The sequence below is a fragment of the Gadus morhua genome, chromosome 18 (genome assembly GCF_902167405.1).
Source record: "Gadus morhua chromosome 18, gadMor3.0, whole genome shotgun sequence".
NCBI lineage: Eukaryota > Metazoa > Chordata > Actinopteri > Gadiformes > Gadidae > Gadus > Gadus morhua.
The window spans coordinates 10,793,028-10,863,599 of record NC_044065.1 but is presented as its reverse complement, the minus strand read 5'-3'; the positions used below and the strand labels follow the sequence as shown (position 1 = coordinate 10,863,599).

The 70,572-nt window shown below is 46.1% G+C and overlaps 2 protein-coding genes across 2 annotated transcripts; both read left to right on the top strand.

The window, feature by feature from the left end:
* The first annotated feature begins 11,588 nt into the window (after window positions 1-11,588).
* cox10 (cytochrome c oxidase assembly factor heme A:farnesyltransferase COX10) lies at window positions 11,589-42,912 on the top strand. The gene is made up of 7 exons (XM_030340582.1): window positions 11,589-11,714; window positions 12,140-12,282; window positions 12,511-12,907; window positions 14,107-14,231; window positions 34,400-34,470; window positions 38,545-38,777; window positions 41,835-42,912. Exons 1-7 carry the CDS (start codon window positions 11,684-11,686, stop codon window positions 42,254-42,256), a joined length of 1,422 nt encoding a protein of 473 aa, XP_030196442.1. The 5' UTR covers window positions 11,589-11,683; the 3' UTR covers window positions 42,257-42,912.
* A 3,982-nt stretch (window positions 42,913-46,894) lies between these two features.
* On the top strand, window positions 46,895-66,833 carry hs3st3b1b (heparan sulfate (glucosamine) 3-O-sulfotransferase 3B1b). The gene is made up of 2 exons (XM_030340239.1): window positions 46,895-47,811; window positions 63,674-66,833. The coding sequence occupies exons 1-2, from the start codon at window positions 47,204-47,206 to the stop codon at window positions 64,290-64,292; spliced, it is 1,227 nt and encodes a 408-aa protein (XP_030196099.1). The 5' UTR covers window positions 46,895-47,203; the 3' UTR covers window positions 64,293-66,833.
* The last annotated feature ends 3,739 nt before the right edge of the window (window positions 66,834-70,572 follow it).

Below are 70,572 nucleotides of genomic sequence, written 5' to 3'. Positions count from 1 at the left end.
CCAAAAAGTACCCATTCATGAGAACGACTCCTCTCTGTTTAAACCTTGTCTCGTTATGTTTATTTCACAAATTCTTTTGTTTTGGCCTTGTGGACTTTACGAACCAGACATGTCGGAAAGTCCTTATTATGTGGTCTTGGTCGTATATGATTGTATGGGGCTGTTTTGTTTCACTGGGAGATACCGCATATAATCGCTTCTCATTCTTTTACGTTATCAAACGTCAGAGGTATGGCCCTTTTCTATCCGGTTTTTCCATATTTAGTGCTAAATGCTTCCAGTAAACACTCTTGTTTATGAAAGTATCTGCCGTTTACGTAGCTAGGTTTGAAGGTAATTAAATCAGTAGTTGTTGTTTTCCTTATTCGAGACCCACTTGTACGCACTTCAGCGATCAGTGATACGTCTGCACAGTGCATTCATTTTCATGACTGAACCAAGCAACAAAAATAATCAAATAACTTTCACTGTATGCACAAGATTATCAAGAGACTTTCAGTGAATGCTATCGTGCCTCCGAGAAAGAATGAGCCCAGGTGTTTACACACAAAAGACAAAAGCGTACCCAGCTGTAGAGAAATACTGCCCCAAGGGTAAAAACAAATCCAGGATTTGAGGAGATTATTTTTTTAGCGGTGGTGCATGTGTGTGTGAATAAAGAAACGTGATGAGTCATGCCTCCTAGAGAGAAAAAAGAATGAAGCAACATACCATTTCTTCAGGCATTTGACTGACAAACCTTGCAGTATTTTTTGACAAGTATAGTAGAAGTAACAAGCTATGATGAAAAGAGTGAATGACCAGTGGTTTGCTTTCTTATCTACAGGAGCCAAGCTAAAGTCCTTGGCTCATGTTTCCCTTTGGTGTGTCTCGGGAGACATTGACAACCCTTAAAGTGACCACAGAACCATAACACTCAACATTCAACAAGCCAATCATCGTGGGGGAAGCGTGTGTAGGGTTAAGGATATAGTAGTCGGATGAAAAATATGATTGATGCAATATTGTTCATATTAAAAGAAAACCTCAACAAAATAATTCAATTCACTTTGCATACTTCATCAGCCAATGCATCACGCGCCAAAAGGTTTATACACCTCTTTGTTAACTTTGGGAAAACATGGCATCCACATGTACGTCTAAAATGGAGGCCTGGTAATGATCAGCCTCATCATTCATCATTCTCTCTTTTTCGGGGCCACAAGTGGAACATGTGTTCTCCCGGTGAATATTAGGATAAATATCAAGCGTTCATTCATCCCTTAACCTGTCAAACAGATTGCACAGTGAATACCTCTTGGCACGAGGAATTCAAACGCAACAGAGGCCTGGTATCAAAAAGGATTGGTCCTGAATGGACGGCACTTTGTTCTTTTTTCTCTCTTGTTCATTAAAGCAAACTTTGAAAGAATCAAAGTCAGGTGGGGTGAAGGGAGACGCAGGTGTTTCCCAGCCTGCTGGCAATTTCTCAGACGGTGTAAGGTGAGCGTTAAGTGTATGAAAAGAGCCCGATTAGAGCGGTGTGCTATGGTGTGCTGCTAAACAGTAACCAGCCGGAGATGAGGAGGGAGAAACACAGGGGGGCCACTAACACCTTCGGCTAACAGGTACGGCGCGCACGCCTCCTCTACTTCACACGCTCAACAATGCTTTTGTTTCAGCCTTGGCCGGTGAGCGAACAACATCTGCATTTCATCTACCTGATGCTGCTCAAAAGGTTCTTAAACTCAACATTGTACCTCAGATTCACGTACTTACACCCCCTCCCGGCTAAACCACTGTCACTAAATCTGTAATATTGTTAGGGTGCATATTTCCTGTACTCACCTCACATTGGTGCAAGCCCCTCCGTTGGTCTGAGGAAGCCATCCATCTGAGGCTGAGAAATATCCTCAAGAGAATTGAAACACTCACAAAAAGGTATGCAATCACACCCCCACTCACACAGACACACACACACGCACGCACGCACGCACGCACGCACGCACGCACACACGCACGCACGCACACACACACACACACACACAGACACACAACCACAGATAATATTATTTGTGCGTCCTGCTGACATACTGTTATTTGTACAGGAAGTGCATCGTCTCCCTGAGAAGGAGTCGGAGTAATGGACCCCTTCCCTGTACTTGCTGTGCTACAGCTTTTCCCAACAGCATATCTGTTTCTCACACAACCGAACGCGGTGCATTTTCATTGCAGGGTCACTGGCGAAGAACCTCAGATCCATCGCACGGCAGACTATATCGTCAAGGCTCTCAAGTCCTATTAAATATCAGTGTGCCTGAGCATGAAACGACTGATCCATTCGTCTTGTCTGTCCCACGTCTAGAGTTCTGTCCGGCCGGTACTAGATAATGCTCATTCCATCTGCCAAGGAGAAGCCTGTTCTGCTGCAGCACAATGAATTTGGGCAGCACAAAAGGTGAAGTCAGTCTGGGGAACGCTGCTGACACAGACAAAGGATAGAGCTCAAGTATAGCCTCTTAGTATAGAGGTGGGTATGTATTCAAGACACTCCACTGAGGTCTCTGTTTGGTGTGTTTGTTGACGAGTGGGACCATCCAGGGCGGGGGGGCGGTATACTTGAAAAAATTAAAAATAAGAAAGCGATTCTGTTGAAAGGTGGCAGCTTTTTGATTGACACCTTCATACAGATAGGCTCACACAGTGTCAATGTTTTCTCCGGACACTTTGGAGCACGGCCTCGCGGAAAGGCATGTTTGATATTCTTAAGCAGTCGAGTAAACACTTGGCATAAGGAAGCACTTGATTCGGCCGAGGCGATTTGAGTCAGACTGTGGAAGGGAAGAAGGGGGACATAAAAGAGGCCCTTCATGATTCTAACTGGCCCATAGGTTCAGGTTTCAAACAACGCAGTTTAAAAAACCCTCTCAACCAACACGCACGCACACACACAGACACGCACACAATAATACACACACACACACAAACCCCCCCCCCCCCCACACACACACATACACACACACAGTAATTTGCACCACTGCACACATGCAAAAACAATTTCAATGTTATACACTTAAACATATGTATACACAACCTTTAAGTTGACTTCAGAATTCATATATAAACACCTGCATGGTACACATATTTACTTTTAAAAGCATACATACTTCAGGCGAACAGACATGCGTCCAGTAAAAAATAACAAATAAACAAAAAGTGACACACACATGCACACACATACCGATTAACACCAAACACGCCACTGAAATGTCTGTAAAATGTTTGTAGGGTGGATACATGCGCACAAGAATGCCAGGCAATTGGTCGTTTATTGTAAAAAATGCCAGGCATCCTGTCTAGTGAAACCTTTAAGGCTCTGTAAATGAGTTGAAATGCAGCCAAAGTTCTTTGCAAAGACAAACACTTACAGCTAGGCTAGCCTCCACCACATTCTGGCAGGCTGTTCAGAATAAATACATTAATCAAAGATAAACTATTCATATTTGGTTAGGACTGCTCTTTCTTTTGTTGGTAATTGGTCTGGAAACAAAGGTGCTCAGTGTCAACATATAATTATGCTTTGAGGAATTAATGTTTTCCTTTCGTAAGTGGTTTTGTCGTAGTTTTCTCTTTATTCTGTCTTGCGCTTAGAATTTCGATAACATAGTTTAATTATATCTATTCTTACATTCAGTACTTATTTTCTTCCCCAGTTCCAGGCTAGTTTAAAAGAATCCCAATTGCTTTACCCAAAATCCCCCTGTGCTATTTTTATAATGGGAAATTATGCGAAGCATGTAGAATATTCATATTTTGTCAAAATAAACACTCCTATGTGCAAGAGTCACATATCAGAGTAACTTTGAGTTTAAGATACAGACATGCAGCCCACATGATGAATAAAAATGAAGTCACAAGCTTTATTTGATCATTTATCATTATTTTGCTAACATTCAGAATGAATATATGCTTTCTGAAAAGGTGAACCACTCCATTCAATCTCAAGACCATTGTACAGTATCGGTGGTTCACCATGATGGACTCACCCCTCCTATTTAAAACCATGTCCAGCCATGTATTCTGCTTTGAAACACTGTTCAACCTTACGTTCTTCACAACCTTAAACTAATGAACTGATTCGTACCACCTGTTTGCCTTCTACCGGCACATTTGTCAACAGTGACACATGGCGAACAAACAATTATCCACCGTGCAAATGTTTTTCGCTTAGATATGATTGACCCTGGTTCAGGGAGAATGTGATGCCACTCAGCCACAGTCACAACATTACTTTAGATGAGTGAATACAAAGCAGAATGTATTGAGTCAATCTTTGCACTGCCACCTATGCACCTTTTCACAGTTATGTGGCACCATCTGAGTGGTAATTAACCTCAGGTGCCGCCTCTGGGACTCATGTTTTCTGGCACTTTGTCTTTCGCTATAGGCTGGAGGGAGGAGAGCTGTGTAGCATGTAGCTTTTTGTGTTTGGGCCTTTTCTTTACCATCTATCGAATATATTTGCTATCATATAGTATGTTTAGAAGGCAGTGTGCAGCCAGTATGATGACTTTGATGGTGGTGTGGCTGCCTACATTCTCAAAGTCACAACATTTATGAGTTTTGACTAATTGTTGATGAGATGATTGATGAATCTCAAATGACGGAGGAGACGAGGCAAACACCAACATATTGCGATACAGATTGGTGCAGCCTTTTTCCCTGGACGGGTCCTCATGTTTAACAATCAACACTTCACCCCTCGGACAACAGCTGAAAGTACTACTGGTCTTCCACAATAAAGGTTTGTCCTTCAGGGTATAGACCAGGGAAGAGTTGTTATCATTTTGATAATTCCAGATCTATTCCCGTTCAATGATTAATAACATGGATAATGTTTTTATTGTAGTCCTGTGGATATATGTAACTCGGTGGCACTACGAACAAGGGAAAACTATAATTCATATAGTACAACATAGTCACATGGTCATGGTTCAAAAATCCACAATGTACCAATTTATTCATCAATAATTGCCTCACAACTTTATCACATTCTCGTCCAACAAACCAGAGACAGCTCTTCAGTAAAATGGTGGTCTCAGGATGCTCTACTGTTGAACAGGGCACTTAATTCTGCCAGAGAGACAATGCTAAATGAGGACAATTGAGCAGATGTTTTCCATTGCCTCGATTTCAGCGAAAGCTTAACTTGTCAGTTCCTTTAGAACCAATAAAGCAAATAAAGAATTGAGCTCGACAGCAATATAGATTTGCTATTTGAAGATCTCTCAAGAATGCTCACTTGAAAAATGGGAGATCTTGTATTAATTCCTAGGGGACATGCATGCTGTTTTCATTATATCATACCTCTTATGAATTCAGCTTTAGACACCAAGTTATAACTCACGTTTTTAGGATTCCAAAAAACAATTGCGTAGCAACCCCAATATTACTGAGACAGCGTATGGGAAGATGGTCCGGTTTTGACAATGAACTCTTTCAGGTGAGTGCTCTCATGTCACATCCTTGCCTCCTCTGTGCATCCCTCGGCTGGCAGGGGGTACATGAAGCAGGAACACATTTATCTGACGACCTCAATGGATTTATGACATGGCGGGAGAAAGTGGAGCAGTAACAGGCTCTGTTCTATGAGCATGGAGCCTCTGCAGTTCCTCAAGATGTATGACAAGGAAGACACCCCTGATTACCCTTGGTTAACTAAGCAGGATTGGACTAGGACCGGTTTCGACTTTGTTTGGTCTGCGGTCAAGCATGTACGCATGTGCACGTTCTGGAAGTGTGCACACATTTCTTTGGACTCTCTATTTCCCAGGCAATGGCCCTCACCACCCGCAGGACTGTGCTGGAGTAGGAAGAATAACAATAATCACAAAACCTTAGAGTTCAATAAAGACGCATGCAAACAATCAAAGAATGCAATAAATAATCAATGCACATGGCCTAATGGGAAAACCACATGGAGGAGAAAGTAGGGTTCTGTCTGCCATATGTGCATGGGAAGATACGGCGAGACCTTCCCGTGACCTCTGGAAACCACAGTGCTCTGACGGCTATTCCCCATACGTCTTGACAAATTTGTGGGCTATGCGTTTTACCAGTGACCGCCCGAAACCCTGCTCTTTAAGAAGACCGGCCAAACCAAACACAGGCCGTACAATGGCTATGGCCTGGCTTTAACCTCAATGACCTTGCCTTGGGGTATGTTGCAGCTGGACGCATGGCGCACAACATTAACTGAACTAGCGGCCTGCAGAGAGTCATCTAGTCTGATGCCACAGGGCATGTGGCACCATCACAACCACCACCACCAACACTATTGTCCTCCACACACCATGTGGCTGGGCACACCCATTGATAACAGTGGAAAGCCATGAAAGAGTGTAAGCCATGAAAGTGCCCTGCCTTGTCCGTCTAATAAATCGTGGTGAACAAACTTTAAAAAGAATGGGCTGATGTCATGTCACAATTCTTTTTACTTATTCTTATTGATGGGGTGCTACGAAAACTCTGTAATCTTATTGGAAAATTAATGTGCTCAGTACTCAATGTTCTTTTTTTTGTCGGGTAAAAGAAAAGTAACATACAAAACACGACGTCTCCTCCGCACACGTTTTTTTTCGGGGAGGTTTGGGCGGATTTATGTCGGGAGAGAGGAAGAACAGATGGACACTTAGGTTGACGTGAGCTGGGGATAAGCGCGGTTTTTCTCACAAACCGCTTGCACCTCCAGAGAAAGCATTCAGACCTTTGGGAGGCATAGAGATCCATTCCTCATGCTGTTTGGACGAGGGCTTTGGGTGAAAGAAGTCGCTCTGTGAGATTAATGATCATGGCCAATTAGAGGCTCCAGCCCTCGGAGGCCCGTGTGAAGACACCGTGGTCTCAGACATAAACATTGGGGCGGCCACTGGGGCCAGTGAATACCTGCAGTCCATAGAACGAGGGGCAAGGCCTCGGACCACCGGCTGGTGAGGGAAGAAGCTATTGTTGTCCTTAGTCAGGGTTTAGCGTAGATGCTCTCCAAAAACTCCAGATATGTCTGAACAATGGGAGCTGCTTACATTTTAAGGGGCCAACAACAGCTTGTCCCACCCCCACTGATACCCTAGCAGATCTCCAAGGTCTCTCGCTGATGCCATCCCAAGCCCAGGACCAGGGTGAAAGGGTTTGAGGGGCAGGGTGGCGGGGGGGGGGGGGGGGGGTGAAGGATGTTTAATTTGACACCCTGTGGTTGACGAGCAACAGGGCGCCAGCCAGGGGCTTGTTAGACCCACTCTGACAACAAAATGTTGCCCTTGAAAATCAATTATGAACAGGGGAGCGTCTCCTGCATCTGTTCCTGCTTAGAGTTATGTTGCGCTGTCTGTCTTCCCCTGTCCTTTAACGGAGGTCTGACTCCACAGCCGTCGGGATTGGCCGGCCCTGTGGGATTACTGATGGCACTAAAGCCTCCGGGACAGCGATTGTAAATCAGCGCCGATGGACTGGACTGGGCGGGTTGGGAGGGGGGGGGGGGGGGGGGGGCATGGAGTGATGACAGGCTTCAGCGGGCCCTGTTATTTGACTTGGCCATTTATTGGGGTTCCATGGGAGAGGGTGTTCCATTGAGGATGCTTAGTGGTCTTCACGGTGGGGGACATGTAAAACAAGGATAAAAAATGATTTGGGCCATTCGTCCAGGGCCATATGTGACCAGCGTGCCGTCTGTGTGGAGTGAGAAAGTCTGTCTGTATTAATGTCCATTAATGGCCCTTCAGCACTTTGCTTACACAACTGGGGACCACTGCTACCTCCAATTGATTCAACATGTTACCTTTCACGTGACTAGCGAGCGCCGGGAATCTGTGTTTAAAGTAGAACGCCGGGTGAATTCCTGAACTCTTTCAGTCTTTCACTCTTACAGCCATTTCTCAGGGAACTGGACTACCAGAAAACTACTAGCATTGTACTCCACCATCAATCTTCAAAATTGCTCCTTTCCCCTCTTTCAGATGGGACTGTGTTGATTCAATTCAGCCTAAATCCCCCAATTGCTTTTGATCAAACACTGGGGATATTCGACCAATTGCTGAATCTGAAAAATTAGGAGAATTAGTATTTCTTGTTTACATTCCAAACAGTTTAATCCAGTTTACAGACTACTTAATTACAGTAAGAACATTGTGTGTGTGTGTGTGTGTGTGTGTGTGTGTGTGTGTGTGTGTGTGTGTGTGTGTGTGTGTGTGCGTGTGGTCGTGGTGCTGTGTGTGTTTGTGTGTGCACGTGCTATGGATGAACTGAGTATCCCTAGGTTTTTTATTTTTTTAAATTTTATTATTATTCACGGATAATATTATCCATGATATTATATTAATATCCATATCCCAAACCCGATTCAAGCCTGATTTAAAGATCATTCTGCAGATAAAAGTATATGACATTAGGTGACCTTGGGTGTCTTGAAAGGCGCCTCTAAATTAAATGTATTATTATTATTATTATTATATGACTCTTTGCTCCCATATGCAGCAACAACAATAACAACAACAACAACAACAACAACAACAACAACACATCCTCCTTCAGTGTACTTGTGTGTCCCCCAGAGAGGATTTTTACAGCCTCTTCCTTTTTACTTTTCAAGATGCTGTGAAAGAAGTGTGATAAAGGACCCTCAATTGGGAGGACCACCAAAGATGGACTTGTTGTAAAGGGCCTCATTTGGAACAGACTTCAGTAACTCCTCCCATTGTGACCCAAGTCATTCAACGCCATTCGGTCCATCTGCTCTTTAGGTTTCTCCTTGTTGTCTACCTTATGGACAGAAGGAAGTGAAAGCATGTCTGGGTTTGTGACCTGCAAAATGTTCCTGTGTTTAGCCTTTTAACCACTGAAGCATGAGATAGGACTCACCCATAGAACTGGAAATCCAACGCAAATCTGAAAAGCAGATAAGTGTCATAAAACCATCCCTTTCAAAGAAGGTTTAAAAAAAAGAGCACATCGATAAATTAATCGTATTCTTTATCAAACACACATGATATACATGTGTTACTTGTTCTGCACGATTTGCATTTATTTGATGTATCTTCAATTCCTCAGAGTTAAAACCCCAAAGTTGAGTGGCAGTGTATGGTCAGGGCAGGAAACGAGCAAAGAGATGAACCCATTTCACTGGGGGTTAAACAAAACTCCCATTCATTGGCAGATGATGAACTATTCCTCCCTAAATAATGCTGTAAGCTAATATTAGTCTTTCCGCCACGGCAGAGGAGGGACAGTGCACACCACACACACACACACACACACACACACACACACACACACACACACACACACACACACACACACACACACACACACACACACACACACACACACACACATACATAAGCACATACACAAGCAAGCATATGGACAAACACACTGACACACACACAAACACACACACAAATACAAAAGCTAGCAAATGTACGCACATATATACACACAAACACACATGCACATACACAAGCACGCACATGGAGACACACACACACACACACACAAACACACGCACACACGCCCACACGCAGACACGCACGCACATACACAATACTCATGAATGAGTCTGTTTGTTAATGTGAGAGGTCCTGACATTCTGTCATTCATTCGGGGAGATGACGGATTCAACAGATTGCTTCAGTGAAAATCCCTGTTCACAGAAAAACAACATGACCCCCTAGATAATGTTAGGAGCCTTGACCTAACCGTCAAGAACAACCACTGTACCGCATGTTCAACATAATAAGAAATAATAAGACATGGAATATTCCAAAAGAGTGTTCAGGGTAAAAAATAAAGGATGTGAAATTAAAAAAAGCATAAAGCTGAGGTTAAGGATTGATAGCAGAAAGGAGAAGCGGGTCACAGCGTAATGAAATCTTGTAGAACAGCGCATAATGGCTTTCTCCTGCAATAAAGGTGATCCTGTGCTGGCTCTGAAATGGCCTGTGTGTGTATTGTTGGCATTCATCAGGGCCGCATCTTGATGGCACAAGGAAGATTACGTGATGTAATCATGGCAGGGGAGCAAGAGGCCGGCTGGAGGCCGGAATGAACCAGATGAATCAGGAGAAAGGGACACACAGTTAGCATCACGCAGCACTGAAGGGTTATGAAGATCTTCATCATGGGAGTCCAGATTATATTTTGCGGAGGGAATGAGATTCAGGGAAATTAAGAAATGCATTTGATGGATGAAATCGCCTCTTGAAAGTGCCCTTGTCTTTGTTTGTATACTATTAGGAATTATAATTATATGATAAATCCTAATTAGAAGTATTGATTTTCCAAAATAAAAGCAATTAAATATATTGGGCTGAAGGTATCATACAATTAATACATCATAACCTGTGTGTATATAATAATAAAAAATAACTGGTAATTTGACAAGTTTACATTATTGTTTTAAGTAAACCGACGCGTAGGGCACACTGGCCCTATGTTGGTGTGTAGTGTGCAGAGCACCAGTGTGCAGAGACCTTTACGCCTGAGTATATTAGATGATTTTAATAACACAAGAAAACATTGACTGTTATTCATTTTAATCCTTTCCTTCTCTCTGCAATACCTGTTTTGGAAATGAGATGCGAGTGCAAACATTAATGCAATGCATTCCTCACCATCCCACCGGCAAGGCTGTCTGGATCCCTGCCATGATCACACACATAAATTACAAGGCCAGAAGCAGAGCCAGGTAAGGGACACAGAAGGGCGGGGGGCAAAAGGCCAGACATTGAATTAGAAGTAAATTGAGATTCAAACAAACCCCATCTCAGATTTATTGGTCAATGACAGTGTTCATCTGGCGGGCAGGGCTCCCACAAAATGAAATTCCAGGGTAATTCCCATCTGCTGCTCCCGCTCCATCTCTCTCTCTCTCTCTCTCGTCTCTCTCTCTCTCTCTACTCTCTCTCTCTCTCTCTCTCTCTCTCTCCTCTCTCTCTCCTCTCTCTCTCTCTCTCTCTCTCATTCCTATCTCCCTCACTCTACCCCATTCTCTCCCATTCACTCTCTCTCCCCTTTCCTCCCATTCTTTCCCTTTCCCCCCTTCACACCCCTCTCTCTCTCTCTCTCTCTCTCTATCATTCTCTCTCTCTCTCTGTATCACTCTCTCTTCTCTCTCTCTCTCTCTCATCTCTCTCTCTCTCTCTCTCTCTCTCTCTCTCTCTCTCTCTCTCTCTCTCGCTAGTTTCATGGTAGAAACTTGATGTCATATACTCTCAAACTATAAATCAAGTTGCCTCTATCAAGCTGCAGTATAAACCCTAACAACACAGCATGCACAACTGAACGGTCATGGGTTTATATTCAGTATGATACTTACATTTAAGTACCACAAAGATATATATTACAGTGAATCTCAAATCACACGCACTACTAAACTATTTTGAATGTATCCATATTTTGTCTATCCATTTTTATAATAAAAATATTGAAAATCCGGATCTTTATTATATTCACAAAAATTATTTTACTTTTGTACGTAACGTTGGGTTCAGGGTCCAGGTTATAAATGCAACACACATGTGCCCACGCGCGAGCATGCGCACGTTGCACAACGGCTTGACAGCGGAAGTGATTCGCTACCTCAGTAGGTCACAATGGCGGCGCGCTGCATGTGAAAAGGACATAACGAGAACCGGCTCTATGCTTTGAGAACATGTTTAAAACACCATGTACCAGACTGTCAGGTGAATAAATACAATATATTTGCGGATTGTTCTTGCTGCGTTGCATGTGAAATGGTATCCTCATGATAATTTGCTAAATGTAACCCTGGAAGCGAATACCTAGGCTAGCCACGATAGCACACATAACTAGCTCTCGTCTATAAGGTGGCATAACTGGTCGGATGTTGACCTTATGTGACCCTGCTATTATGATTCCGTTATAAACCGTTTATAGGCACTATCCGCGATGTAAATGTGGACTAATTTGAAAATGTTGATAACCCTTGAACGTTCTTGTTGGCACAGTGCTTGGTTTTAATATAAGATAGTCAACAGCACTGACACAGCATTGGGAAATAAGTTATCTAATTGTCATGGTTGGTGTAGAATGTACGTCCCAGCGAGAGCTTGCATGGTGACAATAACAAAGTGTCCTCTTTTTCTAGGTCTGGTTGGTGCAAGCGTGAGCCAGAAGTTATTAGGAAATGCTTCCATCAATTATCAGACTGCTCGCAGCCTTATTCATTTATATAGGAAAGACCCATCGAATTGGATAACATACCAGCAGCTGCATTTCCTAAAACGCCAGGTAGGTTGTTGATAGAGGTGCATCCACATTTGTTTAAATGTCATTTTATGCAAGGATTTCTAGTCTGCATCTCTTAATAGTTTTAAACCAAACTTACTATTTAAAACAGGAAGTGAGACTGTTTTCGTTTATAATTTTCTAACATGTTTTTGGAGGCTGACTTCATACGAGAACTTGAAATTGACAATTATGATTTTGCTCCAACTTTGTTTATTTTACATTTTTCAGTATGTTACAAAGGGCAGCAGCGAGCTCCATCAGCGAGCCGTCCCTAAACAGACGCCTGCCATCCCAGTTTTGGATGAGAGGGACGACAGTGTGGTCCAACGGGTGCAGCATGTACAGGCTATCTATCCCCCGCACCCAGCAGACATTATGCCTCAACCAGATGATGTCACCAGTGAAGAAGTGGTATTGCCGGTAATATCTAATGCACTGCCCTCGGCTGAAAGGACCTTACTGAAGAAGGGGAGTGAGAGGGAGACATCGAATGAGACGCCACATTTGCACGTGGAGACAGATGAGGCCAGAGAGGCCCGTCTGGACCGACAGTGGAAGGAGCTCAAGGTCGACGTATCCGAGCTACCGGGTGTCTATGCCAGGCTAGCCAAGAGCAGACTAACAGGTACAGTGCTTCAAATACTATGGTCATACAGAAGAGGCTTTTATCCAAAGTGCATGCATTCAGATACATGTCCTTATGGAGGAGTGGTCTAGGGGTAAGGCATCCAGTGTTTCCCATACATTGACCAATGTGTGGCGCAGCGCCACAGAATCAACACCAAGTGCCACAAATTGACAAATTCTTTTTTTTTGCGATTTTTAAAGATAAACATCGTTCCGTTCATTCATCTCCTCATAGCACTCTTTCTCCCTTACATTCTCGTTCACATACACACACGAACACGGACATACAGAGACAAGCGCGCATTCATGCCAGTGGTGCGCAGGTACACTTATAAACAGCTGATTCGCCCGCTCCTCCTCTCAACGCGCCTATCAAAGGATAACCCGAAGCAGCGGGATATTTGGCACAGAGATGGTCGGCGACAGTTTTACCAAGTAAGTTTATTACTCCTGTAATAAACGTACAGGAGTCTTTCCACGAAATGTACAGGATATGTACAGATAGTATTACTGAACAGGGAAGGATCTGTAATTATGTTTTGGTTTTCGCGGCGCAGATAAGGAAGATTCTACGCATGCGCTTAGACATGGTGGTGTTGTGTGATGGTGTATCACAGCACCACTTATCCGCCTGACAGGCATACCCAAACGAAATCCACACACTTTTGTGACAACGTATGCACGCTGATTTCCTCCCGAAAACGCTTGTCTAAACGCGGAATAAAAAGTGAAGACGCGACGCCACTTTTGCGTTTTCTGTTCAGACCGTCATCATGTAAACGTAGCCTAAGTCACGACAGTTTTCTAAATTGCAACCAAGCATATTAATTTCACAAAAAAGGGCTAGTAAACACACATACACACATACACAATGTCATCATGACCTTTATTAAACAAAAAATCTTTTGATGTAAAAATATATTTTTACAGATTTCTTTTTTTACAGTGGCCGATTCAGGGTCTGCAACCCACCAGTTGAGAAACACTGCTCTAGACAATCATTGCCCACACTATTATACTCCATGACATTTGCATTGCTTTGGGTAATGCACAGTGGTGTGCTGAAGAATGAATCTACTTGCATATCCCACATCATAGCACAATGTAGTTTTCAAATCACGGATAGGATCGTATAGAGTTAAACGTTTTCGTTTTTATGCAATGCATCATTTTAATCCACATGCTACATGGTTTCAGCCCTGGTGGTGGTGACAGCTGCAGCTGGCTTCGCAATGGCACCTGTACCCTTTGACCCGGGGATGTTCGCCCTTGCTTGTCTGGGAACTGGTCTAGCCTCCTGTTCTGCCAACTCCATCAACCAGGTCAGTTACCTCCCCAACTCCAATCACAGTGCGTTTTTGTAGATTCTTGCATTGATGCTGATCCTTAAGGTTCCCCATTCATCTGCACATCAGTTGAATTGTATCTTGTCATTAGTTAATGCCGTTACTTGGTTTGTCCATTTATATAATTCTCTTGTGCAGGATTGGTCAAATTTGACAAGATAGGAACTTGGATTGGGAATGCAAAGAATTATTTTGTGTTGTTCCAGCCACTCCATCATTGCTTTGAATATCTATTAGCCAGCGAGGCATTATTTATTTAATGTTGAATCCCATTATATATCGAACACTATGCTAAGTGCCATTCTTTAATGGGCTGAAGGATGGATGCCCCTTACTGTCACTTCTTCCATGATAAATTGTGTTTATCAGTGCAACAAATAGGGCCTACTCAGACATAATGAGGTATGACATGCTCTGTCATTAACCGTTATGCAATACCTTGAGTGCGTGGTAAAAGTTATGGAGTTCTATAATATCATTGTCAAGGTTGCACACATTGCTTGAATTGCGCTGCCAAAAAATGGATGCTTTACCAAATAAATTTCCAGTTAAAAATAAAACAGGTCTTAAAGGAAAAATATTGCATTAACAGTCAATAATACAATTATTATCGTCGTAGATCTGCTACAACCGCTGTCTAATCTAATCGATTAGATCTACGTTTTTTTGCAATGTTTTAATTCTTGGTTAATGTTTTCAAACAGAGTAGTAGCTTACATGGGAATTTTCTAGATTATATTTGTTGGATGTATGAGTTCCTATGTCCTATAGACACTTTTGGCTTTATTGTTATTATTTGACTTTAATGATAAATTGAAAAGTATAGTTTTATGCATCGTATCCCTCAGATTTTTGGATTTGTCTTATCAACAAGGACGTTTGTACTTGTCAATTACACAAATATTCTATAATGCATACAGTTTAAGGTTTTTCGTTTTGTTGGATGACACTGGACATTGTGGTGGACTTTCTGTACATGCCACCCCTTTCGACATTGCAAATAGTTGACAGATTTGATGGATATATATGTCAATCATCTTTCAGGTTATTGAACAATGACAAAAATGTAGTTGATGCTATGCATGAATATATGCATTTAGATTGGACATTAAAGTCTTCAAGCAAAGGGCAAAAAATACACATTCTTATGTGTGGCATTTATTTATGCCAAATGGGATTGTGTCTTCTGTACAAGGCCGGTACTGTATGTTATTGGACTGTAGCCCCGCCCACATAGTTATGTAACTGTATAGACCTAGACAATAATGCAGGAGCCAGCAAAGCCCTTTGTTTGACCTTTGCCTTGCATTCCTCCTTTACCGAGCATCTCAAATATGCATCAAGAGGAGACAGTAAAGCTGTTATTACGTCCCTGCCTGGAAACATTTTCTTTGTTAACTATAACCTTTTGAGTCTTGGCGTCGAGACTTTAAATGCCTGTCATGATTAGGGCCGCCGCCGCCGTTGTTGCGCGGCGGTGACGTTGTGCACAGGAATGCACTCAGTGACTTAAGAATATTAGTTTTAATGGGTGAACTCTCCCTCAGCCCCTGGATTGAACTCCACTCAGTGGCATGCTCAGCCTGTAATTTGCCCAGAGAGACCTGATTACACTGCAGGTTCCTTCCCCGAGGTGCAGGGGAGAAGCAGACCACTGCAGCATGCCCTAGTTTCAGGTCCCGCCCGCCTCGCTCACAACTGAAAACAACCCTTCTTGACGAGGTCAACCAAACATTCAATTATCCAGGAGGCATCCTGTTGTTTGCCGCCGCCGTACAATCACTAAGTTAGTCATTTCCCCCGTCGTGTATCACTTTAAAGTGGGGGCATCTATGAACACGCATGTGCAAATGTTTGAGGAGCATTCATTTTCTTCTTCAAAGGGCCGTGTTTGTATCGTGTATAATCAATTCATCTCCTGCGGTTTGCATTGTCTCGTCTTGTTAGTGTAAGGGTGATACTGTTTCGCCTCTTGTGTACCTTCACTTTGCACGAGAACAGGTGTGCAAATATCTTTTTTGGCCATGAGGTAATAATACCTGGTCACCTGGTCGCCCAGAACTTAACAACCCCCGATGACTTCACACTCGAAGAGCCCCGAGAGCTGGCATCTAGCCCTCCTAGCTTGAGTCTTTATTTGTGGGCAGGCCAGAATCTGAAGCCCTGTCAGTCAGTATTTCCTCCCGCAGCCCCGGGCTAAGATATAATATAACTTCATGTTTCCTCTCCTCCTCCAGACAGGCACTGATTCAAACTGAGACCATAAAATAATATTACGACTTTGAAATGCCGCCTTGAGGTTTTGAAACATTATGCACTGCTGGTGCAACTGCATGTAACAATCCCCTTCTTGTATTTACCAACGACGAAAACAACAACACCAACGGGCGGGGGACGTGTGTGACACATAATCACCTGTTGTCCTTGCCGCCGTGGCGACACACTATGATCATCTGTCACTCCCTTTGTCTCCTCCCCAGAGACACACCCTCACCTGTATGTCATTGATCTCGACACTGCTGAGGTGAATTAGGAAGTTGAGGTGAAGAACAGCTTATAGATCCGGTTCCAGCTTTCCCCCCCCTCGCTCCCCTTCATCCGTGTCCACTCTTTCATCTGGGGGGTGGGTGGGAATTACCGCAGAATCGCAAAGGGGCTTTTTACTATTGGACTGATCAAACAACTGTACAAACAAATCAAAGCAAGGGGAAGATCCGACGGGAAAACACTTCCTATTGCTTGGGGTGTTCCTCTCTACTAACGGTCTATCAGTTGTACTGATCTCATCTTTGCAGACCTCTGTTTTGAGTTTCGATTGACTAGGATTTCTTTGGCTAACTAGTCAAATGTGGCCGACTTTTTAGGGAAATATAAAATGGTCACATATAAAATGTATGGTTCCCTCCTAGTTTTTATTTACTATAATGTCTCGTCATGTGAAACTTCTCTTTGAAATCATCAGTACAAGTTATCTGTAAAACTGCATTTCATTTAGCTTTTCGTTGTACTGGAATTTTATTATGGGAACACGGCATCTTGTGTATAGATCTAGACAGAAAAAAGTTTCTAATATATATTTTTTTGGCTACTTTTTGGAACAACATAAATGACAACATAAAACAGCATTAAAAGCCGTAGGAGCTTCCCGTTGTCCTCCCAAGGACGTTTATTAGGGCTTTTTACGATGAGTAAAATGCTGCAACATTTACTTCAGTGTTTAGAATCTAAAGGGACAGAGGCGTGTGTAGTTATGTGACCACACACCTGTCAAATTACCTCAAGGGGAAGGGCAAATAGGTTTAGGTGGGAGATAAATGCTCTCGCTTTGGGAAGTAGCAACAGGACCTTTAGTCGGGCTGTCAAATCCCCAAGACTGTTCTTTGTCCTGCAGGGCAGTGTCTACACATGCAGAAAAGTGGTTACCGGATTTGCAAGAGCTATTAAGTACCTAGAGTCACGTAAAGAGGTCATCGGAATAGACTGTGTGATTTTGAGTACTTCGTTTCCGGTCACATGCTTTATTGTTCATATCAAACCCTTTTTAGGCCTATAAACTATTTGTGAGCTTTGATGAAAGTCAGATTGCATGTGTCGGGTTCCCTGCTTGGATGTACATTATAGTTGAGGTAGTCTCTCAAATCTGACTTTACATATATTTCCAAAGTCCGATGATAGACAAGCTCAAATCTGGATGAATGTTCGTTTCACTTTCTTGCTCTTCATCATTGTTTCAAACAATCATGTAGGAGGCGGAAATCTGGGAGCGTGTAATTGGCTCTTAAAAAGCAAACACAACTCAAGCCAGCAGGAGTAAACTCAGACTGGACACTGTAGAAATACCTCATTAAAATAAATAAAAAAGAATCTATCCCTCTCGGGAACAATGACCACAGGGGAGGTGGTGGGACAGTGGACATCATCGGGTGTTTTCCTCTGTCTTGTCCCTCTGTGGACCCAACGGGTAAGAATTAGAAGGTTGAATTATTTGGGAATGTCCAGGAGGTGATTCGGTCCTCCAAAAGCCCCTTTGGCGCAACAGCCGTCACCATCTCCAGGGTGTTCTAACCGTCATCACCCTCCCGTCTGGGGCCACAATTTCCACTAATTGGATAATTGTATCTGAAGAGAGTTTCAAGCTGCAACCTATAACACTGGTAACCCGAGGCTCCCGCCCCCCCACCAGTGTGACTGAGACCCGATATGGTCGTTTGACTGTCAAAACAAGATCGCCACACTGTTTTGACAGGGACCACGGTGTAAGTCACACCGCGTCGACACGTGTGTGTTTGTTTGGATAAACAGAAGGCGGCTTGTTTGCCCGAATGTCTCGTGTCATTTCTGCTTTCACGTCCACGGCGGCGAATCTTCCTTTTTGTCTGCCATCTCCTGCCGAGAGCTGTCTGAGGCTGGCACGCAAACACAAGGAAGCCCCCCCATCCAATCCACCACAGCACTCTGAGCGTACACCCTTTTGGTCCTGTGTAGGCATGCATTATTTACTTTCTTGCCTTTCATCTGTGTCCCTCTGCAAGTTATTTGCAGTGCACAAGGGTTTGACAGGACGTGAAAGGAGAAAAGGGTTGAAATTATTTTTGAAAGACACGACGGCTCAACATTTTATCATGATTACGACTTTCACATTTTTATTCAATATTTTGGGCTACTAAGCTGGTTCTGTTTAGTTTGGGTTGAATGCTATGGAGTTTTTCCATAGTAATTGCAAACAAAGTGTTTTTCTTGATAATGTCGATCACTTTGTAGTTAAGATGATTCAATTCTTAATCTGTCACGTATCCGTGATCCTGCGTGTAAAGCAAGCTCAGTTTGAGAAAGATATCCAATGCAACGTGTGGCTTCAATGAAGAATGGAACAGCAAAACCAAAGAAATTAGAAACATACACATTTTAATAGTTGTTGGTACCACCCTTTAGTTTCACTCTTCTCCAGTATCTAGACGTGCTGCGAGATCCCAATGACTTCTCAATGTTGGTTGTTGAAAATATTTCATCCAAACTATCGATTTATTCACAGTGACACGAGTCAATCACTTAATTAATTTCTTCCAATCGTGTTAATGTTTAAATTGGTGATCTGCCAGTTGGAATGGGCACCAAAAGAAATCAGATAAAGTACTTTAATTGGTATGAATGTGAAATACCGATAATGTTTAAGGGGACCATTAACATTTTCTAGCTATACTTAGAAATTACAATAAAATGTATAGTAATGTGATGGGACAGTCAAACATTGAACATAAAAGCTTGTGCCTTTACATATTTCACACTTGTGTGGGCTTCATCGGTTCAACATATTATACCTAAAGTTTCTTCGGGATACATATATGCACCATTACACCAAATAGTCTTCATATTGTACTACAAGCGTCCTTGACTGCAGCGACTGTGTATGAACATAAACTTGGAGACCTCCACGTTTGTTTCAAACGCACACAAGGCAGGGTGTAGTGTTTCATTAACAGGGAAAGAGGCGCTAGCCACCTACTGAGATATTCCCCCCCAGGCTCCACTGTCTGCACACCCAGAGCCCAAACCTTCAAGGCTGTCGGAACAATTTTCAGGAATTTGACTCCTCTTCTTGTCGTTTTGGATACCCCACATAGCCTGCTTTTCCTTTCTTCTTGCAAAGATCCCGTTTTGCAGCTGCTTGGTCGAGCTCGACGAATACAAGCCGAATAATTAATGACCTTAGTTTACCCGTGTTGAACAAGTGATTGAACTGTTAATGTATGGCTGACCCAAATAATTAAAGGATCCAGCAATAGGTTCTGCACCTTGACATTCAAATTACAATTCAGTATTCAAGAGTTTTGTTACATTGGTTTCCTTTATATTTGAAATGATATGCTAATATCCAAGAGTCCTTGACATCACTTTGTTCATGTCGGCCTCTTAGCTGTGCTAGAACGTGAGAAGACCACCATGTTTTGGAATGGCAAATAAAAGTCACTACAACTGCTACCTAAATGATAGAAATAATAAATAGCGTACACTTCATTGTCGTTCATTGTTTGTATATTGAACATTAAATGATATTCACCAATGGTACACTTTTACTTACTTTTATGTTGGAGTCTAGCCTTCACTAAAGCAAAAGCACCCTCTGCCACGAAAATGCACCAATTTAATACAACTTGGTAAATAATTATGTTACTGCCTCAACCACTTTAGACGTGGTTTGTCTTCGCCACAGTTTGTTCCTTCGGATGCTTTTGTTATTTTTTGATCAGTTCTTTGTTTTATAGAACCGCCAATTATTTTGATCGGCAGTTCTAATCAGTATTTTTACAAACTGATTAGAACCGTGAACAAAGGACAGATTTAACAAACTCTTGATCCTTCTGTCGGAACAGATGCTATTCCTCAGATGTTGTTTACCAGCACCTCTCTTAAAACAATAGAGCAGAAATTACCCTTTGCCATGGAGTGCATTTTTTTCCTCCATGCGGTCTATTCTCCAAGGAGAATGGATGGAAAGATCTGTGTAATCGTCTAGTGTAATGGCTTGATGGTTGTCTTTCATTTGCCATTTGGATTAAAATGAATATTTAAGCAGACAGCCCTGTTAAATATTTAATCACCCTTAAATCCTTTTGTGTCGCACTGCTGGGTGCCGTGTCAAACTGTACACATTGGAACTCCTGCTGCGCGGGGAATGGCTTTCTCCTAGTTTAAACGGTCAAGTAGTATTGCAGCTATTGTATGATCGCCCGAAAAATAAATGTATAAAGCTCCTTCTGCTTGTAAAATAAACAGTACATATATAATGTGTTTTTTGTTATCACTGTAATTCCCTTGGATACAGAAGGTTCCGCTTTTGCCAGTAAACAAGCCATGTCTGGTTGTTTGGCTAGGTAAGAAAGCATGTCAAATAATAATTAAAAGTTGATGGCTTTAAGGGCTACAAATGGAAAAGATTAGTCAACGGCGACTACACGTTACGCAATGCATCGTTATATTTCTGCTGTGTCTGCCGTTGCAAACGAAAACCGCATTTCACACGCAAGGTTTCATTCCGTGCCTTCAACGCAGCCGCATGTTTACAGCAAACGCGCCTGCACCACTCGCCACAACAGTCGGCGAAGGGGGAAGAAAAAAGCCTGGGAGTGAGTGACAGGCAGGTGGATCTGCTTGCCCACAAGTCCTCAGCTCCTCAGCTCTGCCTCCAGGCCTCAACAAAGCACTGTGATTACAGGCTTCATAGCCAGGGGAGATGAGTGAGAGACACTGCTGAGACCTGAGCAGGAGAAGGGGTGAGGGGAGCAGACTTCCACTCAACAACAGTTTGTCAACGGCGGGTGCTTGCGTACAATTCTCTTAAAGGATGATCATTTTCTGTTAAGCCTCGGAGGATGTGGTATACTGTATCTGAAAAACACAAGAAGAAGATCAGTATTAGATCCTCTGGTCACCTCAGTTTCTGTGTGTGAATAAACGTGGGAAAGGCGCATGTGAACTGTGATTGTGTTTCTCAATCCGCTCATGAAGCAGTGCTATTTTATGTTTGAACATAGCAGAGCTTCACAGTTCCCTGTTAATGTGAGATCAGGACTTAAATTTGTTTCCACATTTCTAAAACTGCGCCTTTGGTAACCTTTTGAGCAAATTATGTTGCTTCGTTATTCCTCACGGTGAACCTTTTCTGTGAAGAGGACTTGCTTATGTAACAATTGTAACTGCTAGTGTAGTTCGACGATTCCCATCGTCCTTGTTTGTTATTGTTCTGCATGACGTGTCTTTTTGTAAAGAAGCATATTCACATGAATAACTGCTCTCTGTAGGCCTATGCTGCCCCCCAAAAGTATTATAAATAGCCAACTAACCTTAAAATTCAATCCTACGTTTACTGAAGGCTCAAAACGGATGTGCCAATGGTTGGCAGAGGAAAGCATTTCTGCTGAGATAGGATCGCGGAAACATGCCAGCATGCAGTTTCCTTGATAGAAATAGGCATATAATTTATTTATCCTCTATTTATCCACTTGGAACACATTGAGATTCCAGATGTCTTTTGCAAGGATGACCTGGCCATAATAGAGCTTTTATTAATATTATTAATGTGAAACAATGTTTGATTTCCCACAGCAAGTTATTCTGTTTATTTGTTATTCGAATGGAATGAAATGAGGGTTGGTAATGCATTGATTGACTCTGGTATAATTGCTTGCCGTATTATCGCAATGGCTTTCCCTTGCAATTATGCACGGATACTTCAGAGTGAGAGGGTTTAACAATTGAGTTGGTACAAAACCCTAAACCATTGTTAACTCTCAGAAGCCAAGTGCCCAGAAAGACCAAACTAGTGGGACACTATCAAGTTAGCAAGATCGATGGCGGTGTTTCAGAATAGAAAGGGGTTTCTATGTAGGCCATGTATTTCTTTTTCCCACCCCAAATCTCTAGCTTGCCCTCTCCATTGAAAGGTAACGCAGCCAAAGGCTAGCAAGAACACTCCATTTAATGCTGGGATGCGTGGATAATTAACAAAAGCAGCCCTGTTTATGGAGTGCCCGCAAGCTAACATCGCATGCTAATTTATTTTCAGCCCAGAATCTTTTGGGGGGCAACGGCTTTGCTCTTGGGGGGGAAACAAGATGGCTTCCAGCATGGAGAAAAGCCTGTCCCTAAGCCTGTCCGGACGGCTGCTTGTGGCGCCTAAAACTCTCTTTGACATATTCTCGGGGTTATAGTTTAACTAGTGTGATGTACAAGCACTGCTTGGTTCGTTTGAAACAAAGCCGTTTATCTGGCCTGTTTTTTTTCCCTGGTTGGGCAGATGGTAATTTATTTTTGGAACGTAGCTCTGTAAATGAGAAGAATCAATCTATGCTGTTGTTGACATCAGCCTTGGCACATTGCCTTGTGTGCAAACGCTTCAAGCCATATATTACCCTAATAGGTTTTCTAATAGTATCAAGAGCACCATAGTATATCTTTTTCCAACCATTTTGTTAAAACTGGAACTTCTCCAATCTCCAAACTTTTCCTTGCATGGTTTTTCAGTGTACGGTATGTTAATAATCTTTTTTTTTTGTCACAAACCAATTTGGCCATTATTCCTCATAGTACAACAAAGGGCTGGTTTGATTTCCCTCTCTTCAGACGGTTGTCATTACCTTGCACCTGGCAACATTAATATCAGCCCCTGTTCCTAATTGCATCTATTATTTGGAATGTCAATAACTGTTGTTGAAATGGCACATCCTTCATTTCATCACCTCCAAATATACATTGTGGCACATTTATTTGTGCCACATGTCTGCAATTGTGAAAATTGTTATGTTCCTTTCACGGTTTATTTTTGGGGGAAATAGATTTTGCCTTGTAGATTTGAACCCCCCTATTTTACAAAGTATACTTCCCCGTCTACCAGAAATGCTTATTGTTGTTCATTATGAACACCTACGGTCGCTCTCACTGAGTTTTTGACTGGCTAACTATATTTGGTTCTCTTGCGTAACCATCAATCTCACACACACACACCTACAAACACTCCTACCTGTTAGTTTGGGTGTGGTTGTGGCTGTCATCCTCAAGCCTTCCTTTAAGTCACTCCAGTGGTTGAAGTTATAGTCTTTTGTCGCCCCAGCTGTGTTAGATGCAGACAATCCGTCACTTGCCGTTTTGTGTTTGCCACTAATTACTGTTCACATGACAGGCCGTAGAGAATGTGTGCACGTGTCAAATGACTAGAACCAGACCCCTGTTGAATTATGAATCATATAAGTTGAAGTCTACATGAAATGTAAAAATATTCAATGCCAATCATACAAGTGTATATTTGCCTATGTGTTTGCCTTCTACAAAAAATATTTCTAATTCAATGGCTCACCTGCAAGCTTGTTCTTTGATACCTCGTCACATTCTGTCAACCAGGAAAAAAAGAGGTGTGGCTCCTGGGCTCAAGTGGGTTCTAACGTCAGTTATGAGGCCCTTGGTATTTGTGCATATTGACTAAGACAGGGGCTTAACATACACAGCTTTTTTCTGTTTTTTTTTTATCTTTTATTTATTTATTTTGGCGGTTGATGAAAGAGCTGCCGTGGCATCAATCTGTCCTACTCCGTTGCAAACGGTTCTCCATTCATTGTCTTACTACTTACACCCATCAAATGCAACGTCCCTGATCACACGCAGATAAAACCAAGAACCTAAAGCCTTGTTGGATCCAGATTACTCATTCATTCAAGAAAAAAAGGCAGCAACCATCACCTTTTACTGGCCATGTTCAACCCTGTCATTTGTAGCCAACTTTTGTTCCATGAGCGTGCAGTTATGATGCGTGTTCTCAATTTAGAAAGGCCTCCTTTGGTATTCCATGTAGGACCAGCTATGTCAAATCAGTGTTTACACGGGATCTGTTTGTTTCTTTAGGTATACCTGCAATTTGCTTTTAAAGAATATCTGGTACTCTATTCAACACGCTTTCCTCATTGGCTAGGCTCATTTTTCTTTATACCATGTAACACAAGTTACAACATTTATGACTTTATCTCCACCATCCATCCATATATATTAATTGATCATTAAGGCTCTTAGTGCCCATTGAGTGCACACGCTAAGTTGTGAAGCTCCTGAATCGTGTACTTTTCAATAGCCAACATTGATTTAAATAAACAAAGTATGAAAATGGTCAGTAACCTCTCCAGACTGACAGGGTTATCTCATGCCCAAGCGCACTGGAAGCTGTGTCATGCCATGTCCTGACAGAAAGCATTTCAGCCCCCGCCTGCTCAGGGGGACAGAGGGCTGACAAGTCACTTCTGAGACCCGACGAGGTGCTAACCGTCTGCCTTCATGCTTGAGGGGACAGGGGAGGGCTGGGAGAGGGTGAGGGCGGGAGGTGTGGAGGATGGGAGGGAGGAGGGTTGTGTTCGGCTGGGGTAAGCATGGAGGAGGACAGACGCTGACAGGGACTGTGTTCTGTCCTCCCTCCCAGCAAAGCAAGCAAGGAAGGGTCAAACCCCCCGGACACAATTTTAATCACTTTTCTATGCTCTCTGCTTTGGTCCTTTTTTTGTGTTTGGCAAACTTGGTAACCCATGTGCACACACAATGGTGCAACTAATACAATAAGCAAGTGGGCCAACAATTTGAGTTTTCTTTTTGTCCTTATGTGGCTGAAAAACAATATTTTTGCTAGTATCAAATTATAATGCTGTTCGAACATTCTTCAGTTCCTCCCACATTTCGAGCCCTACCCCTCACCCCCTCCCTGATGAACCAATTGAAGCCTTTGAAGTTTCATTGAAACACAAAAATGGTTCAACCTAAATTTGAACAAAAATATCATGAGATCAACCTTTTAACAGATCTTCACGAAAACGTCGCCCAACATTTTCTTTGTTTACTTGTAGTTGAGTCATGCCCCCCCTCCCCCCACCAGCTTTATCCCAAAGGCTGCCTCCTCTTGGAGAGCCGCACGACCCTCCTGCCATAACCGCTATCAGATGTTTACTTTTGCACGACATGCAGGCACACAGAAGGCGGGCCGGTAGAAGAAAGGTTAGCCTGATTGAGGAATGTACACACAGCGGGTCGGGCCTCCACTGCAGCGAAAGCGCTCCGCTCTCAGGAGGATGATAGACGCGGGCCCCGCGACCCGTGTCCCGGCACGTCCACGGTCCAACGGCGCGCCAGAGACCGTCCAGGAATAAGACTGAAAAACATTCTTCTGGGTGTTTCTTCTGCATAACTGCAGCGAAAACAGAGTAGTGAAAGCTTATTATGGAATGCATGTAGAAGTTCAGCACAACATGTACAGAAAAGGAGGGGGAGACTTGTGTGCTCCATGCTGTTGGTCTGTTTCACCACACAGACAATGCATTAAGTCTATCTTCACACTGCCCGACCCGGCGGCGTTGGGACCTCGCTATGTAAAGTGTTTCTGATGTCGGCTGCTTGAATGCCTTCAGAGACTAAACAGTGTAGAGGACAAAGGTGTGAGAATCGGGGTATCTGCAGGGTTTCGGTCCCTCCCCCTCCCTTGTTCGCCTTGATCATGCTTTGAAGGACCTGATGAAATGATGGATGTGTCTGTCCAGACCGACGGAGTGGATTTAGCCACGGGTCACCAGAGCCTAGGGCCTGGACACAAGCCCCACCAGAGGTGCTGATAACTGCTGTCAGCCCGTAAGGAGGGCCCTGGTGTATATTCCACCGCTGTGCCGCGTTTTAGTGGCCGGCTATACTGGAGATGCAGACTGTCTGTCTGTCTGTACCCCCGCCATCTCTATACACACACACTCACACACAGACGCAGCACAGTCGGGGCCTGCGGTTAGACACAGCTGGGGAAGAATAATCTAAACACTCGCATTCTCTCCAACATACACACGCAGTCATGCACAGGACTCCTTTTCAACCGCAGCGGCTCCGACCGTTGAGAGGCCTTTTCCAAAGGCATGCCATGTCACTCACACCAACCGGGGTCACTTTCCAAATGCCCAATGACAGCGGAAAGAGGCTGTTTATATTTTGCTTTTTAAACAAGTGTCTTGACCACACACGGCATGGACCGGCACAGCCAGGCCTTGGCTGCTCACATCACACCCACCCACCCTCCCTTCCAACGTGGTGCTACATGGAGACCGGCCCGGGAAACGACAGTAAAATGCCCTTGGCTTAGTCAGAATGTTAACTTAATCGGAGGAAAGACATAGCCGGCCGACCAGAACAAAGGGATTTTTTGTATTAGCTCAATCGAAGAGATGGGTGAAAACAAGCATGTCGGCCAGGGAGCTGTGTGTTTAGTTTTCTGGTTAGGTCGGCCTTAGTTGGTGGGTGGTTCATAATGTTTCATTTAGTTGTGCGGCAGACGGCACCTCACCACTTCCCTGTAGTCGCCGGTAATTGTTTTTCTTTTTCGAATGTCTCAAAGCCTTTAATGTAAAAAGTTACAAAGGGTTCAAGGGAAGAATTCATATTCTGGCAGGAATATTATTAATATCATGCAAAATAAACAAGACCAGATTCAACCGTTGCCAACTGACCTCCTTCCCAGGGCCGTGCCGGAGATTTGCAGTCATAATCATCATTCGATGAGCGCGGCGTGGCGAGTTCCACCGTGTAACCCAAAACTCTTTTCACAGTCGGGAGGCGGCGCTTCCTGCCCGACGACGCTGCAAAAACGGATGAGAGTCGTGATTGTTTATGACAGATAATCACCTACGAGACACTGCTTCCACCGGAGCAGCTCAGCACACCGTCACGAGCGTCGCATTGAAATAGACGACGTTCATCTCTGTAGAATGTCCTGAAAATCCATAGACGGAAAAATAGTATACAGCCACTTATGTTTTTTTCAATGAGACCACCCGCACTAAAACCCTCCGCTTTTAGGTGAAGTAAACCCAGCATTTCAGCTCCAGTTTTGTCTTCTCCGACTACGCTGTCCCCTCTTACCTCTTTGTGGGTCAGTGCGGGGGCCCGGGCTGCCTCTGCCCTGCAGGCCTGGCTTGGCTCGGCCGTGGCAGCCGAAGGGACTGATTATCAGCAGGGCAGAGGTAATGCTGCTCTGCTCAGCATTAATTGGCTGATTAACATGAGGACAGTTTAGCACTTCACTGTCCCACACTCGGGCCATTAATCACGGACCAGGCGATGCCAGCTGAACGTCTGCCAACAGCTTTAAACAGCCATATAAAGAGAGGGATTGGAGTGTGTGTGTGTGTGTGTGTGTGTGTGTGTGTGTGTGTGTGTGTGTGTGTGTGTGTGTGTGTGTGTGTGTGTGTGTGTGTGTGTGTGTGTGTGTGTGAGTGATGGGGAAGGGGGGTATACAGTTTTACATGCACAACCAAGAGGGAGATGTGACCCACTCTGTCGGCCAGACAAAGTAATGCAGTCTCGGGGCCGTGGTGCCGAAGGAAAACCCAAACGAGACGCACAATGACTGCACGGCTAAAAGTACATTGCACCTGTGTGAGGGATTTGGCCGAGCACGTCGTTAGTGTCTTGGCCGGCTACATCTGCTTGGGGGGCTCCCAGGCTACATATAAAATGGTTCCACTACATGCATGTGTTGCCATTGCAGTGCCTCTAAAATGGGCCTTGCAGCTGGGGAAGAGATGTGTGGTTCAAAGGTTATGCCGTCTTTTTTCCCCCTTCCTTTCTCAGAATACTCCTCCCCCTCGCAGGCAGCTGATCGCAATACAGACCGAAAGGGTTTCCATGTTCGGATCGCACCAAGTGATCCTCCTGTCATTGCATCACGTCTCGGGATCCAAACTCCCGAAACATCTGCCAGCTGTCCCGCAAGTCGCATTCCAGACCCCGACGCTGTCTCCCGCTTTATCTCATAGCCTATGGCTGCCCTGGGTGTAAATTAATTAAATAGTTTTTTATTTCCCCCTGTGATGAGAGTTAAGCACTCGGCAACGGATGTCTTGGGACCGATCGGGCAGCAAGGCTTTGCTTCGTTCAAGCGTTTTTTTTTTAACTGTGGAAGCTGGTAGAAATGATATAGACCCCGGTTTGGTTTGGATGATTCACACAAAAAAAACACTACTTCGACACTAACTCTGACTGCAGGAGTGGAGCGACAATGCTGAGGTTGTCATTGCCACCTCAGCCTAGGTCTAGGCCATTAATATCCTCTCCTGTCCAAAGGCCATTCTACCGGGAGGTTGCCACAGTCTCTCGAGGGCTTCCCACGCACACGTATCCTCTTTTTGTATTGGTACCAGTTCCAATCTGGTTTTACACTGGATGGATTACCCGTGCACCCCATCCTCAACCCATACATCCGGCTGCCATTTTAGTTATGTTGCATCTTTCTAACTTGCCATTTAGTCATTCATCAAAATGATAATGAAATTAGTTTGGAGCGTACAGTTTGTAACACTCCTCATTAAAGAGTGGGAAGGGCATTAGTTGGGCATTAGTTTCCTAACAGATACATCGTTGACATTGGTGTTCAATCCCAGAGCCTTTCGCTTGGGGGTTAAGCACCCTCTATACTCCCCATGTTTCTCTCAACCCATCCTTTTTTTATGTCTTATCTTTTGAAGTCACCTTGTTCCATTCTGTCCAAATCGAAACATCCTCCCACGCCCGTGTCTCTCGCAGCGCGTCTTCTCCGGCTGTGTGCAGCGCGTTATCTCCTAAACGCCTCACAGTGGGATCGTTAGGGCCGTGTTGCTACCTCAGGTTAATGGGCACTCTGAGACGACCGTAATCTGGTAAACAGGATCTTCCAGCCAAATGTGTAAAACGTCCACAGCGTCGCTGTCATCGCTCCAAGGCTATTCAACTTGAATCATAAGTCACTAAAAGCTTTTCAATGGCTGCAGTAAGAACAACTTTATTTTCATGGTCACCCCGTAATACCCTTAGTCTGGCTCAGTTTGGCTCTGTGTCCCGGGCTGGTCCATTCGCATGTGTTGTCTATATAATTTCTGCGTTTTTCCATTTTACTCATCAAAGCGTTTTTTTATTTTTTTTGTTTTATTTTTTTTGCCAGCGCCTTGGAATCCACTTCGGAAACCCCTAATCTATGTGAATCTGTTGCTCTTCGCCAAGCAGTCGATCAGACGCAGAGTTCATGGTCGATATAGAAAGCAGGCTTTCCCCGGATTTTCATGGTGTGCAGCATGAAGAAAGGACGCCCGCAATCGTAGGCCGCGCGTGCAAACGGCTGGCATGTCAACGTTTTTGTCCTTTTATTTGCACCTGGGTTGCTCGGAGGTAGGGGAGGCGTGGCGGGACGTGCTTGCCAGCTGATGTTCCCCTTTGGAGCCAAGGTCTCGCAGCTGCAGCAGCTGTGTGTGTGTGCATGCTCAACGCTCGCTTTGAGTCAGGAAACACACACCTGCCGCTCGTGTAAACACAATATGGCAGGTGTTTAGTCATTGCATCCCCCTTTGTTCTTCTCTTTCTCTCTCACACCCTTCTCCCCTTTGTTCCCCCGACCTAGAGTTGCCTACCTGTTGATGCGTTTGATTAGTAGGCTGTAGGGGTGCGTCGGTCGTGTGCGTGTGTGTGTGATTTCTGGAAACCCTCCCTCTCTGCCATTCGATACACCGGAAGCGGCTAGGAAACCATTAAAAATCGAATGTGTGGTTGAATCCACACACCCCCTCCCCCGCTCCCAAAAAGGAAAAAAAAAAAAGCTGAACCGGATGCACACATTTCTGAGTGGTGTTCTTCATGTGGATTTTGGCGTTGAGGAGGTACTTACAGGATCGTTACAGCTATTCTGTAACGAATGACTCCTTCAAAGACTTCACAAGGCGACCGTGTGGTGTGGGCATCTGTGTCAAATATCAGAACCCTCTATGGAGCAGATGCTCTGTGTTTGTGTGTGTGTCTGTGTCTGGTTGTGTGTGTGTGTGTGTCTGGTTGTGTCTGTGTGTGTGTGCTTAAGGCCATTATACTGTTCTAAAAAATGAATGCGATACCAAAGCCCAAAGTTGTCTTCGTTCGGTGTGCACTCGACGACAGGATGCGCCGGCCTGCAGCCTGTTATCAATTGTGAGCCTCGGTAGCTGGTCGGGGTGGATCACGTTCTGTCTTTGATAGGCCTGAGGACCTGGCAGCTGCACCACCCCTCCACCTCTGCACTCCTGCTTTGGTCTCGCCTCGCTTTTCCGTTCTATCATCTGGCGGATAATTGTACCCGCAGTTACGGGTTGCTTTTGTGTGTGTGTGTAAGCGCGCGCGGGTGTGTGTGTGTGTTTTATAATTGGAAGCAGCAGCAGCGGCGAGCCAGAGCTTCCAGTGTGCTCCAGCAAGCTCACCTCGGTGGGGATGATACAGTGAAGCACGTACAGGAGCGTTGCCATTATAGTTTCATCGCTGGCAAAGCACCGTGGGATTGGAGCCGCGCTCTGCTGTGAAATGACAAAAAGCCAGAAGGAAGTCCTTTATGTGGCCTTTGTGGCTCATTAGCGCTTCCGAAACACATGGGGGACATGTGTTGTATAGTTTAATGGCAAAATATCAATATTATAGTGAGATTTCGTGCGTCTCTACTTGTATGTGTTAATTTGCACTCTGCAAACTATCTTTACTATCTGCTTTGACAATTAAGTAAAGAATCTGCAAGCATAGATCAACCAGGTGATTAATTATAATGTAATGTATAATAATTATACATTTATTTTCATCAAAGGCTATTTGGTTGAAGTTAATTCCCACCCATCTGCTCTAGGCCATATGTCCTTACCCAGTATCTTGGTATACAGAGGGCTTTTGCAAGCTTTTCTATTGTAACAAGTTTTAATCATAAGTACGTAATCTCCCGCGACCCCATATGCGTATCGGGGGATCCAACGAATATCATAAAACTGTCAATGTGCTGTGGACAGATTTTAATAAATCGCAGAATTGGACTATAATGAAGGTGTGTTGTACAAGAATGATTTGCAAACGCAATATGATGCATGACTCCCCTTCACCTCTCGACCTACCTGCAATTAACTTGTATATTGTTATTCATTTGAATGTAATTTAACAGCCACTTGTAGATATGGGCTTTTCACGAGCAGGTGGAGGTTGGTCATTATGCTCAAGGATGCCAATTGCTAGTTTATGGGCCTTGGGGCATCAAACCCAGCACCTTTCATCTGTGAGTGGAACCTGCTAGGCAGGCCGCTGTCTTGCCCCCATACCTGTGCAACAGTGCAATGTAAAAAAAACCAGCCCAATTGATTTTAATGACTTGACGCTGCACCACGCGCTGGCTCTGGGCGGAAATAATGACACGGTGCGCTCCGCTGATGTGATCCAGATGAGCCCCCTCTGACTCAGAAGGGGCGAGAGAGAGAGAGGGGGAGAGAGGGAGGCGAGGCATCACAACGAGATACGAACCAAAATCCTCACCGTCGCTTATTAAAGCGGCCTCCACAACAGTCTTGAGTGTTTTGTTCAGATAAAACTGTTCCATCTTGTCCTCTTTTCCCCTCCGCTCTGCTGTGGCCCCTAAACTGCCGTCCCCCACGCCACCCCTCCCTCCCTACGTCCCCTCCCGCACCTTACAAGCCCGGCCAGAAATGTCTCAGAGCTCTGTCTTTCTGTACAGCGTAGCCTCTATTAGGTCAGTAAGACGCCATTGGGAGAGGTGATTCCTTCATTTTGATGCGTCTCCTTTGGGCCGCCGCGCCCAGGCTACGGCCGGCAGAGACCTCGGTCGCCCACGGAACCGGGGCCCTGCTGCGCTGCGGGGCCCCCGCCTCTCCTCAGGGTGGGCCCCCGTCGGTACAGACTGTACTTCTCTCACGTGGCCCCTGACCTCCTTGACGCGTTTCCTGACCCAGGAAATGGAATTAACACCTCTGGCCAGGGGGCCTCCGGGGGCCCACAGCCCGTCACAGCTGTGCACTAGCTCACCCACTCCCAGCCCCCAGCCCGGAGACAGGAGTTCTAGAGAGTCCCGCTAGTTGGCTCTGAAACCAGGGCTCTGGCTCGGTGTCCACAGAGCAACGGCCATGCAAAAAAAAAAAGAAACGCAGGCGGAATTCCATCGGAGCCTCGACGGAGACGGGGGGAGAGAAAAACCCTTTTTCTACCGCCAGCTTTAAGCACTCACACTGGGTGGTTTTTGAGGGGGTGATTCGAGTTCCACTTCAGTCCCAGAAGGCAACTTAAACCAAATGAGAGACATCATATTTTCCTCCGCCCCCCTGCACCTCTTGAAGTGCCGCAGGCGGGGCTATCAAAGAGGGAACCCGGTCCTCCAGAGCTGTTATCATGCAAATGCTGCCTTTGAAATGAGCCGAGCGAGGCCTCACTCTGCAGGGCCTCTCGGCATTGATCACAGGTGAAATGTTCTCCGGTACAAGACTGTGAAGGTACTTTCCAGAGTATCGGTGAAGCAGTAGAGAGCGGGTTTACGGTGATCCTTTCCACAGTCAGGCTTTTTACTCCCACACTAAAAAAGCTTGCCGCCATCTTCATCATTTTAGGCGCAGACTCCCCTGCAGCCCTTGTGCAGCGTTAACGGCCACATGCCGTTAACGCTGAGATATCGCCGTCTGCGCGGTGGCTATTTAGCCTTGGGCTGTTTTCTGATCTGTCAAGTGGGCTGTAAATGGAAGGGGGAAGAGGAGGATGGGTGCCGAGGAGGAGCAAAGTAGTTTGACTCTTTATTAGACGTTAAACGTGGGACGTATTTATGGTTCCCTCTTAAATACCGATGCCTAGAGATATTCCTTGGGTTATGGTTCCTGATGTCCTCTGGCGTGTGTGTGTGTGTGTGTGTGTGTGTGTGTGTGTGTGTGTGTGTGTGTGTGTGTGTGTGTGTGTGTGTGTGTGTGTGTGTGTGTGTGTGTGTGTGTGTGTGTGTGTGTGGGAGAGACCCTTTCTGTTTTCTTCATTAGCCCTGTGTGTCCACACAGACGCACACAAAGGCTATTTGCACACTCAACAGATTGTATAGTTCCTGCGTTTAAGCGGCCCATGTGTTTGCATTTTAGTCACACATCGGCAATCTCACGGGGCCACTTTGAAGCGTACTCCTCCAGCCCTGACCATAAAAAAAAAGGAACAGGACAAAAAAGTCGTTTTTCACATCGTTTTGGAGGCCGGAACACACTGTTTCCCTAATACCCTTTCACCTTGTGCTTCATCCTCCATCATGCACTTACTGCCTTCAGCCCTCCAGAGTGCTGTGGTTCTCTGTGGAGAGAGTGTTTTCCTTGAGGTACTCCCTCTGCGTATAGGAGTTAGGGTTAGTGCAGTATTACAGTTCCACATGGACGAATCCTTATTGGGGCTTGTTCGTTTCCATGACATTCCTTTATTTAAAATCAATTTGAATTAAAATGTGGTACTGCAGGCTCAGCGTTGTTTTCCATATTTAAGCTCTGCAAGCCTTCCAAGCCTGTCTTTTTTAATGTGCTTGTGTGTAAAAAAAGATGCATCCCCTCTCATGTCCGGCCCCATGAGGCCTTATTAACAGATAATAATGGAACAACGCATCCAATGTGTCATGTGTTGTCAGTGTCACTGTGTCTAACCCACATCTGGTCTGAGGACGACTTCGTGCTTGTGGAGCCATGTGGCTTAGAAAGCGCTGTGCTTACTGGGCCAACATTGTCTGACTCTTGTCTCCCGGTGTCTTGTCTGTCATTCTATCCTTCTGGATGTGACCCTCGCATTGACCCAGCTGTTCCCCTTTGTCTCCGCAGTACTTTGAGGTGCCCTTCGACTCCAACATGAACCGCACCAAGAACCGCCCTCTCGTCCGGGGACAGATCAGGTACTGTTTCACTTTTTTCACTGTTACATTTGTTTTGATTTCTAAAATACAAATTGATAATATTAAAGAATGAACTTTTAGAATGGCGTGACCCAGTGAAAGTGCTCGCTCTGCACTTTCCCCTTGCACGTCAAGGCCTATTCCTCTTTTCTTCACTGCATTTTCACCTATCAAAAGATTCAGTTTTTCTGTTTCTCCAATTTGTATTGCATGCTTTGATTGTTTGTTGCATCTTCTGGACACTGGATGGATGCATGTGCAAAATGAGACTATATTCAAATCCAACATTACAAAACAGAGATGGGATAGGGTGTAGAATGGAGAGTTGGAAAAGCATTGCAGCAACACGGTTATCCAACTTGAGCCATTTCTCTACCCTACTAATCGGGGTGTGGCCTAATGCACTTTAATTCCCCCTTATTGAAGTATCGAAATGGTTATCGTACCCATCTTATCGCTGCCATTCATTTCCATACATCAGTCCTAATCTATAACAGAACCGGATATTTAAGTGGCTCCGGTTTTTTTTTCTGCCCACCCTGATTATTATTAGTACATTATCAGTACACACTTTCAAAACAACAGCAGTACTGGAGAACTCCTATCGGCTCTATTTACACTCCTCCCTGCAACCATTGACATAACAGGTCCTTAACTGGCCAAGGACCAAAATAGCATGCCAATGCCAATCATCACACACACACACACACACACACACACACACACACACACACACACACACACACACACACACACACACACACACACACACACACACACATAGGTTGTGTTCTGTCCCATCTTACCGCACTGTTAGAGAAGGCAGATAACCCCTGTATTGGTGAGTGGTAAACCCCTCGCTTCCCTTCCGAAAATGACTCTGTTACCAGACACTCTCATTAGGTACCTGCCCCCCTTGTGGAACCCTGCCATGCTCGCACACACACACACGCACGCACACACGCACATATACACGTGCACACACATGTGCGCACAACCGCATGCGCATGCACATGCACATGCAGAGCGCAACGCACACACACCTCCCAGAGTATTGTAATTTACCACATCCCTTTGGCAAGAGGCTCACAAACACTCCTCAGCTCTAGTTTCATTTCATTCAGGTGCGACAAAGGTAACCGGTGTGTTGACGGAGGGCGGCACACCCTCTCGCAACCCAGCCTGTCCAAACATTTCTAATTGTACAAGAATGAACCCTTTCCCCCCCTCTCATGGCTCACTATTGAGGATTAATGAGTGTGACCGCCATGGAGCCAGCTTCCACTCAGGTCCAGTCAGGGCTGCACAATTAATCGCAAGTTAATTGAAATCACGACTTCGGCCTCAAGTTGCCGAGCCTGAGATGCTGCAATTAATGTATGAAAAAAATAAGGAAAAGTAAATTAAAAATGTTATTCGTACAATTAAAAACATCAGTTTTTTCTGGGCCCGTTCCACTAAGAGCCGCCAGAATCTTGTTTATCCACCCGCTGTCTGAGGATGCGCTTAAAACCTGACACCAATCAACGTGATGTTGTGGCCAGGTTTCTATGTGTCTGGGGAGGGGGGGTATCTCCACCTAACTTCAGGGATTCCCCACGGGCGTGCTGTTTGAAAGGCGTGCTTGTGAGTCAGCCGCCATGAGTGTTCTCTCCTGCTGTAAACACTGGACGACCTTTGAACCCTCCGCAGCCTCTCCCAGTCAGTGATGTGCGTTGACCTGGCGACGTTGACAGAGAGAGGTGTTTGTGTGTGTGTGGGTGTGTGTGTGCGCTCGACTGGCTCTTTGGCGCGCACGTTTATCTCTTGCCCTCTTTCACGCTCTCACTATCGGACCTATCCTTCCATAAACACACACACACTCATACACACAGCTTGTGTCCAGACAGGGAGCAGCTGGGCTGCTGCACTCTCTTGTCAAACAAGCCGTCAGAAGTGCACATTCTACACATTCTCTGTATCTTCCCCTCCATTGTGTTTACCGCCAACTAGACGATGGGGCCCCCTGTTCTTCTGCTGTCCTTGAGGGACTCTATGCCTCTTGTGAGCGGATCAGCGTCTGAGGAAGGCTGCTGGCCTTATTCCATCGACATGGTGCCCGGTGACACCTGATTATGCTGCTTGATTTATAATTAGAGTGTGGCAGGGGGGTAGGAGAGTGTAGTTGGTTGTTTGATACCCACCCGCAAGGTACGGGTTCGATTCCATACTTGTCCGCTGCCTAACCTGTAGGCATCCTTGAGCAAGTATTGTAATCCTAGACCTATCTGCATTCACAGAAATTTGCTCTTAATGAAACCTTCTGATATGAACTGACTAAATGATAAATAATGAAACTTAATGGCCATGAAATGAACAAGACCAGTCTCGAAATACAGGGAAAATAAACCAGTGCCAATTCCGAAAAACAAACCACGCACTGTGCCTCAGTTGCTCCAGTACAACGTGGTTGACGTGTAAACGATAGCCAGATTCTTTCCACGTCCCCATCACCATCTGTGTAGTGTCCTTTCGCTATAGGCGCGGCTGGCAAATCGGCTTCCCTCACAGAGTAGCATCTTCTGCGCCTGTGTTGTGGCAGGAAGCAAGGCGGTAGTTTGAGGGCACGACATGTGGCGCTGCGGAATATACGCTGTCTTTGGAATATACGCGATTCACTTTGCTCGACACACACACACACACACACACACACACACACACACACACACACACACACACACACACACACACACACACACACACACACACACACACACACACACACACACACCAGTCCACATGACTCCCTTATGCTCTAAGAAAAGGGACGGTTTCTCAGCCTCGACAAGCTCCGTGCACATTAACGGCCTTAATAAAAAGGTTCACAAACCCCCCAATCACCGTGCCTTCTCTCCAACGCATGTTAGGCTTTATCTTTCGATGGCTTCATCAAATAACTCCAAATAAAGTGCAAAAGGACCGACAAATTAAACATCAGAGGAGTTCGCTGCCTTCATCGCTCTCGGGTCTCATCCCGGGTCCACATTCCTGGATGGCCACATCACGCTCCCATTTTGTGTTTCCATTACCCACCTGGCATTAAGAGCGTGGCCGTGTCACCCTCTAAAAGCCAAGGACAGGAGCTACTCTTTAGTTCCCTGTGACGCACTCCCCTCCCTTCCCCTAGTTCGCAGCCCCCCCCTGGGTGAGCCCAGGGCCAGATTATAGCCAGCCCCACAGCCAGCCTGCACGGCCCCACCTCAGCCCACATTAAACAGTCATAACGCCACTAATCACATTAATGCCCCAATCTCGCCGCTTCGGCAGCACGCCAAAATAAGAGCCCCCTGTTTGCTTTCAGAAGAATATAGGGCCTGCCTTTGGTCAAGATTTTAATCTCTTCCTTCTTCTTTAATTTACTGGTGAGCGTTTACTGGTGGATTTGAACCAGACTCTGGGCATCCCTGCTTTTAATAAAAGACGGGGAGGAGGAGGAGGAGGAAGATGAGTGGGCAGTCTTCCCCCGGCTCCAAACGCGAGCCGCTGTGGTTTCCGCCGTGCCCTGTTTTGATCTTGTAAGCACGGGCACGTGCACTTTGTCTCACCACACTACTTTCATCCCTGAAAAACTATTATCAGATAAGCTTCTTCTGAGCCCCCCTGCTCGAAGACTCTGTTGTTGATTTGGTGTGTGTGTGGGTGTGTGCTTTTGCATCTATGTGTATCAGTCTGTGTGTGTGGTGGACCATTATCCTCTTATCTTTATTCATCAGAAGGCCTTGTGACTTTCCAGCTGATGTTCCTACTGTTGCCGGGGAGCTTTTGTTTTAATAGGTGTGCATTTGATTTGTTTCACGTAAGAATGAACTTTATTTGCAAGGCTTTTCAAAACGAAGATTGTGTGATATCAAATGAGGGTATAGCTAAAAGTAGAGCCAATTAAAACAAATACACTAGGGATTAAGGGTTGTTTTTGTTATTCCTTTTTATCTATCTTTTTTAAACCCAATCCTTTCTCTCAAAGTAAAATAAGAGACAACTTAGGATAAAAAATATCATGTATAAAATGCTAAATAAATAATCTCACCCCGTCAGCCCTCTGCACGCCGTCTCCTTCGCCCTGGCCTGCGGCGTGCCGGGCGTGGCCCTGCTCACGCTGGCCGTCAACCCCCTCACGGGGTTCCTGGGGGCCCTGAACATCTTCCTGTACACCTGCTGCTACACCCCCCTGAAGAGGCTCAGCATCGTCAACACCTGGGTGGGGGCGGTGGTGGGCGCCATCCCCCCCGTCATGGGCTGGACTGCAGCCACCGGGAGCCTTGACCCAGGTACCCGACACACACACACACGCGCGCGCGCTCAGAGACACATGCATACTAACCGAACAAACACACGGACAGGAACAGACACACGCATACTAACGAATACGGACAGAGAAGCACACGGACAGAGAAGCACACGGACAGAAACACACGGAAAAGTCCAAAATATGTGCCCACAACGTTGGCATAATAATGCCAAATTGACAGAGCGTCTGTGGGTTGAATTGAGTGTGCATTTGGAATGATGTCTGTGAGTGTGTCATGGGGCATGGCATACGCGTGAGGTGCATAGTGTATGCGTGGGGGGAATAACATGCGCATGAGGGGCATGAAATACGCGTGAGAGGCTTGACATACGCACAAGAAGCATCGGGTTTTGCATTTGCTTCAGAGGGTTATCACAGGCTCACAGGCTCGTCAAGCCCTTTGGTTCGTCATTCACAGCATCTCATGTCTCACACGTTATGCTGTTCGATAGGCCAGGCTGTGAAAAACCCAGCACATTGCGCGGAATAGTGGTAGTTTGTCGCCGTCAGTTCAAGACGACGCCACTGATTGGTCAAATTTGCGGGAAAGTTGCGGTGGTTGGTTAAAGTTGCGACACCGCCCCCAATTCGCGGTGATTGGTTGATGTTGCGTTGAAGTTGCAAATCACAACATCGCAAAATCCTGGAGGCTCTGTCTAGTGTCTGCTTTTGTTGAACTGTGTCGTCAGTCCGTTCATTAACTTCAAAATGGACGTCCTGCAAATAGCGGGTGGGTGCGCATCAGGGGGGTTTCATCTGGACCACTGTGACCGGGCATCACCCAGCCCCCTAGCCCACCCGCCCACCCATCCGGCCACCTAGGGCTGAACGATCTATCGTTTTCGACCGAAAATCGCGATCTCAAGCATTACGATTTTGGGATCGTCAAAGCTGCGGGGTTTTTTTTATATTATTTTACAAAAGTGCAATTATTTTGATGCTGATGAGCCATTGAAGCAAGTTTACATAAGAAAGAGGGCTCCCTTTTTATTTGACTTTTTTGGTTGTTTCTTAGGTACTTGAATAAACAGTCTTGCATTTGAAATCTGTTGCCAGCAGTTTTCATTATTGCATTACCTTAATGGAATTCATTGGTTATATTAATTTATACTGAAACTTGATTTAAAGAAAATAAATCGTGGTTGAAATCGAAACCGCAATCTCTACCAGAAAAATCGCAATTTCAATTTTTTCTTAAAATCGTTCAGCCCTACGGCCACCCCGTGGTATAAGTGGTATTTACACACGGCCCAGCTGCCCCTCTCCAAACCGTCCAGTCTGGAGTCGGACGGGGGGACTGCAGAGGATGCTCACAACCTGCTTGTTTGGTAGACATGTTGAGTGTTCTGTTATGGCAACGCTTTAAAGACCTCTTCCAGCACGTCTCTGCTCTTCTGGCACTGGAAAAGCCCCAAAACACACACACACACACACACACACACACACACACACACACACACACACACACACACACACACACACACACACACACACACACACACACACACACACACACACACACACACACACACACACACACTCTCTCACATCTCACAGGTTTACACTCCTCCCCATCCACATTTCGAGGTGGGCTCTCAGCACAAAGTTAATCATGACTCCATGATACCTTTATGCCCGGAGCAGAAAGCGGTTCTTTGATAGCTGTTGTGTGGCCACTCGTTTCGAGAGGGGGTGCTGTTGAAACCCATAGCAACTTATGCCATTCACGCTATTCACAGCGGCCTCTCGAACCCCCTGGGCTGTGACTCACTTTGATAGGAGTCCAAGCCCCCACCAGCACCTCCAGCCGCCCATAATGAACTTGAGGGGTTATCAAAAGATTGAGGCTGGATGAATACAGAGAAAGGATTTGTACAAGGCCACTCAGACCGCCCCCCTGCTCTCAAGAGACCTATCCCTTCTCCCGGGTTAAACCCAACGGTCTCCCCTGGCTGGCCGTCACCCTCTCCCTCGTCTCCTTTGGAGTTAGTGACAGTATTCAGCAGGAACCTCGCGAAACGATATCACATCCATTTTGGAGTTCCGATCCTATATGTTTTAAGATTCTGTAAAAGTTGCAATTTTGTGTGATTTATTTTTTTCCAGCGTGTATTACGCTGCAGGTCCACCATATATTCTAATGTTGATAGTTGATGCTAAATGATTATTGGCAAATACTCTTTAGCGCCCCCTTTAGGACCATGTCATTATTTTGCTTCCACAAAGATAATATTTACGTCTTTGTGACGAGCATTTTCCTTTTTTGTCAACCTGACGATATTGTGAAAGCAAAGAATCCTGATTCTCACATGAATCCTTCTTTCTCCTTCCCTACTTAAGAGCAGTGTTTACATGCATGTATTGATCACGCTATGGACTCCAGGCAACCACTAAAACACCTTTTGGACATATTTCACGCACGTTTACTAGAATGCCAGACGTGTATGAAGATGAAAGAACAAAACTCCTCCCTGGCCGCGCGTCGTGCTGCCTCTGCAGAGTGTCAGGTTGTTGTTTGCTCACAGCGATGAGCACAAATATCCCTTCCCACGTACATAACCACAGGGTAGATTGCCTCTTGACAGAATGCAGTGTGCAAAGGTCGACTGCACCGCACCTCCAAATGTGCTCGCTATGCATGCTTTGATGCATGTTTAATGCCTCCCTCCCTTTTCCATCTAAGTTAGTTTGATAAAAGAATGTGAAACGGGTTTCTTTGTTGTTGGTTACTTATGCAAAGTGTTTCCTTGGGTTGACAGGAAGTGTCCTCGACGTTTTGAGTCATATGGGTTGAGCGTCTCGACACATGACAGATGCATGTGGGCAGTGGAAAACAACACTCTTGTGTGAAAATATAATGTGCTGCAAATTAACATTGGACTGACTAGCTCTCTTTCCTGCTCTTTCTCTATGGCCCTTTCCCCTCTCTGTCCCGCTCTTTCTCTACGTCCCTCTCCCCTCTCTGTCCCGCTCTTTGTTTACGTCCCTCTCCCTTCTCGTTCCTTCTCTCTCTCCCATCCTGCCTCCCCCATCCCAGCCGCCCTGCTGATGGGGGCCTTCCTGTACAGCTGGCAGTTCCCCCACTTCAACGCACTGAGCTGGAACCTGCGCGAGGACTACTCGCGCGGCGGCTACCGCATGATGTCCGTCACCCACCCGGACATGTGCCGGCGGGTGGCCCTGCGGCACAGCGTGGCCCTGGTGGGCCTCTCGTGCCTGGGGCCCGCGGCCGGCCTCACCACCTGGACCTTCCCGCTGGTGTCGCTGCCCATCAACCTGTACATCAGCTACCTGGCGCTGCGCTTCTACCACCGCGCCGACCGCGGCAGCGCGCGCAAGCTCTTCTTCTGCAGCCTGTGGCACCTGCCCATGCTGCTGCTGCTGGCGCTCACCTGCAAGAAGCCTGCCAAGGAGCAGAGCGGGGCCGACCTGCCCTCAGCCAATCCCGTGCCCAGCTAAGCCACCGGCCGTCCCAGACTGGGCCACATGTTGAGCGGTCGAGATGGATATCGCGCTGAAGGAACGACGAACACTCGCACACACAGGCATGTGTTGCTCTGTACGACCTACGGGTGCGTCATTGTAGGTCAGGGATTGTGTATGCAAAAACGGTTCATCAACGGATAACAATCAGAATGGTGGAAACCCCTGAGTTGCATCAGGTTGAAATAATTTCGATGTATGTATGCGTGTGTGTGTATATACAGTTGTCTATTTATTATTATGGTTTCCCTCCACACCCTCACTATGCTCTGTATGACCGGTCTTGAGGTGATGTTTGATGTACATTACTGAAGCATTTAAGCCAAAAGATTCTCCAAATGGAACACATTGCATTATGTAAATGCAAATCGACCCCAGGAAACATATGTATGTGATGTAAAAATAGTAGGACATTCTGTTGATTAAAGCTTTGTATGTTTGACATTCTAACAGAGAAAAGAATCACGCTCTACCACTGTAGTTATTTTTTTTTTTAAGCAATCAATTAAATCGTATAGGAATAATGTAATCTGCCTCACCGACTTCTGCAACACCTCGATCTAACACAGTTCACCTGCTCCAGGGTAATGAAATAATTAAACCTGTTGAACAAAAGAAAAGGCTCAAATGTTGTTCTCTTGCACTGAATGTTTTATGACTCAACTGCCATTGTGTGTAATAGTAATTAGTAGTTATCTTTAGCTGCTCACACCTGCCCTTAATGTCCTCTGTTAAGTCTATTTAGAGTTCCTTTAATTATTCATCAATGGCTGTGTTTTTGATACCTAAGGTAGACCAGTTGATGGTGTTCTCGATTTAGATTATCGTTGATATGCCCTGATTGAACATGTTGTCTCGGTGTCTGCATGTTCAATGCAGGGCTGAAACTATTAGTCCCTTAATCTAGCCGTTAATGGACAGCAATGGGTTGATCGATTGATACCTTTTTATTGATTTATCATTCAAGCCAGTTATCAAGTGAAAGAATTGTGATTAGGGCTTTGCCCTGAGTTTCAACCCTTAATGTCTCCTGTCTCCTGTCTACCTGTAGGAATCTGAAGTGCCATGCTTAACCCTACCTGCTTGGCAAATCTAAAATGCATTTAGTCTCCTTGGATGAAAGCTTTTGCTCTGACTAAATGGTCGTACATAAAGTAAAGTGACACATTTTTTAATGCTAATTTGCAGTATCTGAAATTATTCTATTTGATAGCTTATCTTCCATTTTGGTGGTTTCTCTTAGTTGCTTGTCTGAAAAAGCAAGCGCAAGTTTGGACCCACGACTCACAGGATCATTTCAGATATTTCCTTTTCCATAGTTCAACTGAGTCCAAAGACGTAATTGTATCGATTTTGTACATTGTATCGATGTACGGGGTGAGATTGGTGACGTTTGGCCCTATTTAGCAACCCACCTCTGCACCTGTCACTCAACACAGGCTCTCACCCCTCCCCTCCGCTCTTTAACCTTAGTTTTGGTATTTGGTTACGTTTCCATCACCAAAGCCCATCCAAACGGAGCGCTGTGTGTGTGTGCCCTGGCCTCATCCTTGGCCCATAAAAGGGGACTACTATGGGGGGGAGGGATTATTCAGCCAAGGCCAAGTGAAAGCATGGAGACCTGCAGCTCTTAATGCCCTCGTAAACTGTCTGACCGGACCGGATACGGCATTTCATATCAGAGAAGGCCAAAGGGTGGTGATGGGTGGGGTGGGGGTGGAGGACCAGCTGTTACAGTTTGGGAGAGGAAGTGGGAGGAAAAACTCACCCGACCTGTAGGGGGGTGGTAGAAGGATTGAATGTCGAGGCCAAACCTCCCTGTAGTCTGGTGTGATGTCATGTTTGGGGACCTCCACGCCAGTAGGGGTAGTAATCTCGAGGGCGTTGCCATCGTGGTGGCGTTAGCTCTGGGTCTGGAATACCATTGTCCTTACCTCACTGAAGTCTCCTGTTGGTAATGTAGATGGTTGTCGAGTTCAGAGACTACGTGGGATATGGCTCATATATATGTATATATGTATCAATTGTACATTCAGCTTTCCTGTTCACCTGTTGCCCTATAGGCTACAGTTTTGACAGGGTAATATTTTTCTTACAAAAAAATTGAATAATTTCCAGTTTCAGCCTACTCGTCCACAAAATAGATATGAACTTGAATCGTTCATTTATATACAGCACAGGCCAACTGGTTTAAAGTGAATTTATAAAAAATTAAATACTGACTAATTGTTATTTGAACAACTTTTTTTCACTAAGCAAAATGGTTTGAAAAACAGTTTGAAGTTCTAAAGGTTTATGTGCTTTTTATTTAGAAAAGGGGACCCTCAGTAGAAACGACTCATAGGCTACTCAAATAACCGCGGAAGAAAACTTCATGAACTTATGTTCAAAGCTACGCACAAGTTGCCTTCCCTGTATTTCAGATCTGCCTTCTCCATTTTACGCAACGAGATCAGTGGCTGTATCAATTATTCATTTAATTTTCTCTTTGAATGTGAAGGGGGGCGTTCTCCCAGCAGAGAGAGGGTCTCCAGGCAGAGAGCGGCTCTCCAGCAAGAAGTCTGACAGCAGAGAGCGGCTCTCTGCTCCACGCCCGCCGCCGTGCAGTTCATTATGACTATACACTTAAGTGGTCCCACATAAGCCTGCTTGAAAACGGCGGAAAGCTCCGATTCCATCCCAGCCATGTCGTTTGTAGGCCTTAGTAGGCCTATCCATACGCCCTACCATCCTCAATTAATCTCTTTAAAATAAGCCAGAGACCGTCGTCATCTGACATAGCAATTCGTATACCCACTTTAAATAAAAAGACAGGGTTATCAGACAGGAAATCAACGAAGCCTACTTTTAGACTTATTTTCAACCTGTTTTCTAAATATTCACTAGGTCTGCACACAACACACTTTTCGCAGCACTGCCCTGAAATTCACACTTTGGGCCAACATGGGCTAATTATCTTATAGTGGACGGATGGGTTGTTTTATCCTCCCACACCTTGCTTCTCTGTAAAGAAGTACATAACAATGATTTTAAACTTTCCTTTGGGACTCTGTTGTCATTATTCTCAAGAATACGGATCAGGCCCCGTGTGCCTCATTGCAGAAATAGATCAGGGCCTGGAATTGTGAGCCCAAAGGTTTTAGTTGCTTGACCCTTATTTATCTCCACCCAGGAGGGTGACATCGTACGAAACATCTACCACATGCACAACTACGATATACATACAAATTAATTAAAGGTATGTTGGATTATTTAGGATAATGGGGATTGACACGGTCCTGGGTCAAGTCACAAACATTGACTCGGGTGTCTGAAATGCAATTAGGCCTATTTTTGTATATTAATTAATTTATTTATAAAGGAGTTTATATTTTTTATTTAGCAAGCGCATTCATGTCATTAGTTTAATGACGTGGACTCCGACGGCCGCTTGCCCGAAACCAAGTGGAATCGCAGTTGTGTTGTGTTGCTGTTGCGTTTGTTTTTGCTGCTTATGTTTTGTTTTGGTGGTCGAATATTTTAGACGAACTGATTATTTTAGCTTAAAACGTGATCAAAATATAAGTTATAGGCCTACAAGATAATAACTGTTTTGTAGTAATTAATAGGCTATAATTAACGAATACTAATATTTATTATTATTATGAAAAGGCTGTTAAGCCTGCTGTTATTATGCGTACTATTAGGTTATTATTATTTGAATGGTCATTGTTTATAATATAAATCATGTAGGCCTATACATTTATTTAGGCTACATAAAATCTATAATTATTTTTTTATGTCGTTTTAAAATAATTATAACTATTGCTGTTTTGTGTGTTGTGTCCTATGGTTTTGCCTGCTCCTTAATTTATCAGCAATAATATAACGGTTTAATGCCTAACTCTCCATTACGCGACCATTATTTAAGTGGCCGTCCGTTTTAATTAGTTATATAGGCCTACTGTGTGCGTTTATATTATCTTAAGACATTTATGTAAAACAAGAGTCTGACTCTATAGTTCATGTAGAGTTGGTTAATTAAATGTACATAATAACGAGTGTGTTGATGAACACATACTCACACTCACAGACAGGCCTGCACACGGCCATGCGCGCGGCGCATGCACGCTCCTGTAATCGCGCTCCAGGAACCAAGTTCAAGAACATGTCTGACTGGGAGAACGAAGTAAGAACAAAGTAGCTCCTAAACTATAGTTACATTCTGACTCCCAAAGTGCACTTCATACGTTTTCAATCAGATGTCTCCAACTGCAATGTAAGATATAACATCAGCAACATTTTCATTTAGAATAAACTACGTCTTCAATTGTAAACGTCTAACACAATTGCCATATATATATATATTATACAACTCTATCAACTAAACCGCTGTTTCTTAGAAAACAAAGTAAAACCCTTAAGATTCACATCCCGAGCCGTGTGGGCAACATCAGGTCCGAGAATCCCACGGGTCGAGACATCCCCCGATTCTCCCTATTCGACGGGTCCTGCAATGACGCGGCTACGAACTATCTTCCCCGAAGCCCATTGGCTGGAACGCGCGTCTATCATTCAAACGTTCACGCCCTTCGCGCTCTATAAGGTCTAGTTCTCATCGAGGAGCTTAAACAAGCCGGAGGAGCGCGCGGAGGTTGAAGGCTCTGGCAAGCCACTGTTGTGCGTCTCTGTGTCAGCCTCTCTCCGTCTTCCATGTTTACACCCTAATTATGGTGAAACTTTGCTCAGTGACTTTTCATTCATGGATTTATAGCAAAAACTGAGAGCTGTGAATAGCATTCTTTTTGGACTTATTTATTATTTTAACATTTTACACCAATCGGGCATGTGCGCAATCTTGCAAGGATTGTAGAAACCAAACGAGTATTCGTTTTCTTGGGGCAAATATGCGTCGCTGGAATATGGTATGCACTCGAAAGGCTTATGGAATATAGCCTGTTTTGCCAAAGTCTGTATGCTTGCTCGTCCAGCCCAGTAAAGAAGAAACTCTTCCTACTTGGCATCATGTTCTTACTGTGGGTGTACATGCTCTACTCCTGCGTGGGCTACTGCTCCGGCATGCCTAGCCTAGTGGTGGATAGTTACCGGGGCAAGGACACCGAGTCGTCGGTGGGCAAGCGGACCGAGAACAGCCGAGTGGACCTGATGTCCCGACTCATGCCCGTGAAGCCGCAGCAGCAGGCGTGGGTAGACGACGTGGAGGCGGACTACGACGAGCCGTCCGTCAGGACAGCCGTGTCCAGAGACTTGCTCCATAACGAGATCGAGACGGACGAGAGGACGAGCGACGACTGGGACGGAGAGATGAGAGGGGAGCATCAGCAGAGGTCCGCCGCCGAGCCCAGCGCCATGTCGAGCTTCTCCAACGGCTCAGGCAGCAAGAAGCTGCCACAGGCGATCATCATCGGGGTGAAGAAGGGGGGCACGCGGGCGCTGCTGGAGTTCCTGCGGGTGCACCCCGACATCAGGGCCGTGGGCGCGGAGCCGCACTTCTTCGATCGCAATTATAACAACGGGCTGGAGTGGTACAGGTAAAAACAAGTCTTTACTGGGTTACTTTTTTTGGGGGGGGGGGGGGTTGTCAGATGGGGCGCATTCCAAAGCGTATTGGCTAGACTTCTGGGTGGATCGCGCGTCCCCGTGGTTAATTACCGACTTTGTTAGAATTGAAGTGTGGTTCCGTTATTTTTCCTGTTATTTTATTTTAACTCGATGAGCACACACACACACACACACACACACACACACACACACACACACACACACACACACACACACACACACACACACACACACACACACACACACACACACACACACACACACACACACACACACAATTTCATCTAGGCCTATTAGGTTAATTCCAAAACATTACCTGGGAAGTACAATCATTTGCCAAACCGAACAATAATAATTAAAGAATTATGTAGATGGGTTATCACGTTTTAGAGCCTCTATTTTCATCGAATTGCTTCCAATCATAAATGGGGTTCATTTGCAAGAAGAAGCGACTGTTTAGTCGAGCTTTACGCGTCGGGGCAGTCCGACGTGTCTCTCCGCTCCCCCGTCCGTCCCGATCCAGCGATGCGCAGTGATCTCTATTGGGCGCAGCGCAACATTACACACGGTCTGCTTTCACCGTCGTCTGCCTAGGCTATACGCCTAAACATTTGAAATAGCAGCCTATTGACCCATAGGCCTACAATTTAGTTGTATGGATAACATTTGATGCGATTACTTTTATCATCACGTCGTTACGCGCAAATGCTCGTTTAAATGACGTAGGCCTGTTTAGATCTGATTCAACTGTGAAAGTTCAGAAGCACATTTTTAATCCGCATTTCGGGTCGGCGTTTATGTCGGCCTCGTGTTTTTAGTTCAATAAACTCGATTGGAAGCCATTGACCACCTGAAATGTTCTGAATTCAACGTCCCCTTTTCTGAAATATAAGTGGGAAGATTACATTTAGAGATTTATTTTTGGTGGCTCCATGGGTGTAGAGAACATTCTCAAAAGCAAGGACCTGTAAGACAGGCTAGATCCTCTCGGCTTTCAACAAACCTTTTGATGATCATTTGATCCAGCCCTGTGCTCAAACGAGGAATCGCTTGTGATCGTGATTCAGTTGTGGTAGGCTTCCTCAGGGCCTTATTGATCCTGAATGACTGCACTGGTCTGTACAGAACCAGAAGCAACTCAGCAGGCCCAATAGCCTATATTTTCTTAATAGTTATAATACTAGTTCCGCCCTGTTTGGAATAATATAGGGCTACAGCCTACTATTTTTGTAATTTAGACATTATGTTAAATACTTATTGTAGGCCTACTCATCATCGCGTTTCCTACACATTATTTCAATCAACTCTAAACTTAGTTTATGTTTGCTTTATAACATGGAAATCTTTACTTTTCTTCCCGATGGGGAAGGGGCTGAACTAAAAGCCCATCTAAATGCCACTTTTCATTGCCTGGCCGTTTGAATAAACGGATTTGGTATACTGCCTTAGGAGATCCTCGTTAAATATGCAAGGCCTTAAAGGGGGCCCCAAAAAGTAGAGCAAAACGAGAGAAAAGATGAATGGTAAGCCCGGGTGTTGGCAGCGCTGGAAATAAAGACATGCTTCTCGATTCATTCCGAGTTTAAGAAGAGACCGCGGGGTTACTTTGATATTGTCTGCTACAAATTTGCTTTCAGTTCACTATTCTCTCACATGCAAATGGTTGGAACACGACTTGTCATCTAATGCCAGCAATTATTAATGCATGTGTTTTTAGAAACAAAGCACCGCAACTCAACTTGTATCGTTTAAAACTAATTTAAACCCATGGTGAGAATAAAGACGTTAAATCCATGGTGAGCAATGCGGGTAATAATTTGTCCTGGAAGATACGAAACAAGTTCCTATCTAGCGTAATATCCGACTTGAGGTCTGTCTTTAATAATCCCCAAGCATGAAGGCCTCAGTACCTGCAGGCAGACCTTAGAATATCACATTCACATACACACATACTCCACAAAGTGCTTTGTCGTTTTTTCACGCTTCTTTTTCAGCAGCCTGAAAAGCTTTTTAAAGTTTTGTTCAAGCAAAAACTTTATTTTGAGTAAGTTTGAATTGTTTTAGTTAATAATTAAATGTCTGATGACATACAGGCCTATATTATCACATATACTTACGTCCTTTTTTCGAGACGCCAAGTATAAATATCTTCTTCATATGCAAACAAAACTAATATCTTCTTCTTATGCAGAAAATACTTTATTTATCACAGAATAAAATGTGCTTATATGATCATTTTGCTCCCCACCAAATGGTCTGGATGATCTTTAAGATTTGCTGAAAGTGCTGCATATTCCACCCTAACAGCTGGTGCTCACTACTACACATAGTCAGTAAGAAGAGTACCCCCAAGAAAGTTGTTTTAGGGCAATTATTTATCTTGAGCGACCATCCACTGAGATAGGAAAGCCTAGTGTAATCATAAATTGCTGACCCCCCTAACAAACTCATCATGAGCCCTGGACACTGGAGAGGGCTTGGGGAGACTACTGGAATGCACCGCTTTCGTCCCACCAAGAGACTCCATTACACAGGAATCCTAAAAAATGTACATTTTAAACCTTGAAATACAGTCCATGGGGGTAAGACTCCGCCAGGGTGAGGCATTATTCGGGGTGATTTGTGCGTGCGAGACAGAAATGCTGCTACTGCTTGCTTGCATATTTGCACAATCTTTTCCGCTTTCCACACCTCTAGTGAGCTCGTACCACATTCTCCTCCTTGGAGCCAAGGGTGCTCACGTTAAGAACCTGGAAGTCCACCAACTTCGCAATGCGAGGAAGAGCAAGAGGGTTGTGTGTCAGATATGAATTGCAAATCAAAACACAGACAGAATCACATAATAATTATTGGCATCGTACATTGCACTTTGTTTTGTATTTGTGCCAAAGACAGACATCTTATTGACTTGAAATATGCTTTTTTACTGAAGGGTGCTTGGATAAGGGGGTAGGCTCCACATTTGAACGGTGAGGTTGTGAATGTACCCGAGAGAGAGAGAGAGAGAGAGAGAGAGAGAGAGAGAGAGAGAGAGAGAGAGAGAGAGAGAGAGAGAGAGAGAGAGAGAGAGAGAGAGAGAGAGATGGTCAAATAGAGCTTATGCTATCGAAGGGCTCTTGCGGCGTGAAACTGAATAGGACTCCTAACTTGTCAGTTTCTTTTGGCAGCTGTTTCGTAGGGTTAGGCAATGGACAGCAAATGGCAGCTTGTGGGATTGAGTTATATATGCCGTTATTTTTATAGGAGATACTTGTAAACGTGATATGCTGTATATATGTATAAGGCTATTCCTCCTGCAGACTGTTTGTTTACGCATTATTTTCGTTGGCTCGGGGAATGCTTTAATGTCGTTAGATCCCGAATGCTTGGTGTCCCTTATTGAATTGCAGCATATTCTGATGTATCCGTTCCACCCAGGAGTAGAGGGTAACATGCTATTTACAAATAGGCTACTCATTGACTGCAGTCTTCTTGTCTTTCTGTCAGTCTGCGGTGTGTGTCCCCTCCTTCTCTCCGTTCATATTCCATTTGGCTCTATTGGCTATGAAGGGTCTGTGATGTGTAATTACCGGGGGCTGCGGTTTCGCTGTCGTGTCGTCGGCTCTGGTCACAGGCTGGGCTGTGGGGCCCTGGCACTGAGGCCCCAGTGTTGTGTTTTATCGCTCAGCTCGTAGGGACTTGGCTTGAAATGCATAAGGGGAGGGGACGGAGGGTCTGGTTGTTTCATTGGAGTTGAAGTATATTATGGGCTAAGATCAGGGTGCCTGTGTTGTGTTGTCTAGCGTTTTTTTATTTGTTAATAAGTTGAATCACTTTTTGTGTCATAAAGTCAAAGGTTAGCACTAGCATGAGATGTGCACTGTTAAAAAGTGTTTTGGTTTTATTCATCACATTGTGTTGACGCTTGTATTAGCACCAGAGAGCAAATTCACCCCGCAGAGCTAGCTTTAGGTGTAGAAATCTGTGTGTGTGCGTTTGTGTGTGTCTGGGGTGGGGGGAGGCTGATGATCAAAGGTTATGGTCTTTAAACACAAACCCCTGATGGGTCTGGAACGGCGCCATGCCTGAGTTGGGGAGGTGGGGGGGTTGTCGCGGTGGTCAACCTTTGTATCTTGTCTGTGATAAAACCCCAAATCCTGCAGAGGTAAACATACCTTTGAAAGCAGCGGTGGCCGTGGTTGCGGTGGGGGTGGTGGTGGCGGCGGCGGGGGTGGCAGTGGAAGGGGGGGTGAGGGGCCACTTAGAGAACCCCACAAGAAAGAAACAAGGCGGGGCTCTGTTGAGACCGAGGGGGAAGAAAGAAAGAAAAAAGAAAACAACGACGCGTTTGTTCTGCCGTTGCTGGCGGAAGTCGGCGAGCCACTTGAACGTCGTTATCAAAAGGCGGGGCCGCGACGCCCAGTGTTCCCCCGGCGAGCAGAGCCGGACCCGCCGCCGCTGTCCCGTGTCGAGGACAGTTCTGGGTGGCTGCACCCCCATTCACGGGCTCACCACAGGAGTGCTCCCGTTTCCAATGTAGGCGACCCTCTCTCCACCCTCTCCTCCTCCTCCTCCTCCTCCTGCCCTCCTCTCCTCTCCACGGCCCCCAGCATCCACCTGGGTCCCTTGAGGTCCCCTTGAAAAGGCTTCAAGGCGCTACCACAACAAAACACATTCACCACAGGGTCGTGTTTGCCCACATTGGGACACTGTGTCTGTGTGTCTGTCATTTTTTTTGGTAAAAGTCAAGGAAACACGACACAACGTTAAGGGAGACAGCGTTTTCTTCCACGAAGGCTCCCTGCAGTGTTGTGACAGGCTCAGCTGCAAAGGCGCACCTCATTGTCATCTCCAATCACACACACACACACGCACACACACACACACACGCGCACACACACGCACACACACACACACACACACACACGCACGCACGGCGCGCGCACACACACACACACACACACACACACACACACACACACACACACACACACACACACACACAGCGTAAAGACAGCAGACAGCCCAACAGCGCAGACACAAATGTCACCGGGGCTTCCGGGCTGCCGGGCCTCTTCCTCGGAGACACAGGGCTTTATTGATCGGTCAGGCCTGATTGGAGGTAATGTGAAGAGCCGGGTTAAGGGCCGTTGATGGGGTGGGGTCAGGTCCACGTCTGCTGCCTGACAAGATCTGTGTGTCGGCCATCTGTGAAGCAGCCCTGCTATCCCCGTCGGGGATTGATGGATCCTCTCTTCCACCGACGCATAAATAAGAGCTTGGCCTTTTCTACCTGATCTGTTACATTTGGTTTGATCGTCTGTTCGTCTGTTTCTTTTATTAAACGTCCTTCATATTCAATCTGGCCGTGTATCGACCTTGTTTCATGTGAGGGGAAGCAGAAAATGTCAAGTTGCGGGATGAGTGGATCGTTGAGTTTCTCGACTTCCTTTCATTGAAACAACTCAGGCTGGACCTGTTCCACATCCTGGGCAAGCCACACAGTAGCCGATCCCATTTGTCACAACACAATCTACCAAAACAATCCCTCTGGGTTGGCTTAACTTCTACCTCAACCCCCCCCAATGAGCAGATTACACAGCTTTATGGTGGTTATCCTGTCCCCCCTGACCCCCGTTAGAAAATGCATCCATCCTTCATGATCCTCTGTAGGTCCCCGTTTACCCAGATGCGAGCTTGTGCCATTGCTGTGTGTTGTGATGTGGTGTTGTGAATTCTGCCATTTTGTTTTGCTCAGTTCACCCTGATCCTGGGCGGGGCTGAGTGCTGGCCTCAGTGACCACGATAGGCCACCTTCCACACAGGCCTTTTGCTTTTGGAGAGAGAGAGTGGGAGAGAGAGAGAGAAAGAGAGAGAGAGACGGAAAGAGAGAGAGAGAGAGAGAGAGAGAGAGAGAGAGAGAGAGAGAGAGAGAGAGAGAGAGCGAGAGAGAGAGAGAGAGAGAGAGAGAGAGAGAGAGAGAGAGAGGCCCTCTACGCTTCTGCGGCCTAAGCTGGCATAGCCCGCACCCGAACAGAGGAATACCGGGGGGTGGAGGGACCAGAGAAAGGGACGCTTTCATCCCCCAAATTACCACCGGCTAATTGTGAATAGGCCGACCTGTGGAGAGGGGAGTGGCAGCCACCCACCCTTTCTCACCCCCACCCCTCTCTCCCTTCTCTCTAGACACCCCAGTGTCCCAAAACAAAGTACCCAGGAACAGTGAGGTGAAAACGGGCGGCCTCGGGGAGCAGCCTCCTATGAGAGTTACGGGGTGGGTGTGGGGGTGGGGGGTGGGGGGGGGATAAAGGCCACGGAGCCTGACAGGGACTCACTCTTAGACGCTCACACTCGGCTGGGAAGAGGATAAATGGACTTGGATGGAGATGACTGGCTCGCAGGGCTGGGAGAGCAAAGACAGGCAGACAGGAACACATGCATGCATGCACACGTGCGTGTATGCAAACGCGCACGCAGAAGTTTATTTGGAAAAGACTTGGGTGGCAGTGGTTGGTTTTCGGCGAAATTGCGACGTTTGTGTTAGAAACTCTGACGTCGGGGAAACCGAGGATAACGGCGGCATAGCGCAACAGAGACAAGGGGTTTGGAAACCAGTTGCTTACTTTCCCCGTACCCCCTTTAATAAAGACCACCCCTCCCTTCTGTTTGAATTAGGCCCTCTTTAATGAGGTGATAATTCGGAAGTTGGAGCACATGACTGAGCAGAACCCCAGACACCGCTACTACCCCCCACTACCCCAACAACCGCCCAGGGTTTACGGTCATTTGGTTTGCTGCTAAATAAACACTCATTAGCGCATTAAAAATAAGTGATCCCGGAGGCTGAAGGAAGGAAGTGAAACAACTGTTTGCTGTCGCGCAGTTCTGCTGACGCTGAGCTGTTCCTATCACTGGGTCGGTCAATGCCCCCCCCCCCCCCCCCCCCCCCATTCTCCCCTTCCTGCCAGACCATGGAGACTGACTAATCGTTGCAATTTTGTGGCTGTCGAGAAGGAGGAGGGAGAGGAGGAGGAGGAGGAGGAGGAGAGGGAAGAGGAGGAGGGATATGTGATGACAGCCGACCTGTACAGCTTGACTTGTCCTAGGTATTGAATCCCATAGGTATCCATTAGACTGCAGGGGAGTCTGATAACTGCCTGTTCTGGGAAAAAAAAAAAACGGGGGCAGATATTGGGAAACAGATAGAGAAAGAGCGGAAGAGAAAAAGAGAAAGAGAGAGGAGGACAAAGGCATTTTGCAAACAGAGCAAATGCAAGAAGATATTTTTGAGAGGGGTGCCAGAGAGATACAGAGAGCAGCTAGCGAGAGAGAGAGAGAGAGAGAGAGAGAGAGAGAGAGAGAGAGAGAGAGAGAGAGAGAGAGAGAGAGAGAGAGAGAGAGAGAGAGAGAGAGAGAGAGAGAGAGAGAGAGAGAGAGAGAGAGAGAGAGAGAGAGAGAGAGACTCCCATTAGCTCTGGCAGTAAAAGAGCACAGAGCTCATTAGCAGAGTTGTGCTGTTATCTCCCAGCAGCACCATGGGCATGGAAGCCTCCACTCTCAGCGATCTCTCCTTGGAGCTGCTGGGTGTTCTCCCAGGAACTAGGTGACAGGGTAGGAGCCCTCGGCACCATCACCACGACAACCACGACAGATTCATGCTCGATAGGCGGCGGATCAATTTCTGCTTTCAACTTCTTGTTTTCTTTCTTCTTGTCTATATTGTTTGGTGGTCGGGAGTATGAGACAGGGTCCTGCCTTTAGTGTCTTTTCCCTAAGCTTCACACGCCTTGAGTTTTCATACATGCCACAATTCAGAAATGCTGTGGTTGGCTGTAGATTTGCATCTATTTTATTGAAACAAATGTACTCCCTTTCCTTCCTGTTTCCTTCCGTAGAGTGACTTGTTTCCCATGGCAAAGATTAAAAGAAGATATTGTCTTAAGCTTCAACTGGATACAGTCGGAGGGTAAAAATAAAATATATCATCAGTCAACCCAACTATCTCCAACTCCCCCCCCCCCCCCCCCCCCCCCCCCCAATCAATCACAGACACACTTTAGCAGCACAAACAGTCAAACCTTGGCTCCGTTCCTTAGAAGTCATTATCTCGTCAATGAACCCAGAGGTATCATATGAGGCGCTACCTAGGCGAGGGTCCAAAGAAAACCTGCAGCAAACATGCCTAGGGATGGCATCTGTCCTCTGCCTCCCTCCACTCATTCCTCTGAAACGAGCTGGTAATTGTCGCGACGGGTGCTGCCGCCACCCGATTAAGCTAATTATGCTCTAGCCTGGGATTCCGTCGTCTAGCATTTGTAAACCATTAACCCCCCTGCCACATCCGTGCTGTAAGTAATGGAAGCAAAATAATATGAGCGCCAACATGGGAGGTTGAATCATATTCAGAGTCTATGGAAGATGAAGTCCCCCTCTCCCCCCCACCCTCCCCCTGACTTGCTCTTGCTATAGCTTTCCAGCGTAGCCTTTGTTGCTCCCCAGCCTTTCAAAGGTACGCAGACAGCTATGGATGACAGCCTATTCAAACAGGATGCAAATTCTTGTTTTCCTCCCCTCTCATTCCTAGTGTGTGTGTGTGTATGTGTGTGTGTGTCTATACATGTGTGTATGTGGGTGCATTTTCCGACGCTGTGTGTGTGTGTGTGTGTGTTCCCGCATGTGCAAGTTCATGTGTGTGTGCGAGCATGTGCAAGCCTGCTGTGTGTGTGTGTGTGTGTGCGAGCGTGTCTTCGTCTTGGGATAGGGGGTGGTGACATATATGTTCTTCTTTTCCACTGTGTTTCATCTTTTATTCATCTGCGCTGCAGCTACATCAAGGAGTCACGCGCCTCTTGCTGCTTGTCAAGTGTCGGTAAATCCGTCAGAATTTCGGCGCCCTTTGACTGCCACACACACCGGCATGCACAATTGCCCTGGAACAGTATTTCAGGCAACACATACACAGGCACACACACAAACACACAGACACACAAACACACACAGACACACGACAAGTGTGAAAAAATAAACCAAAATTCAAGAGATACGAAAACAGGGGCCTCTCACACAGCAATTCAGCATGGCCGACACCTCTCACCATTGTTTATTTCCATTCGCCCAAAGACATTGTTTGCCATTGAAACCTTATTATTTAAAATGTCTATTTTTTGTATTACTTTCCCTCTTTCAAATTGCGTTTAGCTGTTTTTTTCAGTTTCTTCAGCTTTAGAGCTTTTGAAAGCACACCCTTAAAATGACTGTGTGAAGCTGAGGGCTCACTGGTGCTTAGCTAACACCTTCAGCTAATATCTAGCACAAACAAACTGATTGCTTGGAATTACCAGCCCTAACCAAACAAGGCGTGTGCCTCAAGTGTGTGCGTGTGTGTGCGTTTGTTTAGCATTGAGGTTAAAACACAATAGCGACCCAGGGCTCTATTCCGTTGTCCACGCAACTCATGGAGCTAACTCCATGGGCACAGGCTAAGTAAACAGCTCTCCTTTGTTTGCGATATATGATGCGTTTTCCCCCCCAGCAGGCCATTAGTATTACCACACCAGTGTTAGAGTCAGAGCAAAATACAGCAAATCCACAGTGCGGACTCGGCAGGTCCGGAAGGGCATGTGTTCGATTAATGATGGACGTCTGTGTGTGTGTGTGTGTGTGTGTGTGTGTGTGTGTGTGTGTGTGTGTGTGTGTGTGTGTGTGTGTGTGTGTGTGTGTGTGTGTGTGTGTGTGTGTGTGTGTGTGTGTGTGTGAGACAGAGAGACACAGACACAGACACAGACACAGACAGAGAGAGAGACCTAAATGGGGGTCTCTCCACCACATTCCTGCATTGTTTTATATTTAAACGGGTGAATTGGCAACGTATACCCCTTAAAAACCAATGTTTCTCCCTAAAGAAACTAAATAAACCTCTCGTGGTTATTATCGCATCGGGGGAGAGTTGTGCGTGTCGCGCCTCGCTGCCGTCGCACCACCGGAGAAAGGTTTTCTCCGACACCCTGACCTCACTCAAGTGTTTGCAGGGCATCCCGGAGAGGGCTTCACCTGGATGTGGCGGGCCGTAATTGCGTCCGTTGTGCTTTTTGACACGCAGCCCGGAGACACAGTGTAGTCCGTGGCACAATATGTGCAGCGGTTGAGCTCTCTGTTTATTTGTTCTTCTGAATGGTCTCAGCTGCCCCTCCCCCCCCCCCCCCACCGCAACAGGCACTGGGTCTCAGCCTGAAACCAACACTAGGGCCGGCCGGCTGACCGCAAGATCTTTACACCGCTCTCCCCCCCCCTCTCTCTCCTTCTTTCCCTCTCTCTCTCTCTCATTCTCCTTATTATACTTTGTCTTTAAATCTGTCTATTCTCTTTGTCTTTTTTCTTTTCTTGCTAAGTTTCACTCTCTCACGTACCGAAAAAGGAAAAAGTCCAAAAAACAACAACCCGGCACCACCACCCATCGCGACCCTCGACTCCTTCTGATCCAGGCCTTGCGTGATGGATGGAGGTTCGTCTTCTTTCTGGGGGACCGTTGTGTTTAGACGCAGGGTCAGAAGCTTCCCATGCCGGGCTGACCCGCGGCGCAGCGAGCTCTTCATATGGAGGGTTATGGTCCAGCGTCTCGGGCCATGTGATCACCAACTCCCACACCCACTTAGGGTCAGAGTAGAGAGGCAGAATAGCCTACACAGTGAAAGCCCACTTGATTTCAGTTTTTTTTGGCTGCGCATGTACAAGCCTTATTCAAGCGAGCCTGTCAAGTATAAGAGTTTGGCTTTTCTATCTCCCTGTTCTCTGTGATCTACTGCACTACAGGATCCATGGCTAAAATCATAATTTCCCTTATGTTTGATGGATGAAAAGCTGCATTACAAGAGATATTAAGATGTCTTTCATTTGAAATGATCAACGGAGAAGTCTGTACCTAATGTACCAGACACGTGTTCCCCCCCTCCCCCCAAGGTCGCACTGCTAGATCTCAACCTGAACCACTGATCTCTGCTCCTTCTCGCGTAGGAAATGTAATCTTACAACTCGTTAAGTGGCAGCAAAGAGCAACGACTGGGCTTCTGTAACTGACTGACGTCCACAGGACCTCTCCTCCCCTCTGCGGCGACGTCAGTGGGTCAGGCCGCGCCATCAAGCAACCCCTTTATTCTTTTTCATTTACAGCCAAAGCCATGTTCTGTGGTCGAGTATAATGTTAGACTCCAGACTCGGCAAGGCATATTTCAAAATGTCGGACCAGTCTGATTTATGTGGGAGCTCCAGCACTGCTTCAGAAGTATGCAGTGGTAGCTCCATACGATTCTCTTTGTGCACAAGTGTGTCTGTGCCTTTTTTCCCCCCTGCTTCTTTGTTTTGTGCCGTCTTCTCCCTACGACTCCATTTGCAGTTTATTGAAAATTCATACAGAGATTCTTAAGGTGAACTTCCATTCAAAAGATCCTGGTCAGTCTTCCATTGCAACATGGTCTTTTTTTTAAACTCGTTATGCACTTCATCTTAACAGTGTGGTGTCTTGCACTTTAGGGATCAAATTTGCAGTTAGATCACTAAGGGAGCAAGCAGTGTTTGAGATCCTTATCGCCAAATAAGGAATAAAGATGTGGCTTTGTCTTTTCCATACTTCCAACAGACTGGTTCACATGGCGGGCAGAGATAAGAGGCAGTTGAGAGAGAAAGGCTGCCTTTGAGTGCTTCTCTTTCATGTCCTGCCTCTCCTACTTCTCCTCGACACTTGAAGTGTCCTTTAACCATCAGATCAGCCCAACCAAAGGCCCCTTCTGACGGCCCTCCTGGATCAATAGACAAAAGAGCAAAGTGGTTGAGTGGCTGATGTTGAGAGACAAACGACTTTTTCTATTTCGCCTTTTTGACTCAAGGATACATCCTGCCTGACGGACATTCTCTAAAGAAGGCTATGTTACTCTTCTTCTATCATACTTAAGTTTTTTTTATTTATTACAAGCTATTGCCCAGGGGGTGGGTGAACTGTTTTGATGCCTTCCTTTGGGGTACCTCAGACAGCTCGAGCGCACTGCTCATCCACGCTTGTTTTTGTTGTAGAGGTGTTATCTCTCCTGGGCTTCTCGCTCCCAGGTCTTCAAGGCAGCATGAAAACAAAACAGCGGCGGTAGTAGCAGCATGGAAAGCTTCCAAAAGTCAGTTCCCTTTTGCCTTAGCCTCCGGACACAGAAAGTGCCCTCTGGTTTTTCCTGTATTCAAATGGTCTCAGCAGCCACTGAATAATTTGAGATTCAAATTGAGGAGGTGTACGGCAAGAGATTTGAGACAATTGAGATCCATTTTGTATCATACCCATCTGAGGACAGACATGAACTGATCGCCTGCCCCACCTACACACACACCCCCCCCCCCCCCCCCCCCCCCCCCCCCCCCCCCCCCCCCCCCCTCCTCCTCCTCCCGTCTTTGAACAAACCAGTCTTTTGGTGAGGGCGGGTGGAGACGCCACTGCGGCAGCCCGCTATCATCAAATCAAATCTGACAGGCCGAGGGAGGCATAGGGCAGCCCACAGCTGCATAAGCCCCTGTTCTTCCACCCCTTGCTTGCGTTCAGCCACGATGGGATGAGGGCTTGTTTTAAACACAGGGCCAAAGGGGCCGTTAGATGCTCACCACGTGACAGGAGCGTCTGCTGCGTGTCTTATGCTTGATAGTGGAGCAGCTTTCAAAGGAATATTCACAAAGGACATAGGGGAGGCAGAGCAACGGAGAAACAAACAGAATATGAGATATGAGGCGGAGGGATTAGTTATCATCCGTTTGTGTAGGCAGTCCAGTGTGCCATTGAACCCGTTTCCAAGTCATTTCAGGCAATTAGCCTTGCCGGCACAATATGAATGTCACTATTTGTTTGGAATCCGCTACCACGGCAACCGTGTTTACCCCTGATGGTGCTAACGGTGCTAATGATTTCTCGCCTGGCCCGATGGCCTCCCAGGCAGGGGGCAGCCCGTGGAGGCTTGGCCCCTACGGAGGTCTGTTCAGTAGGGGGATCTCCACTGGTGCGGGACCGGTGGGGGTCCGCAAAGGTGTGGGGGGGGGGGGGGCTGGGGAAGGGGCACATCGACACACGTTCCACTTCACAGCCCTCCAAAAGGGGCTTCTCCTCACTCCAGAGCGAGAGGGGAAGGAGAAGTGTTCCACTCGGTAACCCCTCTGCAAACACCCACACACACAGACACAAACAATGACAGAACCACACGCACACACACACAAACGCATTCAACCCCCTTCCCATGCACCTTGCCCCTGTGCCCTGACCACTGGCCTGCTCGCCCTTTCAGCCAAGAGGGACAATGGGCGGCTTTCAATGGGAGCCGGGGAGAGGGAGAAGGGCCTGTGTCACCCAATTGCCTGTTTGCTGACGGAATCCTTTAAAGCAGCACCTCATAAATCAAAAAAAGGAACATAATGGGCATTGTTCTGGCGAGAGCTACTTGTCCCACTAACACCCCCTTCCTCGCTCTCCCCTTCTCCCTCTCCCTCTCTCTCTTTATTTCACTCTTTCTCTCCTACTCCCGCTCTCCCTCTCTTCCTGTTTCTTTCTCTCTCTCTCTCTCTCTCTCTCTCTCTCTCTCTCTCTCTCTCTCTCTCTCTCTCTCTCTCTCTCGCTCTCGGGGGGGGGGGGGGGGGGACCCGGGGTGTTCCGGGGTCTTCCCGCTCTTTCTGACCAACGCCTCTTTTTTTTTTAATGCCCAAACTCCCTATTCACCACCCCCCCCCCCCCCCCTCTCCCTTCTCAAAATGCGTGATTTATAAAAAGAATTCCCCGCGCTTGGATCACCATAATCTATCACGATGCACATTGTAGCCGACCGGGCCTCCTCCTCACAGCCTTGCCCCACGCTGCATTGTAATGGCAAAATCGGATTAGGTGGAAAGCCATTCGCCAGCGCTGCGTTCAGCTCCGGACTCTCTTTGTATGGTTCCCACACAAGGGATGATGGGGAGAAAAAGGAATGGCCGCCATTATTTCCGTGGTGTCTGCGCAACAGAAACGAGAGAATGACTTATCGTGTGTTGTTCGTTTACGGTTCGAGGGGGTGTTTTGGTGTCCATGGCTTCGGGCCGCTTTCACGAGCGCTGTGTAAATAGTCTAAGTGGTTGTAGGGCAATGTGCTTTGCATGTGTGTGCGTGTCCATGTTTTCTTTTTTTCCCTCTTCTATTCACTGCTTTCATCGACTTAAGAAATGGTTTTGCTCGGGGAGGGATCTGTCATGCTTGCGCATAAAAAACTGCACGCCTTATCTGTTTGGATTTCAATAGGCCTTTAATGAGCTTTTTCGCTTTGCCTTCCATTTACCCCGTGATGTGTCAGCAATCAAGCAGATATTATCATAATTAGATCACTGGCGCTATATTAGCAATACACAAATCTGCCAACATTTACATACAGCTTTTTGTTTGCTACCAAGAGATGTATTTCTCCTTTTGGTTTCTTTCTGCTGTATTTCTCATGAGAGAAGTGATGTTTATTCCACATTCATGTAGGTGTGCACTGATGGAGAGGCAACGTTAGCCATGAATTAGCCATGAGCTAGATGGACCTGAACTAGATTCTAGCTTTTAGACAGGCCGAGGCACTGGGGCAGAATATATGAAAAAAACACCCAGCCTCTGAAGGAAGGTGTTTGTGTGAATGCAATGTGTTTCTTCACCATTCTCATTGTGTGAGTGCGCTAGGCGCTCTTGTGCAATGCCCCCGCCGAGCCCCGCCCTATGCTGAAGTCATCATTATGCTGTTGTTATTGCTGCTTCAGCTCCGACAACAGAGCAGATACTCAATAGGGTACAAGACGCTAATACTGTAGGGGGGCTTATCTACAAGTGTGTGTTCACCCTGATACACCACAGGGCCAGCGTTATCTGTACCTTCCCTTTTCAAACCCTCTTCGGATCATCTTCTATGTAAGCATGGCATCCCTCTCGGTGTCCCTCTTGCTCGCACAGGCTCCTCTGAATGTCTGTCTCTTGTACTGTCGCTTTAACAAAAGCTGGTTTGTTTTATCTCTGGTTGTTATTTTGATGACTCCCCTTTCTCCCATTCGACCATCAGCAGTATTGTTTCATTTTTAGGCTAACCGTGCACCTCTGTGCAACTTAATAGCCTTTGCTATAAGCTGCGTTCCAGGTTTTGCCCCCCATTACACAAACCCCAAACTACTGTGGCACCAGTTCCCCCCCTATTGATTACAGTTTTGTGTGTAAAAGTATATTGCAACCTCCATCAACTCATTCTTCACGGCTGAACTCTATCTGATTTTGGTCGAGGACAGATTGCTTTCACTGAAAATAAAAAAATGGCTTTCAGCTCTGCAAAAGCTGTTTTTACAGCGGCCTACTCTTGGTTTGGCTGTAGTGTAGAGGCAGTGAGCCTGGATTCTGATTGGTTAATGCTATTACATGGGGCGTGTACATTTACAGTAAAGTGTACTCCAGAATAAAATAGAGTAAATAATAAAATATTCTGCCATGATAAGCTTAAGGCATATTAAACATCTTATTAAACATCTTGACAGATAAATAAAGGCCAAAACATTTACCTCTAATACGTTTGAATAACACGTCAATAATACGTTTGCTGTTTGTGAACAGGCCAATTTTAACTCTGAGTAATCTGAACCGAACACTAAAAATACATGGATGTGATTTCGGAAGTGCAGCCCATCGAAACTAACCCTACATTTTCCTAATATAATTACAATCATTTTATATTAAATTGAAAAGCCCTAATGCATTTCCTCATGGATAACTGTTCTGTCAATGGAGTATATCTGATATTGCCCACTTTACCCTCCATGTAACCATCCACCTCCTCCTCCTCTCCGCAGAGAGCTGATGCCCAAGACCCTGGAGGGCCAGATCACCATGGAGAAGACCCCCAGCTACTTTGTGACCCGAGAGGCCCCGGCCCGGATCTCCGCCATGTCCCGGGACACCAAGCTGATCGTGGTGGTGCGGGACCCCGTCACCAGGGCCATCTCCGACTACACCCAGACCCTGTCCAAGAAGCCCGACATCCCGTCCTTCGAGAGCCTCACCTTCAAGAACAGAACCACGGGCCTCATCGACACCTCGTGGAGCGCCATCCAGATAGGGATCTACGCCAAGCACCTGGACAACTGGCTGCAGTACTTCCCCATGGGCCAGATCCTGTTTGTGAGCGGCGAGCGGCTCATCAGCGACCCGGCCGGGGAGCTGGGCCGCGTGCAGGACTTCCTGGGACTCAAGAGGATCATCACGGACAAACACTTTTACTTCAACCAAACCAAGGGCTTCCCCTGTCTGAAGAAGGCCGAGGGCAGCAGTAAGCCGCACTGCCTGGGCAAAACCAAAGGACGGACCCACCCCAACATTAACCCTGAGGTGGTGCAGAGGCTACGGGACTTCTACCGGCCCTTCAACATGAAGTTCTACCAGATGACCGGACACAACTTTGGATGGGATTGATGCGGAAAATCACAGACAGTCGTGTTGTTGTTTTTTTGGAGTTATTATTGGTTTTTTTCCCCATTGTAATTGAATGGCAAGACGTGGAGCTATTGCTATATATATGTAAAATGTACAGAAATCTATTTTATAATAATTTATTTTTATTTCTAAGCAATTAATTCACTAAGCTGCCTAACCATATTTGTACATAGCATCTGGCCCGTTGTTGTTTCCTCTTTTCTTTTTTTTTTACATTCCTCATTTTTGATTTTTGATTCCTCATGCTCAGTTTCCCTCTTGGTCCATGTGTTAACTCGGTGGAGTTTTCGGTGCTTCGTAATGCAGATAATATGTGCTGACTGAAGTCAAAAATAGGTGAATAATGTAGAAGCACCGTGTTACGGGTACGGCGTGCTCTCGCAGGGCCACGGGAGAACACCCATCGAAGTGCATCTTGATGTATAAATGCATAATCACTTTACCCATTTCTCCCCCCCCCTTCCCTTCTGAGTGCTGTTCTCAAACGGTCCATCCTCTCAGCCATGCGCATTCTTGGCTTTGAAACAAGAACTTGCAACCAATTTCCTTGGTCCCCGGCATCGGACAAAGTAGCTGATCTAATGCTCTTTCCCACTCAACAACAGGTCGATCAATACGCCGCGATCGATCCTCGTTTTGTCATTCATGCTTAAAGTACACGGCTGGCCTTTTATTCACTGTGTTCCCGCCGTCTCCTCCAATCAGCGGCCCATCCATCAAAGGTTAAATCGTATCCCGTTAGCCACGTACTGCTACCGTGTTAACGCTATGCTAATCTGTAAGGTAACAGTGCGGATCGATGGGGGCCTCTGCCCCTCTAAGTCCCCCCCCAGTTAGTAGCACTGTTGTGTTTCTCCAGGCCTTGGCTCTGTCGGAGCTGTTCACACAGTCCACAAGTCATGCCACCTCTCAATCAGAGTTGATGTTCTCGAAGACCACGGCGAATAAGGAACCAGCGTTTCAGATCGATAAAATGAGGTCGGGCACAGACAGAGAAAAAGATCAGTTTGGCTGAAGCACCGTCAGAACAGTCATTTACCGGGCCCCACGCTCAGATCTCAGACAAGGTATCAAAAGGAAGACTTCAGGGTTGCCACGCCGACCTACCAAGTGTCATTACCATACAAGAAAAGTACCGTTTATTAATCAGCTTCTTTCCATGGTCCACCTAGTTTGGTTTGTTCACCTTCACACGCATCGTTACACCATCCCAACCTCTCCACTTGTTGCCAAAAAAATATGCCATGCTTCACACACAGTTGAGTTTCTTCCCCAACCCCCCCCCCCCCCCCCCCTTTTACAACCCCTGCATCGCTTCTTTCTCATCGTCTTTTTACTTGAATTCTTGATATGCAAGAGGGAAAAAGTAGGTAGTGGTCCTCTACCTTGTCCGTTTCCATCTCCTGTCCAGCGAGAGGATCCCCCGCCCGACCCCCCCCCCCCCCCCCCCCCGAGCGACGTGCTATCTTGGACCGTGGCTGTTATCTTGCTATGCATGCTGAACGTGGCGACCATGACAGAGAAGCAGGGCTCACACGCGGGCAAGGGGATCATGTGATCAACAAGGAGCCCAGACTGAATGTACACATTTTCCACGGTTTCTATAAAAGAAAAGTCCATTTCCTCAGCTCAATAAGGTATTCCTTTGGTTTCTGTAGAGAGGTCATTTCGAAGCCGACCCTCAATTGGAATAATAGTAATTGCGTGCCTCTTCAACCGTTCTACGTGCAACACGTGTATTTGCCGAGAGCCTGTCGCCAAGGACAGATCATTTGAATGTTTTCGGTGGATCTGAGTTGTGCACAATGCCTTGCGGAGCCAATGCCTCAAGTTAGCAGAGGGTAAATGAGGAAGATGGAGTCTTGGCTCACCGTAGCTTTACTTTAAGTTACTCTATTCTACTTCAAAATTGTAGCTTTCATTCTGCGTTAAAGAGATTTTATCTCGCAGTCAGAAGGTCCGGTAAAGTGAACATTGATCTTCCCCGTCGTCTATCCTTCCGTGCAATGATGGATTCAAACATATATATATATATATATCAGAAAAAGCATTTAATATTGGACCCTCACAGCAAGCTCACTCTGCTTTAACTCTGCTCCATTTTCTTCTCGCTGAGTGATGCATTCGAATGGTGGTGGCGTTAGGTTGACCGAGGCAATATCTCGACAGAAAGAAACAGAAAAGAGCAGAGAAATAGATGATGCCATCGTGGTGTTCTCATCCATGCTGCTGCATTGCTTATGGTTGAGTTTTATTCAACCCCCATCTCAAGATCTACAAATGTTAGTGATGTTTGTCCTATCCTCATATAATATGGTACTTAGTCTAGCAGATCTGTATGTATAAAAATGAAGAAGACATGTAAATCAAGTATTTTGTGGTATGTACATCAAAGGAATTAATTTTACACGATGCAAAAGCAAAATGGAACAGATGTTTCTAGATGATTAAATACTGAACATTCATAATATTTCTTTTTATGGAGGAATAAATAAAAAGTCTATATTTTACCAAACACAACGTGCCTTGCCTTTTATTTTCAACTGCGAAGCAGACATTCAGGTTCATACTTACCCAGATCATACTTAACCATGAATTATTACCGTACCGTATCGTTAAATCACATTGTTAATCACAATCTCGTGTACGGTTGGAACACGCAGCAGTCTCTCCCTCTCTCAAGGTTTCCCACTCAGCAGCCATACCTCATTATGTGCTGTGGTTCACTGGGTGGTACGCAGGGATGCTGGGTAAAGACAGGAAGTCTGTTTGTATCCCGGCCTGGGCCTGCCTGGGCCCTGCGGCTATGGGACTGGGGGGGTCCCGCGTGTGGTTGGAGGTGACCCTGGAGCTGTGTGGGAGGTTGAGCTGCTGGTGGTGGGTCTGACTTACGGAGCGGAAACACCTCCTCCTCATCTTCAACACACACAAATACACACACAAGCCCACACACAAGCCCACACACACACACACACACACACACACACACACACACACACACACACACACACACACACACACACACACACACCATAGCTAACTGTAAAAAAGAAAAGAAGCCCAAATCAAGCACATAGCGTTTCGTTTTTGGCCTTCTAATGGGTTACACCTCCAGGAGTGTTTTACGGGGATCTGAAACACTTCTATGTATGAACAGGGCCCCCTATTCACCTTTTCTGGGGGGTGATGTATTTACAAACTGCCTGTTGTGGACACAGATGTTGACATCCGTAGCTGGTCTTTGGAGGGGGGTGAAGGGAACAGATATGTCGACAGCAACATCGCACCATAGGAATAGTGTTGACTGCTGATCCATTTCTCCAAAAGATGAAAATAGGTTGAGGTTCTGTCTCTTTTCTCCTTTTCATACTATTTTCTCAGGGGCATCGTTGCTCTAAATATGACTGACAACTCCTACGGGTTGTGTGTTTAGTTTGTATTATTAATTCAACAAAATACAAGAGCTCTAAAACCCACTGCATTCAGCCATGGCAGGGGGTTACTTAAATAAGCAAGAGTTCAGGAAGTATATTCAAGTTGGCACATTTTAAAACCATTTTGGTTGTTATTTTTATTTACTTTACATTTGAATGACGATACGATTGCTGTGTTTGTGTATGGGCTCGGGGGGTAAGGATCATAACAACTAATCCAAGCTTCAACTTTCAGTTTTGAAGTGGCTCCCATCACTTTCCACAGCATTCTGCTCCAACCGACTGTACCCTGCTACGGCAAAAGTGTTACTCTGCCCAATTACCTTATACAATAACAACCTCCCCACCATACTTCCCATCATGTACATGACAAACCACTGCACTTCTGGACAGGTGTACGTCCCACTTTATTTAGCCTGTTACAATAAGAAACATTCATGTATGAATATAACACAATCCCAGCATGCATCTGTTTAGGAACCATTGTAAACAAATCCCGATCCATTGACGTAGATCTGTGTTTGTTTGTGTGCGTGCGTGCGTATCTGTCAGCGGCCCAACCTATTTTCCACGGCGCGGCCAGTGACAGACTCGGGCCTTTCATCCCAAATCATCACCGCTAGCAACAAGTCTGGATGGGGATAATTGTTCTTGCCAGAGAGAGAGAGAGAGAGAGAGAGAGAGAGAGAGAGAGAGAGAGAGAGAGAGAGAGAGAGAGAGAGAGAGAGAGAGAGAGAGAGAGAGAGAGAGAGAGAGAGAGAGAGAGAGAGAGAGAGAGAGAGAGAGAGAGAGAGAGAGAGAGAGAGAGAGAGAGAGAGAGAGAGAGAGAGAGAGAGAGAGAGGTCTGGGACGAAGCTGGCTGGTGATGTGCTCAGCGGCAGATGAAGACAAACAGGATGTGGTGTTAAATGAGGAATACAAAAGCCCAGCTTGGCGAGGTGAAGTGGAGTGCCTGGTGTGTTGGCCGGCGTCCAGCCATCGCTCCCACTTGGACCCGTCCACCCAGCAATTGCATTAGCCCGCCGCTAACCTGATTAACCTGCACAGGGGCTAGGTGCATACACGCACACGCACACACACACACACACACACACACACACACACACACACACACACACACACACACACACACACACACACACACACACACACACGTGAACACACACACACACACACACCCCCAGGCACACATGCAAACACACATACAATAACCACCATGTGCACACACACACACACACACACACGCACCCACACACACACAAACACACACAAACACACACACATACACACAAACACACACACATGTACACACACACACACACACCCACAGGCACACATGCAAACACGCATACAATAACCAACATGTACACACACACACACATGTGCAGCACTACGGGCAGGGCAGACGTGCGGCTGCCAGTGGAGACAGCCATCCTGAAGGAAATGGTTTGTGTAATTAACAGGGGAGCTTGGCAGCCTGACAGAAGGTACTTGTGGCGCTGGGGCAGATGACGTCTTACTGTCCTCCACGGTGCCTGGTGGGCCTCGAGGAGAGCCGGCTGCTGTTTGGAGGAGGGGGGCTTTCTTTCTGCGGGGGGTGGCGGCAGTCACCTGCTGTTTTCCAGACATGCAAATCTCCCGGCCCCCTACCTCCCACATCACATCACCTTGCCTGGCTCCTCCTCTTCCTCCTCCTCCTCCTCCTCCTCCTCCTCCTCCTCCTCCTCCTCCACCTCCTCCTCCTCCTCTTCCTCTTCCCCCTGAATACTGCAACTCCTCTCCCCCTTCCTTCCCACATTTACCTCTACTCCTCTCCCCTCAATTTACCTCTATCCTCTCCCCCTCCCTCCCCCCATTTACATCTATACCTCTCCCCCTCCATTCTGACATTTACATCCATTCATCTCCCCTTCTCGCCCCTCATTTCCTTCGTCTCATCTCTCTCTCCCCCTTGCCTTCCCATGGTGGTCCACTCTCCAGAGCGGGCTGGGCTCTGCGGTGTGCGTGTGTTTGATCATATTAGCTTCAAGCCGCTGCAAACCGATTGCACAATATCCAAAACACGGCTGGTCGCGGGGGCTGGAAACATGGCCACAGGGCTGCAGCGGGGTTCCATCCATAATGCAGGCCCTGCTAGCCTGCTATCTGCCCTGCACAGCCCAGGATCACTACGTGGGCCCTGGGTACACCGAGGGAGACCAGGGAGATGTCTGGTTGTTTTGGGGACTTTTTTGATGTTCTGCTTTAGACATTATGCATTATGCATTAAGTTCAAGATCAAATCTACTGCACCTCTACACCCTGCAATAAACCCACGTTTTCATCTTCAGTTGACTCTGAACTTACCCGAAAGGGAATCTCAGATCCAGCAATCCTACTAGGCTATTGCAGAACATCTGGGTGGATACTGCGCAGAGACAGGGCCAGAATCCAACATCTGCAAGGGGCAGAGTAAGCCTTGTTTCCTTGTTTTGTTAAGGAGATATTCGATTGAAGAAAAGTTATTTGTTGTTTTATAAGTGGATCTGGGAAAGTCTGGGACTTTATTGAGTGTGTTTCTACTGTGGCCAGTCTACAAGGTGTTGGTTAGAAACCTTTATTAATATGTTTTTATTCAGCAATAGTTTTTGTTCAGCAATTACACGCAATCACACAATGATTAGTCAAAACAAACCTGAGGCGAAAGAAAGCCCCGTTCACCAAGATCTGAGCTGGTCTGCCATCAGACTGTAGATATGAATCTACAGTACTGATTTGTGAGACTGCAAGAAGGGGAACACACTGGTTCAAAGGACTGGGTTGTTTTTATGAGACCGGTGTAGGGA

Excerpts from the sequence above, each read along its gene's own strand:
- cox10 (XM_030340582.1), top strand. The coding sequence starts at position 11,684 with ATGTTTAAAACACCATGTACCAGACTGTCAG. Across the intron at positions 12,908-14,106 it reads AGCCAAGAGCAGACTAACAG|CCCTGGTGGTGGTGACAGCT; the intron begins GTACAGTGCTTC and ends ACATGGTTTCAG. Across the intron at positions 34,471-38,544 it reads CTCGTCCGGGGACAGATCAG|CCCTCTGCACGCCGTCTCCT; the intron begins GTACTGTTTCAC and ends TCACCCCGTCAG.
- hs3st3b1b (XM_030340239.1), top strand. The coding sequence starts at position 47,204 with ATGGAATATAGCCTGTTTTGCCAAAGTCTGTATGCTTGCTCGTCCAGC. Across the intron at positions 47,812-63,673 it reads AACGGGCTGGAGTGGTACAG|AGAGCTGATGCCCAAGACCC; the intron begins GTAAAAACAAGT and ends TCCTCTCCGCAG.